This window comes from Adiantum capillus-veneris, chromosome 21 (assembly GCF_014529385.1).
Source record: "Adiantum capillus-veneris isolate H3 chromosome 21, ASM1452938v2, whole genome shotgun sequence".
Classification (NCBI taxonomy): Eukaryota; Viridiplantae; Streptophyta; class Polypodiopsida; order Polypodiales; family Pteridaceae; genus Adiantum; species Adiantum capillus-veneris.
The window spans coordinates 137,465,134-137,537,222 of record NC_140951.1 but is presented as its reverse complement, the minus strand read 5'-3'; the positions used below and the strand labels follow the sequence as shown (position 1 = coordinate 137,537,222).

Sequence of the window (72,089 nt, the reverse complement as noted above, 5' to 3'; positions counted from 1 at the left end):
CCTCACCCGCTACAGTACATGCATATCACACAATGCAAGCCCTCTTCACCAACAATTAGACCCAATGAGGGCGAGGAAGCCAAAGACAAAGAGCCTGAACCATAGGAAGCAGCCAGTTTTGAGCAGCCCAAAGCAACAGAGACAGAGACCACACCTTCTACAACCACTCAACAAGAAACAGTAGAGGCATCCATGAAGCCTGAAGAAGCAAAAGCAGCCAAGGCAACCGCACAGCCTCAAGGAGAGGTAGAACCCTCGTTGCAACCACAAGCAGCCGCCACAGAACCATCTAAAGAGATACAAGCTGAAACGGCTGAAACATCTAGATAGCGTACAGAGTCTGAAGAATGGGAGACAAATGATGAAGTCATCCTACAAGTAAATGAATATGCCAAGCAGATGCACGTGATGACTGAGAAAATGCAAACAATAGCACTTAGCCACAGTGCTAAGGCTAGGGAGTTGGAGATGGTCATCGATGCTCTACAAGGAGAGCTAGATGATAGGATGAATGTCATCTCAGATCTACAGAGACAGATCAAATATCTAAAGGATGAGGCAGAACAGCATCAACTGACCAAAGAGAAACAACAAAAAGAAATGGAGGAGCTAGGAGAACTTCTCACCAAGTTAACCGATGCCTGCAAGATCAAAGACCAATAGCTGACAGAGGTAACAAATGAACTCCTGACCACGACTCTGTCAGTACAAAAGATCCAAGTGCATCTCGATATAGCGAATGCTCCTCTGCAATATTCAGGGCAAAGGATCAATGATCAGGCAGCTTTTTTGAGAAAGATCGGAGAAAATCCTGCTATCGCTTCCATAAAAGGTACAGATGAAGTATATAAAGCTTTGGAAAAGAAGAACAAGGATCTCGAGCTAGAGCTAAAGCTAGAGCAATCCCAAAGAAGAGACCTTGCACTGATGCAGGTACAACAAGAAGAGCAACTACTTCAAGAAATAGCAGAGCTAAAGAGAGTCAATTAGCCTGCTGCAAGAGGGAAAACCAGAGACACAAGAAGAAGCTAGTACCTCTGAACAACCAAGTATTGAAATTCCCTTAGTCTCTTTTGCTGAGATGGAAACACAGCCAACAAAAGGGCTAAGAGGAGAAGAAGACTTTCAGGTACCACTCACAGATGTTGAACAAGTGTCCATGGTCCACCTGTCTAAAGCTGAAGAAGATGCACTCAAGGAGCAGGTTGCTCAGGAGATAGATGCCGAATGGAAAGCAGTGATGGATTGGGAGTTGAGAGTTCTCCAGTCAGTCAATGTCACTCAACTCACTCCCAACCAAATCAATGCACAATGGCATCAACAATCATTGCCATATCCTTTGATCAAGGTAGAGCTGTTACAGGTAAAAGAAAGACTATATAAAGATATGCAAGAAGAAGGCATAGAGGATGTCCACCCCAAGTGGAGCAAGAGCTGGTTGAACAAGAATCCCAGATATTCAATTCTGCTCACAAGAGCACTTGTAGCCCTTCAAAAAGACCCAACCTTTTGTCATGTACCATGGGTAAGGACATGGCAAGCACATGAAGCACTGACTAAAAAGCGGCCTACATGGCTGAACTATCCAAGATTGTAAGCTCTAGAGCAAGGAACACTGACAGAGGAATACATAGTGAAAACCCTAACGGGTGCCATGGCTTTCTTCAAAAGTCTTTCTGATCTCTCATGTCCCATGCTATAGAAGATCTACAGAATGCTGGTCACATGTATTGAAGCTTTTTACAAGCTAGAGCAAGCAGGGGCACCATGGATGTCATTCCTCAAAGGTAATAAGTGTCTCTGCTATGACTTAAGTGTCTCTGCTATGACTTAAGTGGCCAGCCTTCCGTAGAAGTCCTTTATGGCATCTACGCTCGATGTATGTTTTTACCATCAAGCAATATGTTGGTGTTCAAGGAAGCATTTTATACAGGGTTCTTCACTTGGCGAACGAAGATATTTGGGCCAATGATAAACAACCTCACCTCCAGATTTGTTGGCTATCCAGTCATTGAGCTTAAAACCACAGTCACCATGCAGTTCTTGCACGTACCTGACGAAGAGAGAAGACTGAGATATGAGAAAGCACTCCATGCGCTTAAAGAACACCTCGCCAGCCATTAACCCAAAGATTACTTCACATGAAGTTAACTCAGATATCATTTTTCAGAGCTTTCATTGTAAAAACACTTAATTTTTTGATGAATTGGGAATATTGTAACTCCTACTCTCTAGATGAACATTGTAATTGATGAGCCGGGGCTACAAGCTTCCAGATTGTATCAACTTGTCTTTAGTTAGAGCTCGGTTTGACCACAAAAACCTTGGCTAAGGTATAAAAGCCAATTTTTGTAAGTTTTATATAAGTTTTTGGATAATGAAACACAGCGTGAGCTAACGGCACTCACTTCTCTCCTTCTCGGGCTTCTTACTCCCTCCCTGGTTGTGACATTGCAGTCGTGTTTGTTGCATTGCAACCGCAGGTAAGAGCTCTACGCATTGACGTAAGCATTTCACGATATTTTGTAGCTTTTTCCATCGCTCACCCGTGAGATAATTTCATCATAAGTAGAAATTTACACTTCAAAATCAAAAACTAACTATAGGTGGGGTATTGGGGCATCATTGCTCAGCAATTAGATGCATTCTATGTTAACAACGACTAGGTCAAAAACTCACTGCTGTTAATGATCGTGATTTTTGCACTTGACGTAAAGTGAGATTTGAGACCATAAGCATGTGTGCTTAGGTCTTATAAACATGTCCTAAAAGTTTCATAACGTTTGGATGTCATTTGATGCTGTAACGGATGTGATTTGTTTATCGATGAGCGATTAGCTTTTGGTGATTTCAGTCATTTGAGTGTAGCTTGAGTTAGATGCGAGTTGTTTGTTGTTTTTCAAGAGATTGACAACCTCTTGTAGCCTCCATGGACTAGTTGAGTCAGTTTTGTCCCATGGATTGACAATTATATTCGTGGTTCTCGCTATGTCTGCAATAAGATAGGAGTGAGGTTAGACACCCGTCCCACAATGGAGCCGGTCCCCCCTCCATAAAAACTTTGTATTATAGCTTCTCCCATCAAAGGAGACTTTTGTACAATACAATTCTTGTGCTCCTTGATAAAACGCATTGGTGCAATGAAGATGGAAGCTTCATGCACCAAATTATGCTTGAAAAACACACCTAGTGTCCCTAGCCTCAGTCCCAAGACCTCACACACCTTCAAAAATGGTGAGAGCTAGCAGGGAATGAGGAAATATTGAGAGGAAGAAGGTGTATCTTATGAGAAAGAAGTATTCTTATCACATAGTCACTCTAATATTAGCGTAGCTTAGCTTAGTAATTAGCCAGGTAGAGGAGATGAGCCATGCCATTGAAGCTTGGCTCTTGGTTGGATTTGCATTCCATAGCCAAGAGTTGTTGATGCAGGCCTCTACTTCTGAATGCTTGGAGAAGGAGATGGAGTTCTTCCTGGACACATGAGTTGTGTGTGTGTGTGTAGCATTTTTGTTAGAGTAAAATGCATCCCTCTCTCTTATTTTGGTCGATCCCTCTTACTATTTGCTCATGCTGGCCTCCCATTGGGGCTCCTGTCAAGCTTAGCCAATCACAAATTAGAAGCATAATTGATAGCCTTTTGACAAGTGTCCCGCTTTCCCCTTTTGTGAGAGCTTTAAGTGAGAGCTTTTGACAAGTGTCCCCCTTTCCCCTTTTGTGAGACCTTCGGCTTGCGTTTCAACTTGTAAACCCACTTCGTACCAATGGCCTTTTTGCCAGGAGGCAAATCACATAAAGTCCATGTGTCATTTTCTATAAGTGCATCATATTTTGATTGCATGGCAGCCATCAAATTTTTTGAATTTGGTGCTTCATCAAAAGACAGAGGCTCCTCAACATCATGTAAGCTAGACACAGCCAAATCATAACAATCTAATGCATAAGATGTATGGCAAGAGCCTGAACGATTACGACTAGACAAAGGTGCATCCAATTTACTGTCATGCAAAGTGTGCACCAACCATTTTGGCATACCTCTAGCCTGCTCATTTTCAGCCCTTTCCTCATCAAGTATATCATGTACATCTGCATCAGTAATAGGCTGATCTAAAACATATTTAGAAACCCCCATAGGCTGTACATTTGCCTCATTGGAACTTACATTCGTATTTTCACCACTGAAAAGAGGCAACAAAGTGTCATAAATGTCCTGTGTGCTTACATTACTGTCTCTAGTACATGACAGCAAGGGTTGAACAGAATCTTCCACAAACACTACATCTCGTGAAACCAGAATACATTTTGTTTGCGGATGATACAACCGGTAACCTTTGCTTTCAACACTATAACCAACAAAAGTACATTCGTCAGCCTTATCATCCAATTTTCTCTGCTGCACTTATGGCACCAAAGCATATACGAAACAGCCAAAAACACGCATGTGCTCCATAGAAGGCTTTCTATCATGCCATGATTCATATGGAGTAATAGACTACAAAGCTTTCATAGGACACCTGTTAAGTACATAAGTGGCACACATGATGGCCTCAAGCCAAAAAGAATGCGGCAAAGCTTGACTTTTGACCATACATCGTGCCATTTCTGTAAGTGACCTGTTTTTCCTCTCAGCAACACCATTTTGCTGAGGTGTATAAGGCACTGTACATTGGTGTTTTATCCCACAACTAGCCAGAAATGCATTAAATTCATGAGACATATACTCCCCCCCTCAATCGGAACGGAGTGAGCCCATAGTACATTTCGAGACATTTTCAACCATAGCCAAATTTTTTTTGAAGCACATAAAAACTTCGGACTTCGCTTTAAAGCGGAAATACCCATGCATGCCTGGAGTAATCATCAATGAAACTCACGAAGTACAGGTAATTGCCCAAGGATGGAGTTTGCATGGGCCCACAAACATCACTATCCACAAGCTGCAACCTACATGTGGCCCGAACTGAACCATCCTTTGGAAACTTAGAACGCTGCATCTTACCCAAACTATAGCCTTCACAAACATGTTTGACAGGTGCTTCAAGAGGTGGCAAAGAAGCGACCATATCAGATTTCTACAAACGCAGCAAACTAGAAAAATTCAGATGACCAAAACGTGCATGCCAAAGTTTTGCATCTGAAATAGCCCTTGAATCTGCAACAGCATTTGCAAATTTTTTTTCACACTTGTCATACAAAGTGAGCTTATACAGTCCACGACACAAAAGGCTAGATGCAACAATTTCATCACCAAAACTGAGATCATGAACTGTACATTTGTCATCTAGCAAAACTGAGTCTAGCAAGTGCGGATACAGACAAGAGATTCTTCTTGATCCCATGTACATAAAGTGCATCAACAAGTGTGAAGGAATTGCCATTTGCAGCAGTAAGCACAATCTTTCGAACTCCCTGAACTGGATAAGAGGCATTGTTGGCACAAGTGAAAGAATTCCCATGAGGGACAGACTCGAGAGAGGTAAAAAAATCACGAAATGAGGTAATGTTTTTTGTAGCACCACTGTCAAAATACCACACATGTGAATCTGCAGCAATTGACAAGCATGCATCATGGACAACAGGATTGTAAGTGCACTGTGCGTTAAAAGCCCATTCTGCATCAACATCAGCATCACAGTCTCTTTTCACAGAAGACTCAACAATGGCTGCATTTGTAGTGGAACCATCATTTGCAGTGGAACCACCCTCTTTCTTCTTAGCCTCTTTGGCCTTCAACTTAGGACACGACTTGATCAAGTGATCATTAGCTTTACAATAATGGCATTCTTCTTTTTGTCCTTATCACCAGAATTGCCAGACGAAGTGCTGCCAGCAGAAGCATTAGGAACATAATTTTTGCCACTCGTAGAGCAGAACCATAAGAAGTGGCTGCATTATTGTTACCACCATTTCTTTGAGAAGCAATAAAATCCTGTTCAACTGCACTCTGCCTAGTCCTGTTTTTTCTAGAAAGTGACTCTTGCAACAGCAATGTGCATAATGCATCAAACTTGACAACTTCAAGATTTCCTTGGGTCATCAGTCTCCAAGTACTAGCAAAAGTCTGGTAGGAATCTGGTAAGGCATCAAGAACAGTCTGCACAAGGGAACTGTCTGAAATGACTTCACCTGCAGAAATAAGCTGCTCATTGATATCCTTGACACTAGGAGGGAGAGTGTCCATATCATCTTCCTCATGCATAATCTTCGACTCCATCTCTTTATGCAGCAAAGCAATTTTAGCCTCATTGCGACTTGCATAAAGACCAGCCAAAATATCCCAAGCCTGTTTTGCAGTTTTTGCTGAACGGATGTGAGGAACAATGGTGCACTTCATAGACAACGCAATCAATGCATGAGCCTGCGCATCCTTAACATCCCAACGATCTTGTTCTGCCGTAGGCAAAACAACTCTAACAGTTGCAATCCTTGCAACAAGACCTGCAATATCCTCAACATCGCCTACATCCTCAGAACCAGGACGTACATCAATGCCCTGCACAATGTTCCAGACACCCTTTGACACAAGAGCATGTTGCATCATATAAGCCCACATAGGGTAGTTGTTCCCATCCAACCTGTCCTCTGCAGCAAGCATCTTGAACACATCTGTGTTGTTGTTGTCAGCTATGGTAAATGCACCAGATGTGATAACTGCCCGAAAATAGGAGAAACGGAGCGGGAACAACCTGTGCTATATAGCACAAACCATAGAAGATTGTAAGGCACCTGTTATGTAGAAAATGGCACTGACAAAAATTTTGCACAAAATGACGAAATAGCATGTGCAGACTTGCTTGTAGTGGAAACGGAGGCCGAAATGAGCCCAAATCAAAATCTGAGCAGACCAAGCTGTATGAGCTCACTCAAAGTATTTGTCGACCTGCAAACGTTCGCCAAAGTTCATTGAAATCAGAGAAAGTGAGCAGGCGTATACTGGAGCAGTTGGCGACTAAGCCCGGGAGGATGCAACCTGCTCTGATACCAATTGTTGGAATTAGGGTTGTAGAGAAACACACACAGCTTGGAGAAGATGAAGGAAGCTCAAGGCACACAATAGAGAGTGTGTTACTTAGTGTGCAATGGAAAGATAGATAGCCCTAGAGTGATGGGCGTATATACAATGCACGGGGGAAAAAACCTCCTAAAGAGGGAAAAAATGCCCCGGTGGTCCTAGTGTGTTCACACACATCACTACCACATGTATATAGTAACAAATCCCCCCTGGAGTGATGCGGTGAACAAGAGCTAACACATGAGTAAAGGGAAGTGCCATGCCCTAAGGACAGGATCAGTCCACAAAGGGGAGTAAGCCCAAAGCTTTGCAGAAAGCTTCAAGCTTCTCACGAGACAATGCCTTTGTGAAAAGATCTGCAAGGTTGTCCTGCGTTGGCACATAAGCCAAGCTCATCTCTCCTGCTGAGAGCCTCTCCCTGACATAGTGGTAATACACCTCAATGTGCTTGTGCGAGCACGAAAAACTAAGTTCCTCGCAACTGCCAATGCGCTTTGACTGTCAGTGTAGATAGTGTTGGCAATGTCTTGTCCAACACCCAAATCAGCCATAAGGCGTCTGAGCCATACACACTCAACCGCAGCTGTGAAGACTGCCCTGTACTCAGCCTCACAACTCAAAGTGGCCACAGTAGGTTGCTTCTTGCTCAACCATGATATACATGAACTGCCAAGCATGAAACAAAAACCACTTGTGGACACTCGCGTGTCAAAACAACCAGCCCAATCTGATTCCGAAAAAGCATGTAAGTCTGGCGGCAATGATCCCCCCTTGGGATAAAACAAGCCAAGATGTAAAGTGCCACTAAGGTAGTGGAAAATCCTCTTGACAGCCTGCCAATGCTTAGACCCTGGGCTATGCATAAATCTGCTGACCTATGAGACTGCAAACTGAATATCCGGCCTTGTGTTGCATACATAAATGAGGCAGCCAACAGCAGTTTGTTAAAGAGTGACATCAGCAGGATCGCCAGCATCATGTAGACTCAACTTCAAACCTATTTCCATGGGAGTGGCAATAGGTTTGCAATCCTCAAGTCCAAACTTACATAGCAATGTCTCTATGTAACTTTTCTGACACAAGGCAATACCACCATCACACTGCTTAAACTGTATACCCAAGTAATGATGCAACAGCCCCAAATCTTTCATCTTGAAAGCAGCATTCAAATCAGCCTTAAATTCAGCAATATGTCTCTCATTTGGTCAAGTGATCAACAAATCATCGACATAAAGAACCACAATGAGAAGTACATCACCCTCACACTTTACATACAATGTGCTTTCTGTTGGACTGTTATGAAAGCCTCGTTTAACCAAATGAGTGTCAGCTTTCTCATACCAAGCACGAGGAGATTGCTTCAACCCATACAAAGCCTTCTTACATCTACACACTTTGTCCTCTAGTCCTTTTATCACAAAACCGCGAGGCTACGTTACATAAACTTCCTCAAATATGTCACCATTCAAGAAAGCAGTAACAATGTCTGATTGATGTACATCCCAACCAAACTGAGCTGCCAATGCACATAGAAAACATACAGTAGTCATACGACAAGTGGGAGAAAAAGTCTTTTCATAATCTATGCCTTTTTGTTGTGCATAACCCTTTGCAACAAGTCGAGCCTTATGGCGATCAATCTCACCATCCGGCTTGCGTTTCAACTTGTAAACCCACTTTGTACCAATGGCCTTTTTGCCAGGAGGCAAATCACATAAAGTCCATGTGTCATTTTCTATGAGTGCATCATATTGTGATTGCATGGCAGCCATCCAATTTTTTGAATTATGTGCTTCATCAAAAGACAGAGGCTCCTCAACATCATGTAAGCTAGACACAGCCAAATCATAACAGTCTGATGCATAAAATGCATGGTGAGAGCCTGAATGAGTATGACTAGACAAAGGTGCATCCAATTTACTGTCACGCAAAGTGTGCACCAACTATTTTGGCATACCTCTAGCCTGCTCATTTTCAGTCGTTTCCTCATCAAGTACATCATGTACATCTGCATCAGTAATAGGCTGATCTAAAACATTTTCAGAAACCTCCATAGGCTGTACATTTGCCTCATTGGAACTTACATTCGTATTTCCACCAGTGAAAAGGGGCAACAAAGTGTCATAAATGTCCTGTGAGCTTACATTACTGTCTCTAGTATATGGCAGCAAGGGCTGAACAGAATCTTCCACAAACACTACATCCCGAGAAACCAAAATACGTTTTTTTTGCGGATGATACAACTTGTAACCTTTGCTTTCAACACTATAACAACCAAAAATACATTTAACAGCCTTATCATCCAATTTTTTGCGCTGCACTGGTGGCACTAAAGCATATGCCAAACAACCAAAAACACGCATGTGCTCAATAGAAGGCTTTCGATCATGCCATGCTTCATATAGAGTAATAGACTACAAAGCTTTCGTAGGACACCTGTTTAGTACATAAGTGACACACATGATGGCCTCAAGCCAAAAAGAATGCGGTAAAGCTTGACTTTTGACCATACATCGTGCCATTTTCGTCAGTGACCTATTTTTCCTCTCAGCAACACCATTTTGCTGAGGTGTATAAGGCACTGTACATTGGTGTTTTATCCCACGACTAGCCAGAAATGCATTAAATTCATGAGACATATACTCCCCCCCTCAATCGGAACGGAGGGTGCCCATAGTACATTTCGAGACATTTTCAGCCATAGCCAAAAATTGTTTGAAGCACATAAAAACTTCGGACCTCGCTTTAAGTGGAAATACCCATGCATGCCTGGAGTAATCATCAATGAAAGCCACAAAGTACAGGTAATTGCCCAAGGACGGAGTTTGCATGGGCCCACAAACATCACTATCCACAAGTTGCAACCTGCATGTGGCCTGAACTGAACCATCCTTTGGAAATTTAGAATGCTGCATCTTACCCAGAATACAGTCTTCACAAACATGTTTGACAGGTGCTTCAAGAGGCGGCAAAGAAGCAACCATATCACATTTCTACAAACGCAGCAAACTAGAAAAATTCAGATGACCAAAACGTGCATGCCAAAGTTTTGCATCTGAAATAGCCCTTGAATCTGCAACAACATTTGAAAAATTTTTCCCACACTTGTCATACAAAGTGAGCTTATACAGCCCATGGCACAAAAGGCCAGATGCAACAATTTCATAACCAAAACTGAGATCATGAACTGTACATATGTCATCCACAAATTTGACTACAAGTCCAAGTCTAGCAATTGCGGATACAGACAAGAGATTCTTCTTGATCCCAGGTACATAAAGTGCATCAACAAGTGTGAAGGAACTACCATTAGCAGCAATGAGCACAATCTTTCCAACTCCCTGAACTGGATAAGAGGCGTTGTTGGCACAAGTGACTGAATTCCCATGAGGGACAGACTCGAGAGAGGTAAAGAATTCACGATGTGAGGTAATGTGCTTTGTAGCACCACTGTCGAAATACCACACATGTGAATCTGCAACAACTGACAAGCATGCATCATGGACAACAAGATTGTAAGTGCACCCTGCGCTAAAAGCCCATTCTGCATCAACATCAACAACACAGTCTCCTTTTACAGAAGACTCAACAATGGCTGCATTTGTAGTGGAACCAGGATTGGCAGTGGAACCACCCTCTTTCTTCTTAGCCTCTTTGGCCTTCAACTTAGGACACGACTTGATCAAGTGATCATCGACAACGCATCTTCTTTTTGCCCTTATCACCAGAATTTCCAGACGAATTGTTGCCAGCAGAAGCATTAGGAACAGAACTTGTGCCACTCGCAACAGAACCATAAGAAGTGGCTGCATTGCTGCTACCACCCTTTCTTTGAGAAGCAATAAAAGCCTGTTCAATTGCACGCTGTCGAGTCCTATTTTTTCTGGAAAGTGACTCTTGCAACAACAATGTGCATAATGCATCAAACTTGAAAACTTCTGGATTTCCTTGGGTCATAAGTCTCCAAGTACTAGCAAAAGTTTGGTAAGAATTTGGTAAGGCATCAATAACAGTCTGCACAGGGGACTGTCTGAAATAACTTCACCTGCAGAAATAAGTTGCTCATTGATATCCTTGACACTAGCAAGGAAAGTGTCCATATCATCTTCCTCATGCATAATCTTCGACTCCAGCTCTTTACGTAGCAAAGAAATTTTAGCCTCATTGAGGCTTGCATAAAGACCTGCTAGAATATCCCAAGCCTGTTTTGCAGATTTTGTTGAACGGATGTGAGGAACAATGGTGCGTTTCACAGACAACGCAATCAATGCACAAGCCTACGCATCCTTAACATCCCAACGAGCTTGTTCTGCTGTAGGCAAAACAACTCTAACAGTTGCAATCCTTGCAACAAGACCTGCAATATCCTCAACATCGCCTACATCCTCAGAACCAGGACGTACATCAATGCCCTGCACAATGTTCCAGACACCCTTTGACACAAGAGCATGTTGCATCATATAAGCCCACATAGGGTAGTTGTTCCCATCCAACCTGTCCTCTGCAGCAAACATCTTGAACACATCTGTGTTGTTGTTGTCAGCTATGGTAAATGCACCGGATGTGAAAACTGCCCGAAAATAGGAGAAACGGAGCGGGAACAACCTGTGCTATATAGCACAAACCATAGAATATTGTAAGGCACCTGTTATGTAGAAAATGGCACTGACAGAAATTCTGCACAAAATGACGAAATAGCCTATTCAGTACTGCTTGTAGTGGAAACGGAGGCCGAAATGAGCCCAAATCAAAATCTGAGCAGACCAAGCTCTATGAGCTTCCCAAAATATTTGTCGACCTGCGAACGCTTGCCAAAGCTCATTGAAATCGGAGAAAGTGAGCAAGCGTGTGCTGGAGCAGCTGGCGACTAAGCCCGGGCGGACGTGACCTGCTCTGATACCAATTGTTGGAATTAGGGTTGTAGAGAAACACACACAGCTTGTAGAAGATGAAGGAAGCTCAAGGCACACAATGGAGAGTGTGTTACTTAGTGTGCAATGGAAAGATAGATAGCCCTAGAGTGATGGGCGTATATACAATGCACGGGGGAAAAAACCTCCTAAAGAGGGAAAAAATGCCCCGGCGGTCCTAGTGTGTTCACACACATCACTACCACATGTATATGGTAACACTCATTGGACCTCTTAGTCATTTGGCCAATAGGAATGATCAGGCAAGCCATTGGGCTGTTGGATGCTCATTGGACCCCTTGGTAGACTGTTCAATAGTCTTCTAGGGAGCTGAATTTTTATTGGTTCTTTTATCAAGCATTTTTTTTAATTGATTAGACTAACTTTACTCTAGCCTAATTCTCCTTGGTCCACCTCTATGGCCATCCAATAGGATTTGAGGGGAGATTGGGAGCAACTGGGCTAGGAGTCTGACATGTGTCCAGTATTCCCTTTGTGTAAAGGGGGAGCTTTGGAGTGTGTGTGTGTGTTTCTCTCCAATCCCCTACTAAAAGGGCTCGCCCCTTCCTTCCTAGGGATGTGGGAAGACTAAAAAAGTTTTCGCATGACCATCCAATTTTTCCCGTGCTTTGGCCATTGGATAAATGAGTTAATTTTTGGAACCTTAGCCTATGGAAGTCTTAAAGGAGCTGAACCTTAGGTCTTTTAAGCTCCATTGAAGCACATTTCTCTTTTGCAGACTGTCCCCCTTTGGATCCTATTTTCCCTCCTTTGAATCCCTAACAGAGACCGGTCTGGCAACCTTACCAATATTCTAGCTTTTACTTCCTTGGTACTTCCCCATATTAAATGATCAATTTAACATGAGAAATCATTTGGGAGTATTAGATATTAGTTTTCATGACATATATAGAGACCCCTTCTGTATCACTTTTCTTAGTAAAAAGACTGCTTATGTACCAAAAAATTTACTTTTTCATTTTTAAACACCCTCATGTATGTATATTGTTTTGTAAGTTTATAAGAGAAATTAACTCTTTTTATTGAACTTACATACTATTCTACATGTTTTTCAGTGAACAACCCAAGTAGCTATGTTGCAAAGCATGGGAGCATGCGGGAAGACAATGTATGTCTACGTTCACAGAGTGTAGGAAGCTATTCCTTGGGCTGAGAAAATATAGTTGAGAACTTCTTTGCTGTTTAGAGTTGGCACAATCCTCTATATTGTCTATAGTAAAGTAAGAAAACAACTCTTTAAGCAGACAAATGGAGCGATTGGGTGAGATTTTGAGGTGTATGCAAGCCATGATCTTTACGCAATTGTGGTCTTTTTTAATGTAATGTCGAGAGTACCCAAGCAGCCATGGAAATGCATCTCTCTCTCTCTCTCTCTCTCTCTCTCTCTCTCTCTCTCTCTCTCTCTCTCTCTCTCTCTCTCTCTCTCCAACGTTTCAGCACGCATGGCTCACACCCTCTCCAATGCTCACTCTCAGTGTACTGAGAGAGAGAGCCAACGTTTCAGCATGCATGGCTCACACCCTCTCCAATGCTCACTCTCAGTGTACTGAGAGAGAGAGAGAGAGAGAGAGAGAGAGAGAGAGAGAGAGAGAGAGAGAGAGAGAGAGAGAGAGAGAGAGAGAGAGAGAGAACACAAGTGCTCTGCAACAAATGATGCTCTCAATACACAATGCATGTTACAAGACCCTAACCATTCTTTTTATAGAATGTTAGCTTGAGGTACGGCAACATGTGTAGCTGGTGCAAAAAACATAAATGGCCAATAATGTGTGCACCCATCCAGGCTCAAAAAATGATCGTCCGGACACATGCTAAAAGTGTCCGCCCATGAAATCTTTGTGATGTGCGATGGGTGCCCAACTCGGGACAATCACTAGCCGTACAAAATGGCGAAGCAACGATGGTGTAACTCTGACACCCCCTCTCAGCATCAAATGCCGAGACAACACAAATGAGTCAAAGGTGAGAAGCCATGGTCCATTGAGGTATAGCCTTCATGAAGATGTCTACTGCATTGTCGTTTGTAGGGACATACTCCAAATGAAGATCTCTAGCCAAAATGTGCTCCCAAACATAGTGGTACTGCACCTCAATGTGGTTTGTCCGAGCGTGAAAGATAGGGTTCTTGGCAATAGCAATGCAACTCTAATTGTCGCACAGAAAACAAGTCGTAGCAGTCTGGGGAAAACAAAAATCTCCCAATAATATTCGTAGCCATATGGCCTCACAAGTAGCATAGAAAGCTGCTTTGTCCTTCACCTCTATGGAATATAGCGCAATGGTGGGTTGCCACTTACTACTCCATGAAATGGGTCCCGAGCGCCGAGTGTGAAAATTACTCCTCTAGTAGAGCGTCGAGTATCTAGATTATTGCCCAATATGAATTGCACCAACCAAGTAAGGTGAAACCCTTGGAGTGACCATAGAACACACCATGGTCCAAGGTGCTTCTGATGTACCGCAAAGTACAATGGGCACACTGTCAATGTTGCTGATGAGGTCGGATGAACTGGGGATAAAAACTGTGTAATAGATGTATGGTCGGGAATAAGCCAGCCATACGAGGCAGCCAACAACATTCTTGTACTATTCCAAGTCAATCCATGGGGAAGGATCGTGAAGCGATATGTTCTCTCCGGGATCAAGAGGAGTGCCAATCGCTTTGTAGCCTGTCATCTAGAATCTCTCCAGGATAGCCTTTGCATACTTTCGCCGAGAAAAGAAGATGTTGTTTGGTGTCTGAAAGATCTCGAATCCAAGAAAATAATGAAGAAGCCCAAGATCAATAATCTCAACATGTGTCTCCATAACTTTCATGGTCGACTTGATCTTGCATGTCCATGAGCCTATGAAAATGAGATCTTCCACATAGACAATTACTTTTGCAACCAAAGAGCAATCAAAGACAACATAACAATTGGAATCTGATGAGGTACGCCATAACCCCAACTTCACGAGAAACTGGTCAAGTGTGAGACACCACTATCGTCCAGCCTGCTTGAGTCCATAAATGCTTTCCACAACTGATGGACCCAATCCTCCTTGCATGGTATACGGAACCTAGGAGGTTGCTCCACATAACCTTCTTTATCCAAATTTTCGTTCAAAAAATCACTTTTGACATCCATCTGGAAGATAGACCGACCAAACAAACATTGTGTGTATGGTAGTCATGCAAGTGGTGGGAGCAAAGGTCTCATCAAAGTCCACGCATTGTTGCTGTGTGAAACCCCAGGCAAAAAGTCTTGCCTTGTGTCTATCGAGGGAACTATTGGCCTTGTACTTTGCTTGAAAATCCATTCCTAGGAACCACCTTCCGCTTGTTGGGCCTAGGAACCAAAGTCCATGTTTTATTCCACTCGATAGCTTCCAGCTCTGTGTGCATGGCAGGCTTCCAACAATCATGTTCGAGTGCTTCCTCCATCGAGGAAGGCTCAACCAGTGAAGCCTGAATCTAGTACATGAGTGCAAAGTTCATGAAATCTACACCGTCATAAACTTGCCTCTCCTTGAGGCGTGCAGAACGTCATGCTATTCAGGGTTTGGAAAGTCTGGTAACTTTGTGACTCCACAGGAAGAAATCATAGAGTAGAGCCAACCAGGTACTAACTTCTCCTTCTGAGGTGGGACCACCTCCATCGAAGGAGAACCATCATCCACATCAAAATTGAAATTTGGCATGGCATGATCGATTGAAGTAACTGGCTACAGTGTAGAGGGTACAGGGACAGGGATAGGGGTAGGATCAAGTGTAGGAGGTGGACGAGGAGGACGTAGGGAAGTTATAGGCTTTAATGTTGCCCCCTTTGCAGGTGTGCTACAAATCTCCATGAAAGTCACATCACAGCTAATTGTGGTGGTCTTGGTGTCAGGATCATAAAGCCGGTATCCATCAGACTCTCATGAATAGCCTTGGAAGATGAGCTCCTTTTACTGGAAGTCTAACTTCTGTTGCTTCTCTTTTGGCACATGACACCCAAAAACTCAAAAGTGTGAGAGCGAGGTGTTGCACCCATAATAAGCCTGATAGGGAGTTGTGTCCTGCAAAGCATCGGTAGGAGAACGGTTCTAGATGTAAATCATTGTGCTACATGCCTCCACTGAGTAAATCCAATGTAAAGAACCATCATCTTCCAATTTCAAATGAAATTGAAAGCCTCTGACTTGAGCATTAAGAACAAAGCCCAAGTGTACCTGCTGAAATCATCCACAAGCACAAGAAAAAATTGTGAGCTATACAATGAAGGAGTGCTCATCAAGCCACATAGAGCAATGTGAACAAGTGAGAGTGGTGCCGAATCTCTGTTGGATGCCTGCTTTAGGAAAGGCAACCCTATGTTGCTTGCCCATCTGGCAAGCCTTGCTTATTCTTGATGATGAGCGTATCGCTGGTAAACCCTCCACCATAGAGGTCATAGAAGTCTAATGAAGCTAGTAATAACGTAGATGTCCAAATTGTGCATGCCATAGAGAAGAAGATTTTGTGGTCAGAGATAGAAGAGTAGTGAGGCGGTATAGAGAACCATCACGTTTACCACGTGCAAGAACAGTACCTATCGTAGAATAAAAAATGGTCATTGTACCACTCCCAATGTGTAGGTCAGCTCCCTGAGAGTTCAAACTTGATAGAGAGAGGAGGTTGAAGGCCGTGTCTGGAACATAAAGCACCTCCATTGAACTGAACTTCGGGTCTAAGGTAGAACGAAAGGGGGTAATCTGGCCTATGCCAGACACTGGAATCTCAAAGTTGTCACCATAGTTATGATCTGCCCATGAGTCTCCCTGAGAGAGTCAAACCAAGACTGTTGGGGAGTCATGTGAGTGATGGCTCCACTTTCAACAACCCCAAGTACCTGACTGTGATGTAGTAAGAGCGTGGTCCATCCTCGTGACAAGAGCGGTTCCCGTCGTCTCGTGAGAGGCTACAACTACACTTGAGGCTGTTTGTTTCTCCTTGTTGGCCTCTTCTCGCTTCTTATTTTTGCATTATGATTCTTTGTGCCATTTCTTGTGGCAGTGGTAACATTCGATGTCCTTGTTCTTATTCTTCTTCTTACCTTTACCTTTCTTGTTGCCTCCTTGAGCTATCAAAGCTCTTTCTGCATCAAGAGTACCTCTAGCTCTAAATGCGGAGTGCCCCTTGATCTTTCTGAGGGAAAGGAGAATCTCGTCCCAGGTGGGAAAAGAGGTACGTCCAGATGTGAGCAAACTCTCAAAGTAGGGATCAAAGTGTGCGGGAAGCTTGAATAGTAAGAGGCCAGCCATGCATACCGAGGTGATTTCACCTCTGACAGTAACAAGGTTGTCCCAAAGCTCCCACATACGGCGGGTCAACCCATCGTGAGTTGAAATCCTTGATCTGGACATTGAAGAATCCGTCTCCACAATGGATGTGCATTCTCCTCTTTGGAAACTTCCCTTGTGATGTGATCTGAGAGGTTCATCATAAGAAAGGTGAAGACTTGTATGTGCCGGTCCACCCACTTGTCGATATGGTCCTGGGCAGAAGACATGGTGGCCCCCTTATGGGATTGTTGTTGTTGTCCCTTTTGCTTGGGCGTCGACATGTCGTGTACTCAAAGAGGAGTCCCAAAGGTAGATCAATAAGATCGCAAGTCACCGACAAAGGTATCGTCTCCAATGTTGTAGCAGTCCAAAATAACCACTCAGACAACCACCAGGTGACGAGCAAGGGAGGAATCAACCGCACAAAGGGCCAAAAATTAGCTTGCTATTCGCCCAAAAAATGTTGCAAAGGCTGCTGAAATTGCTGCTGTAATAGAGATTTCAGCGTACCTATACGCCACCGAATGGTACAAGAGCATCGCAGAGTGTCAGGAGGGGGTTCTTGCACTTCTCAGCCATCAAGGGGCTGAAAACAAAGAAAAAATAGCAAGTTATCAATGCCAAAATAGTGTCGATTTCGGGGGATATTTGATGATAAGTGTAGATATGCAAGTTCCTGGCATGCAGATAAAAGCCGCTTCCTCGCGTACACAGGGGCAACGTTTTGTAGAAAACACAGTAAGTCACCAAAAACGCAATCAGGCCCAAAAAATGCAAGGCTGATCTGGGGCTGATGTGGTGCAATTTGTTGTAGAGGAGGTAGCCCTAGGAGAGAGGATGCAGATCCGGGCCGACAGATGCAAAAATGCAAGGCTGAAAATGAAAACATTAATGTTTGCAAAAAATGCTAAAGTGTTCTGCAACTTTCTCGCAACAAAATTGGAAGAGATGTTAGCGCTAGCCTCAGGGAATGAGATCGATGAAGATGCTCCACAACCTGGGTGATACCATGTGAGAGTGAGCAGTGAAGAGGGTGTGAGCCATGTGCACCATAAACGTGAGAGAGAGAGAGAGAGAGAGAGAGAGAGAGAGAGAGAGAGAGAGAGAGAGAGAGAGAGAGAACACAAGTGCTCTACAAATGATGCTCTCAATACACAATGTATGACTACAAGACCCGAACCATTCTATTTATAGAATATTAGGTTGAGGTAGGGCAAAATGTGTAGCTAGTGCAAAAAACATAAAAGCCCAAAAAAAGGCTAAAAATGTGTGCACCCTGTTAGGCTCAAAAAATGACCGGCTAGACAAGTGCTAAAAGTGTCCACCCATGCAATCTGCGTGATGTGCGATGGGTGGCCAACCCGGGACAATCACTAGCCGTACAAAATGGCGAAGCAACGGTGGTGTAATTCTAACAAATACATCGTAGATCTACGTTCACAGAGTGTAGGAAGCCTTTCCTTGGATTGAGACAATATAGTTGAGAACTATTGTGTTGTTTAGAGTTGGCACAATCTTCTATATTTTCCATAATACAGTAAGCAATGTGCTACAACTAAAAGAGAAAGCTACATTAATACTCTTCAGATATATCATAGCCATTTTGATCAATCACAAGGTGCCCCAAGCCCTCCCCTCCTCTCCTTTGGACCCATAATGCAAGCCTTTCTATTAAAATGGCCACACACCCATAGAGAGAGGTAGGGAACAAATTTTCCTCCTCTAGGCCACTATTCTCCTTTGATTCTCATGCAAGAGAGCTCATTTGAAATCACTTTTCTCATTTTCAAGAGAGCTATCCAGAGCTTATGCTTATTTGGGCCTAGGATGAGCTTGTGAAGTGTTTGGGACTTTGAGACTTAGATCCAAAACTTTTATGTAAGCTAATGGTTATAAAAGACTCTGTTTTCCATATCCCAAATATTTTATGGGAGCTAGGCTGTCGCCCGTGCTACTAGCATCAGGCTACACCCTTTCTAAGCTTGGGCATCCACCCAAAATTCCTAGAACGCCCCCTTTGTATCACAGACTTCAATGCTAATAATCTATGGGACAACATAGGAGCCAGAAATAGAAGTAGAAGATGATGCTTGCAGTGTACCAAACACTGAGAAAAGCCTAAAAAATGAGCCTCCTCCCACAAGGAAACTACACAACCACAAGAAGACCAACCAACATACAAACCCCTTAAATGAGCAATTGGCAACCCAATTGTTGAGAGCAATAAGGGTTAAGCTAAAGGAAACACCGTAGTGAAATCCTTTCTCCTCTATCCACCAAAAGCACCTTCTAGGAAATGAGGAGGCCAAAAAGGGATGAACAACTCCATGCGAGAGTTTAAGTAAAACATGAACGAAATAATGGCACAATGTTGTCTTTAAAATGAGCCACAATAATAATCGTTACAATTATGCTACTTGAGCGCCTCACCCTCTCACCCCTTCTTGACACCCAAAGTTATGTCCCAAGGCCCTTGGCGTGCAGTCCAAGGATTCCAGCAGAGATATAAATCTCTTTTGTCATTGCACGTATGGACTCACATTGCCACAACAATCACTACAAAGGCCACACACCACTAAACAAGGCACTTGATAGGTAGCTAAAACCTATAGAAGACAAGAATGAAGGAGATATAGCCAAAATTTGTACCCTGCAGTAGTTTTTAGTGAAGATAAATGAGAGGAGATACACAAATTTGCATCCCTAAGAATCTTAAGTCTATGGGTGTGTGTGTGTGTGTGTGTGTTTTTTGGGGGGGGGGGGGGGGGGGGGGCACAACATTGTGAGGATGAAGAGCCTACAGTAAGTTTTGGGAGGGCATATCAAATTAAGAGTGTGAGATAAGCAACCAGAGTGGTTTTTAGAGGAACTTGGAGAGAGAGAGAGAGAGAGAGAGAGAGAGAGAGAGAGAGAGAGGGGGGGGAGAGAGATATCTTCCATTGCACACTACTGCATACACCCCTCAAGACATTCATTAACATCAGTTGGTGCGTGCAAAAGAGCTGGAAAGTTGCAAGTGTTAAATTTTGATATGCTATTGAACTTTTACCACATTAACGCTACAAAGCTATGCGTAAAATCTAAACACTGCTCTTGAGGGTCTATTCTATTTGTTTAAATGAAAAGAAGACTTTCATTTCTTTATCTAGAGAATCTTTAAAGATATCAAAGCTATTAATCTACCCTAGTTGTAGGGGGTATACTGATACATACTAGTAAGTGCTTAGGTTTTGTTAAGTGGAAAACCAAAATTCCTATACAGAAATCATAGTGGAGCAAAACTGGCAAGTGAATGTGCCTCTCTCTCTCTCTCTCTCACACACACACACACACACACACACACACACACACACACACACACACAACCTTGGCAAAAGATTGGACAAAGGTGAGGGAGGTCGTAGTAGTCGGGGGGTTCACTATTCAGTACCCCTATATAACATGAGGAAGTTGGAGACTATCTCAGGGGGTTCACTATTCAGTATCCCTATATAACATGCACACACACACACACACACAAAGAGAGAGAGAGAGAGAGAGAGAGAGAGAGAGAGAGAGAGAGAGAGAGCATTGTAAGCTCATGCATGTCGCTTACATCTCCAGTTGACCATTCGACAGGGGTCGAGGGGCGTCCCAAGTAGAAAAGCTAGGTTTTTTTCAGATGTCAGAATTGGATTCTGACTCCACGGACAGCTTATAAACTGGGTCTATACACAATGTATATGGTTAGTTTCGTAAAAACAATCAAAACAACCTCTCAAAAAGCAAAAAATAGCTCGAAAGCTACAAAGCGTCAAATTTGACGTACGAAGTCAAACTAACTCCAAATGGGCCAAAATTGAATGGGTAGCTTCAGGACTATGTAGCGGACAAGTCCATATCTTCAGAAGTGACTAACCAACACCACAGGCCATGTAGACACAAAAATCAGTGATTTCAAGGTCAACAAAGCAAGAAGTGATGCCGATAGGACAAAACTTTACCAAATTTAATTTAGGACTTGTTTTAGATGTATTGAATATGTTTATGTCAAAAATTGTCAAGTTTAGCAAAAGAAGTTGACTACTGTAAATACTCGTAATTATTTACTTTTGAATTTTTTTGGCTTCAAAATGGTACCTTCACTTGACCTATCACTTGTGCACACCTATTACATGCCACATTTCAAGTATGAGCCAAAATGATCGATCAATGCTAACTTGGAAAATTGTCAAAAAATGCAAAGAAGTCCTTCCAATCCAAATTTTGAGTTATCCGTCACATTTTTTATCCAAATCACCTCATATCTCATACACGGAACGGAGTCTACATCATGCCTAGAACCAAGTTGCAACAAAAAAATCTGCATTTTGATGAAAAATTTAATAATCGCGATTATTTACTTTCTTGCCAAAATGGGAAAAAATTACAATTTTGACCTTATGGGAACAAAGCACATGATGTCCCAAGCCCACTGACCAAGTTTGAACAAATTTGGATCTCAAAATCTCTTTATATCTATTGTTTCAGAGACGAAAGGCCTAAATCTGACACCATTTTCACCCTGTGCACTCAAATGAGCCCACACTTCACTCAAAGCACTCAAATGATATATATTTCAAGCCTATGATGGCAAAAATGCAAAAAGTTGAAAAAAATCCCCGGCTATAAATAATCGTGCGATTATTTACTTTTGTTGCAAATGTTTCCTTGAACTTTATGATTTTGACCTTTACATGTTTTTATGCATCTATGCAAATTGATTTGAAGCAAATTGGACTCAATTTGTCAACAATTTAGACTGAAGGGCATTTCAGGGTGGAAATTACAAAAATCTACTAGCTTTGGTACACTTAATAGGAGCAATGCAAGCTGTCGAGAAGGCCAAGAAAAGGGTGTCCCAAAAAGAGAAGCTGCAAGAGCTGCCACCCTACCAACTAGACCCAAGTTCAGTAAAGACAGCCAAGGCAACATACTTGTCCAGAGAACAGCTTGAAGAAAACAATACAACAATTTTCACAGGCAGGACACCAAGTAGAGTTGCAACTGCTACCAAAAGAGTTCTATGATGTCGTTGCAAAGCCAGACACAAAGGAGGCCAACAGAAGGCTGGGCCTTAGGGACTTCTACGACCAGGAACCATGCGGCGTAGATTTCCAAAAAGCCTATGAGCTATTGTCTACAATTAAAGAGGATGGATCAGCCCAAATTACTGACAACAAGGGAAAAAAGTAGAAGTGGTGATCACAAAAGAGATTGTGGCCGAGGCATTGAAGTTGTCGACAGAAGGGATGACAATGAGGGCCTGAGACAGGAAGACATCAGGCACCTTCACCAAGGAGACTGCTACTGCAACATTTGCCAACCTCATCCAAAGGCAAGTGGAAGAATCAACACGTTTGTATCATCAACACTTCCACTTTCTAGCAAAGAGACTGCCACGATACACCACCCCTAATCATGCAGTTGCGACTACCTTCACCCACGTGTTGAAGTCAACAACAAGGCAACCGATTGATCACGCGTAGTATGTGCTAACAACACTGAAGGGCGCCAAGAAAGAAGGAAAGATAACCTATTTGGGCACGCCTGAGGTACTCACAAGAATAGCATACCATGCTATTGGCATGGCACACAATTTGCCTACAGCCGCATATTAGAACACATGGATTGTGTCTCCACAGCCTTCTCCAAGGACTACGCGTTCGTCAAAGAGAGTTTATAAATCTGATGAAGAATCTGTTGAAAGCTCCCATGAAGCTCATAGTAGTGAGAGTTCAGACAACAAGGAAAGATGGGATAGGATTGAAGAGATGAAGAAGAAAGTAGTAGTTGCACACCAAGATAAACTTCAATAGAAAAAGGCGAGGTTTAAAGGAGAAAAACAAACTTACGAAAGAAGCCGCCAAGCTGCAAGTGAGGACCCAGAAAGGTGGGTTCCAAAAGAGATAAGGAGACCCAGAACAAAGAATCTTGCAAGAAAAGAAGTAGAGGAACCCACAGACTTCCTTGAGCACATGTATGCAGAGGCAGAAGCCCTCAAGTTAAAAGAAGCGCAAGAAGCTGAGAGAAAAGCAAGAGAAGATGCAGCAGAGTAACAAAGACAAGCGGAGGCTAAAGAGCAAAGCGGGACATAGCATGACCAAGAAGAAATATCTCCAAAGCCTACCTCATCCGCTACAGAACAGGCATATCACCCAATGCCAAGCCCTCCCCCTTCACCAACAATTAGACCCAATGAGGGCAAGGAAGCCAAAGACAAAGAGCCTGAACCGCAGGAAGCAGCCAATTTTGAGCAGCCCAAAGCAATAGAGACAAAGGCCACACCTTCTACAACCACTCAACAAGAAACAGTAGAGGCATCCACGAAGCCTAAAGAAGCAAAAGTAGCTGAGGCAACCGCACAGCCTCAAGGAGAGGTAGAACCCCCGTCGCAACCACAAGCAGCGCCACAGAACCACCTAAAGAGCTACAAGCTGAAACGGTTGAAACACCTAGACAACCTACACAGTCTGAAGAATGGGAAACAAATGATGAAGTCATCCTACAAGTAAATGAATATGCCAAGCAGATGGAGGTGATGACTGAGAAAATGCGAACAACAGCACTTAGCCTCAATGCTAAGGCTAGGGAGTTGGAGATGGTCATTGATGCTCTACAAGGAGAGCTAGATGGCAGGATGAATTTCATCTCAGATCTATAGAGACAGATCAAAGAGCTAAATGATGAGGTAGAACATCACCAACTGGACAAAGAGAAACAACAAGAAGAAATGGAGGAGCTAGGAGAACTTCTCACCAAGTTAACCGATGCCTGCAAGATCAAAGACCAACAGTTGATAGAGGTAACAAATCAACTCCTGGCCACAACTCTATCAATATAGAAGATCCAAGTGCAGCTTGATGTAGCGAACGCTTCTCTGCAATATTCAGAGCAAAGGATCAATGATCAGGCATCTTTTTTGAGAAAGATCGAAGAAAATCCTACCGTCGCTTCCATAAAAGGTACATATGAAGTATATAAAGCTTTGGAAAATAAGAACAAGGATCTCGAGCTAGAGCTAAATCTAGAGCAATCCCAAAGAAGAGACCTTTCTCTGATGCAGGTACAACAAGAAGAGCAACTACTTCAAGAAATAACAGAGCTAAAGAGAGTCAATTAGTTGCTACGAGAGGGACAACTAGAGATACAAGAAGAAGCTTGTCATAATAATCAATATCTAATTCTCCTAAATGATTTTCTCATATTAAACTGATCATTTAATGTGGGGAAGGCCAGGGGAGAAAAAGCTAGAATATTGGTTAAGCTAGCAGACCGGCCACAGTAGGGATCCAAAGGGGGGGCATCTGCAAAAGAGCCATGTGCAACAATGGGCTAAAAAGACCCTAAGGTTCAGCCCATTAAGACTTCCAAAATGCTAAGGTTCCAAAATTCAAAGGTTGTGTCCAAAGGTCAACCCTAGGGAAAATTGGATGCTTTGTGTGTGCCCTAAAAGTCTTTGCACATCCCTACATGGGAGGGGGCGAGCCCTAAAGGTAGGGGATGAGAGAGAAATCCACACACACACACACACACACAGGCTCCCTTTACACAAAGGGAATGAGGGATACATGTCAGCTCCCTAGGCCAGATGCCCACAAGGTGTGCCCAATTTCTATTGGATGACCCTTGAAGTGGACCAATGAGAATTAAGCTAGAGTAAATCTAGTTTAATTAATTTAAAAACATTTAATAAAAGAAACCAATAAGAATTAAGTCTCCTAGAAGACTATTGGGCAGTCTCCCAAAGGGTCCAATGAGCATTCAGGAGCCCATGGCTTGCCTGATTCCTATTGGCCAGGAGGCAAAGGGGTCCAATGAGAGTTTAGTTTAATTATTTAATTACCTCAAGCTCTCACAAAAGGGGAAATGGGGACACATGTCAGAAGGCTATCACTTATGCTGCTTAATAGTAATTGGCTTGACTTGGGGAGGGCCAATGAGGCTGCAGGAAGAGCAAATAGCAAGGGGGCTCGCCCAAGAGAGAGAGGGGCTGATTTTTGCAAGGCATTATCACACACACACACACTCACACAAGCTCATGGTGAAGAAAGAGAAGACTATCTCTTCCCAAGCTTTAATGGAGAACTCATCACCTACCCCAAGCTTGTGAGATAGAAGCCTACATCAACACTCTCTTGGCATGTGGATGCAAATCCAACCAAGAGCCAAGCTTCAATGCATGCTCATCTCCTCTACCAAGCTAAGCTATGCTACATATGAGTGATTACGTGAGGAGATGTACATCTTTCTCGTAAGATACTCCTTCTTCCTCTCAATCTACTCTCATACCCTGCTAGCTCTCACCATCTTCGAAGGTGTGTGAGGTCTTGGGTCTGAGAACGGGGATAATTCAAGTTGTGTTTGTTAAGTGTTTCTCTTAGTGCATGAAGTTTCCATCTTCATTGCACTAGCTAGTCTTGAAGGAACACAAAGAATTGTATTGTACAATGTCTCTCTTGATGGGAGAAACCATAATACAAAGCCTTTTGGAGGGGGGACCGGCTCCATGAAAATCCGGTCCTCAACTGTTGTCAATAGCTTAATTTCTCTCTCTTTCGAAAGTATTGTCGATGCTATCTAACTAGGTGTTATGCTTTTTGTTGCTCTCTCCACCCAAGCACTCTTGTAATTCTCATTAGGACTCTATTCTAATGAAATGCCCACTATGTTCATGCTAATTTCTGCTACACATAAGTTATTAGGCCATTAAATGTTACAAGCTGGTACCTCTGAACAACCAAGTATTGAGATTCCCTCAGTCTCTTTTGCTGAGATGGAAACACAACTGACAAGAGGGCTAGGAGGAGAAGAAGACTTTCGGGTACCACTCACAGATATTGAAGTGTCCATGGTCCAGCTGTCTAAAGCTGAGGAAGATGCACTCAAGGAGCAAGTTGCCCAGGAGACAGATGTCGAATGGGAAGCACCGATGGATTGGGAGTTGAGAGTTCTTCACTCAGTCAATGTCACTCAACTCACTCCCAACCAAATAAATGCACAATGGCATCAACAATCATTGCCATATCCTTTGATCAAGGTAGAGCTATTACCAGGTAAAAGAAAGACTATATAAAGATATGCAGGAAGAAGGCGTAGAGGATGTCCACCCCAAGTGGATAAAGAGCTGGTTGAACAAGAATCCCAAATATTTGATTCTGTTCACAAGAGCACCTGCATCCCTTCAAAAAGACCCAACCTTTTGTCTTGTACCACGGGTAAGGACATGGCAAGCACATGAAGCATTGACTAAGAAGCGGCCTACATGGCTGAACTATCCAAGATTTCCGCTTTCTTCAAAAGTCTTTCTGATCTTTCATGTGGCATGCTATACAAGATCTGCAAAATGTTGCTCACATGTATTGAAGCTTTTCACGAGCCAGAGAAAGCAGGGGCACCATGGATGTCATTCCTCGTAGGCAATAAGGGTATCTGCTATGACTTAAGTGGCCAGCCTTTCAAAGAAGTACTTTACAGCTTCTACGGTCGATGTATGTTTTTACCATCAAGCAATAGGTTGGCATTTGAGGAAGCATTTTATACAGGGTTCTTCACTTGGTGAACGAAGATATTTGAGCCAGTGATAAAAAACCTCACCTCTAGATTTGTTGGCTATGTAGTCATAGAGCTTAAAACCAGAGTCACCATGCAGTTCTTGCAGGTACCTGACAAAGAGAGAAGATTGAGATATGAAAATCACTCCATGCGCTTAAAGACCGCCTCACCAGCCGTTAACCCAAAGATTACTTCAACCCATGAAGCTGTGTCAAGGGACGACACATGTGAGGAGGGGGGAAATGTTAGCAGCAAGCTAACTCAGATATCATTTTTCAGAGCTTTCATTGTAAGAACACTTATTATTTTGATGAATAGGGAATATTGTAACTCCTACTTTCTAGATGAACATTGTAATTGATGAGCCGGGGCTACAAGCATCCAGATTGTATCAAACTGTCTTTAGTTAGAGCTCCCAGATTATTAGTTTTGACCACAAAAACCTTGGCTAAGGTATAAAACACAATTTTTGTGAGTTGATACAAGTTTTTGGATAATGAAACATAGCAGGAGCTAACGGTGCTCACTTCTCTCCTTCTTGTGCTTCCGAATCCCTCCCCGATTGTCACATTGCAGTCACATCTATTGCATTGCAATTGCAAGTAAGAGCTCCACGCATTGACGTAAGCATTTTGGTATTTCGTAGCTTTTGGCATCGCCGACCCACGACCTAATTTCATCATAAGTAGGAATTTACACTTTAAAATCAAAACTAAGTATAGGTGGGATATTGGGGCATCATTGCTAAGCATTTAGATGAATTCTGGGTCAGAAACGACTAGGTCAAAAACTCACTGCTGTTAATAATCGTGTTTTTTGCACTTGACCTAAAGTGAGATTTGAGACCATAAGCATGTGTGCTTAGGTCTTATAAACATGTCCTAGAAGTTTCATAATGTTTGGATGTCGTTTGATGCTGTAACGGATGTGATTTGTTTGTCGATAAGCAATTAGCTTTTGGTGATTTCAGTCATTTGAGTGTAGCTTGAGTTAGATGTAAGTTGTTTGTTGTTTCCCAAGAGATTCACAATCTCTTGTAGCCTCTATGCCTAGTTGAGTCACCTTTGTCCCATGGATTGACAATTATATTCGTGGTTCTCGTTATGTCTGCAATAAGATAGGCGTGAGGTTAGACACCTGTCCCACAATGGAGCCGGTCCCCCTTCCACAAAGGCTTTGTATTATAGCTTCTCCCATCAAAGGAAACTTTTGTACAATATAATTATTGTGTTCCTTGATAAAACTCACTATTGCAATGAAAATGGAAGCTTCATGCATTACATTATGCTTGAAAAACACACCTAGTGTCCCTAGCCTTAGTCCCAAGACCTCACACACCTTCAAAAATGATGAGAGCTAGTAGGGAATAGGAAATATTGAGAGGAAGAAGGTGTATCTTATGAGAAAGAAGTATTATCCTCACATAGTCACTCTAATAGCATGACTTAGCTTAGTAATTAGCATGGTAGAGGAGATGAGCATGCCATTGAAGCTTGGCTCTTGGTTAGATTTGCATTACGTAGCCAAGAGTTTTTGGTGTAGGCCTCTACTTCTCAATGGTTGGAGAAGGAGATGTAGTTCTTCTTGCACACATGAGTTGTATGTGTGTGTGTGTGTAGCGTTGTGTTGTAAAATGTATCCCTCTCTCTTATCTTGGTCAACCCCTCTTGCTATTTTCTCATGCTGGCTTCCGATTGGCTCCTGTATAGCTTAGCCAATCACAAATTAGAAGCATAATTAATAGCCTTTTGACAAGTGTCCCCCTTTTCCCTTTTGTGATAGCTTTAGGTAATTAAATAATTTAATTAAACTCTCATTGGACCTCTTAATCTTCTGGCTAATAGGAATCAGGCAAGCCATTGGGCTGTTGGATGCTCATTGGACCCCTGGGTAGACTGTCCAATAGTCTTTTGGGAGGTTAATTTCTATTGGTTCTCTTATCAAGCATTTTTAAAATTGATTATACTAACTTTACTCTAACCTAATTCTCATTGGTCCACCTCTATGGCCATTCAATAGGATTTGAGGGGAGATTGGGAGCAACTGGGCTAGGAGTCTGACATGTGCCCGATATTCCCTTTGTGTAAAGGGGGAGCTTTTGAGTGTGTGTGTGTGTTTCTCTCTCATCCTCTACTAAAAGGGCTCACGTCTTCCTTCCTAGGGATGTGAGAAGACCAAAAAAGTCTTCCCATGACCATCCAATTTTTCCCTTCCTTTGGCCATTGGATAATTGAGTTAATTTTTGGAACCTTAGCCCATGGAAGTCTTAATGGAGCTGAACCTTAGGTCTTTTAAGCCCCATTGAATCACATTTCTCTTTTGCAGATTGTCCCCCTTTGGATCCCTATTTTTCCTCCTTTGAATCCCTCACAAAAACCGGTTTGGCAACCTTACCAATATTCTAGCTTTTACTTCCGTGGTAATTCCCCGTATTAAATGATCATTTTAACATGAGAAAATCATTTGGGAGTATTAGATATTAGTTTTCATGACATATATATAGAGACCCCTTATGTATCACTTTTCTTATTAAAAAGAATACTTATGTACCAAAAAATTCACTTTTTCATTTTTAAACACCCTCATGTATGTATTATTTTGTAAGTTCATAAGAGAAATTAACTCTTTCTATTGAACTCACATACTATTCTACATGTTTTTGAGTGAACAACCCAAGTAACTATGTTGCAAAGCATGGGAGCATGCGGGAAGACAAGGTATGTCTACGTTCACAGAGTGTAGGAAGCTATTCCTTGGGCTGAGAAAATATAGTTGAGAACTTCTTTGTTGTTTACAGTTGGCACAATCCTCTATATTGTCTAGAGTAAAGTAAGAAAACAATCCTTTAAGCAAACAAATGGAGCGATTGGGGTGAGATTTTGAGGTGTATGAAAGCCATGATCTTTACGCAATCGTGGTTTTTTTAAATGTAATGTTGAGTGCACCTAGGCAGGCATGGAAATGCATATCTCTCTCTCTCTCTCTCTCTCTCTCTCTCTCTCTCTCTCTCTCTCTCTCTCTCTCTCTCTCGGTTGAAGTACCATCATAGGTATGTGGCAAAGCATGGGAGCATGAGGGAATATTGTGAGAGTGAGCATCGGAGAGGGTGTGATCCATGCGTGCTGAAACGTTGGGGAGAGAGAGAGAGAGAGAGAGAGAGAGAGAGAGAGAGAGAGAGAGAGAGAGAGAGAGAGAGAGAGAGAGAGAGAGAGAGAGAGAGAGAGAGAGAGAGAGAGAGAGAGAACACAAGTGCTCTGCAAATGATGCTCTCAATACACAATGTATGGTTACAAGACCCTAACCATCCCTATTTATAGAATCTTAGGTTGAGGTAGAGCAACATGTGTAACTGGTGCAAAAAACATAAATGGCCAAAAAATGGCTAATAATGTGTGCACCCAGCCAGGCTCAAAAAATGATCGTCCAGACACGTGCTAAAAGTGTCCGCCCATGAAATCTTTGTGATGTGTGATGGGTGCCCAACCCGGGACAATCACTAGCCGTACAAAATGGCGAAGCAACGATGGTGTAACTCTAACACCCCCTCTCAGCACCGAATACTGAGACAACACAAATGAGTCAAAGGTGAGAAGCCATGGTCCATTGAGGTATAGCCTTCATGAACATGTGTACTGCATTGTTGTTTGTGGGACATACTCCAAATGTTTGAGTGCTTCCTCCATCGAGGAAGGCTCAATAGTGAAGCCTGAATCTGGGACATGAGTGCAAAGTTCATGAACTCTACACCGTCATAAACTTGCCTCTCCTTGAGGTGTGCATAATGTTAAGGCTATCGAGGGTTTGGCAAGTCTAGTAACTTTGTGACTCCAGAGGAAGAAACCGTAGAGTAGAGGCAACCAAGTACTAACTTCTCCTTGCAAGGTGGGACCGCCTCCATTGAAGGAGAACCATCATCCACATCAAAATTGAAATCTGGCATGGCATGATCAATTGAAGTAATTGGCTACAGTGTAGAGGGTACATGGATAGGGATAGGGGTAGGATCAAGTGTAGGAGGTGGACGAGGAGGACGTAGGAAAGTTATAGGCTTTAATGTTGCCCCCTTTGCAGGTGTGCTACAAATCTCCATGAAAGTCACATCGCGGCTAACTGTGGTGGTCTTGGCGTCAGTATCATAAAGACGATATCCATCAGAATCTCGTGAATAGCCTTGGAAGATGAGCTTCTTTGACTAGAAGTCTAACTTCTGTCACTTCTCCTTTGGCACATGGACAAAGGCCGAACACCCAAAAACTCAAAAGTGTGTGAGCGAGGGCTTGCACCCATAGTAAGCCTTGTAGGGACTCGTGTCCTACAAAGCATGGGTAGGAGAACGGTTCTAGATGTAAACCATTGTGCTACATTCCTCCACCGAGTAAATTCGAGGTAAAGAAGCATGCGCAAGCATAGCACGAGCCATCTCCATGATATTCCGATTCTTCTTCTCAAGAACTCCGTTCTGGGAAGGAGTGTAGGGAGTAGTCAGCTCGCGTTGGATGCCCTCTGACTTGCACCACTGTACAAAGTCCTTTGAGGTGAACTCACCCCCTCTGTCTGAGCAAATAAATTTGACATGCAAGTCCTTCCTCTTTTTGACCATCATCTTCCAATTTCAAATGAAACTGAAAGTCTCTGACTTGAGCATTAAGAACAAAGCCCAAGTGTACCTGCTGAAATCATCCACAAGCACAAGCAAAAACTGTGAGCCATACAATGAAGGAGTGCTCATCAAGCCACATAGATCAATGTGAACAAGTGAGAGTGGTGCCGAAGCTCTGTTGGATTCTTGCTTAGGAAAGGCAACCCTATGTTGCTTGCCCATCTGGCCTCGCATATTCTTGATGGGGAGCGTATTGCTAGTAAACCCTCCACCATAGAGGTCATAGCAGTCTGTTGAAGCTGCTAATAACGTAGATGTCCAAATTGTGCCAACCATAGAGAAGAAGATTTTGTGGTCGGAGACAGAAGAGCAGTGAGGCGGTATAGAGAACCATCACACTCACCGCGTGCAAGAACAGTACGTATCATATGATAAAAAATGATCACTGTGCCACTCCCAAAGTGTAGGTCATCTCCCTGAGAGTCTGAAATTGACACAGAGAGGAGGTTGAAGGCCATGTCTGGAACATAAAGCGCCTCCATTGAACTGAACTTCGGGTCTGAGGTAGAACGGAAGGGGGTAATCTGGCCTATGCCAGACACTGGAATCTCAAAGTTGTCACCATAGTTACGATCTGCCCATGAGTCTCCCTGAGAGAGTCAAACCAAGACTGTTGGGGACCCATGTGAGTGATGGCTGCACTTTCAACAACCGCAAGTACCTGACTGTGATGTAGTAAGAGCGTGGTCCGTCTTGTGACAAGAGCGGTTCCCGTCGTCTCATGAGAGGCTACAACTACACTTGAGGCTGTTTGTTTCTCCTTGTTGGCCTCTTGTCCCTTCTTATTTTTTCATTATGATTCTTTGTGCCCTTTCTTGTGGCAGTGGTAACATTCGATGTCCTTGTTCTTCTTCTCCTTCTTACCTTTACCTTTCTTGTTGCCTCCTTGAGCTATCAAAGCTCTTTTTGCATCAAGAGCACCTCCAGCTCTGAATGCGGAGTGCCACTTGATTTTTTTGAGGAAAGTAGAATCTCGTCCCAGGTGGGAAAAGAGGTACGTCCACATGTGAGCAAACTCTCAAAGTAGGGATCAAAGTGTGGGGGAAGCTTGAATAGTAAGAGGCCAGCCATGCATACCGAGGTGATGTCACCTTTGACAGTAACAAGGTTGTCCCAGAGCTCCCGTATACGGCGGCTCAACCCATCGAGTGAGTTGAAATCCTTGATCTGGACATTGTACAAGTCTCATTCAAGTTTAATTTGTCTAGAAAATGAGGTCTCCTCATACTGGTCAAGAATTCGTCTCCGCAATGGATGTGCATGCTCCTCTTTGGAAACTTCCTTTGTGATGCGATATGAGAGGTTCATCATAAGGAAGGTGAAGACTTGTATGTGCCAATCCACCTAGTTGTCGATATGGTCCTGGGTGGCATTGGGAAGGGTAGGTTGTGTAGCCGAATAGGTGAGATCATTCAGCTATTCCCAAAGTCGATGGTAGGCAATGATTGTGCGAGCTTGTGTCCTTCACACATAATAATTGTGTAAATCCAACTTCTTATCCTCAGCAAATTGGTTTAAGCACACTTAAGGTAGGGTCTGAAAACGTTCCAAACAGTTTCAGTGTAGTATTCTGCACTGCTTTTACTAAAGGTCATCAATCCTTTAGTTCTCACATAAAGGCCAGCATTGGAACTGCATTTTTTATCATCAAGAAGCCTCATGTTGAACGATGCTTTAATAAGATCTCCCTTATCAAGGAGCTAAACCCCTTTCAAGACTTTGAGTTTGCATTCCTCTATGGTAGCCGGATCCAAGTTAGCTAGGAAGACCCAGGTTTCCATGGAAATAGGAGCAAGGAATCCTTTGTTAGGGAGTAGCCAGAGTCTATAGTCCACACCCAAGGATTCCACTTCGATCTGTTGCGAAGGTAAGAAAGGAAAGGCCCTAGAAAACTTCGGTACTAGATCCAATACGGAAGCTTCACTGAGGGAACAGAGGTCTTTTTGGAATTCTTTGACAGCTTCCAAAGCAGCAGCATCTCTACAGAAAAGGCTATTAGAAGGCGGAGGAACCATAGGAGTTGAAGGTGTAGTAACAAAATTAGGACTAAGCCCACAGAATTTCCTAAGTAAATTAGACAATTCGGATCCTTTAGAAGAGAACGTTGCTAGATCTTGATTATGTTTTTTGGCAAGACACGCCGGGTTAGCAATATATTCCAATAGAAGATTAATTCCATCAGCCCTGTTTTTTACGAGGAGAGCGAGCACTTTGACCCACTGGTCAAAAGAGACAAGATGGATAAGGGATAAACTAGCATCCTTTGAGGCATCAAAAATAAGATAAGAGGCTTCACCATCCTGGATACATTTCAGTACAAGGAGAGAAGCAAAGGAGAGGGGTTCCATAGGTAGCGAAAGACCCTGGGAAAGAGAGATAATCTGCAATGATTACAAAGATTAGGTATACCATCCAAAAACCATACCCAAAGTCATCATAGAACTTATGGATACTACATTCCTTTTTTGAGTTTTACATTTCTATGAAAATAAGGTCGAGTCCTATTTAAAGTATAGGGAGAATAAAGTTCTAGTTCTCTAGCTAGGCGCATTTTCTCCGAGATCAGCGCTCTCTTCACAGGATCAGAACAAACCTTCATTATAGCAGTAAGTTTCTGAATGCCCTGGAGGACAGTAATATTATTTTAAAAGGTGAACTAACAAGGCACAATAGTATTATCTTGTGTATGTAAGTGCTAAACAAGGGTCATATAGATTGGTAACATTAGCAACTTTAAAACAGTCCGGTCAAAAGGACCACTGCGACTGTGCACTAATGCCCCTGCCTTTTACAATATCCTAAAATATAGTAACCGGCACTAAGTGCTAGAACCGGAGTCCGAGAAGAAAGGACAAGTCCTTCCATCTTTTGCACTTATTGTGTGTGTGTTGTTGTTTTAAATACATATATACGCAAACGAACACAAGTGTTCACGGACAATCAGATCCTAGACAAGTATAAGGGTTATGCACAAAAATTTATTTGCATGTTTGAAAATAAATTCTGTACATGGTATCAGTAACCGAGAATACATCATAGGAAATTACAATCCCAAAGAATGGTAATAGAGCTGCTCCCCATTCGAACGAGCATCAATTTCAAAACATAAAGAATAGCCTGTTTTACTCAAAGAAGGTAGCCCTCACCTGCATCCATAGTAAACAAGAAAATGCTCGGTTAGCAATTGTTTACCGTATGCAGGTGAAGCATGGGCATCCCAGTTGTTATCCATGTCACAATGATAAAACAAACAATCCTTAAGTGTATTTTTTTCTTTTTTTTAAAATTGATTCTATATTTCTACTTTTTCTTCAAAGCACACTTTCAAAAACCTTTTGTTTAGTTTTTATATGGATCCAAAGGTACCACATAGATAATTATGCAGTAAAATACTCATTTTTGAGGTGATAGAAGAGAGGTATTTTTTTATAAATACAAGTTTAGTATTTTGATCTTTCATTTATACTCCCTTAAGGCTTTGTTAATTTGAAAACCTAATATCACTCACTATGGTTATAATCCGCCCAAGTAGACGATCTAGATATCATATCAAATAAGCAACCAAATCCCAGAATCATCAAACCTTGAAGTAATATACAGTTTTCGGATCATCATCCCTTTGTTATGTTCAAAAAAAGTGCCCCTAATCATGAAACTAAAGCCTTATTTTACAAAAAATTTTAACATTTATGAACCAAGTTACGTGGTCGGAGATATCATATTGCAAACTATCAATGAATATCCCGATCCTAGGTCTTTTTGGTTTAAAGAGACATATAGCACCTATCCATGAAATTAATACCCCCCCCCCCCCCCCCCCCCCCCCCCCCCCCCCCTTTTTTAGTTAAATACATGGTGAGAAACCCACCAGTAGATATCATGGAAATAGAACCATATAATACAAGCCTGATTCTCACTCCCAAAAAAACCACTTCATTAATTCTAGTAGACAAAATATGTGCAGGTAGCATACATGCTACTCCATTTAGATAAGTGTTTACTGTAGATTTTCAGAAGCCAAAAAGAACACGGCACATTATGATTTGAAGTGGAGATACTTCCTTTACCCAGGAATTTCAACAGGCATTGAAGAATCATAATACGGTGTGTTTTTCGGAACCACATCACCAAGGTTTGTTGCCAAAACTAGAAATTACGCCCATAATTATGAGAATTGAGGCAGTTTTTTTTACAGTTTTTACCTGTCACAAACCATTCATATGCCAAGAGTTATACCATTTGTACACATATGTACCACAGGGCACCATATGTAGAATTTATTTAGCAGCCAGTTAGACCTGAACGACCAGTATGGAAAGATCTTTCCCGCCAAGAACAACCCATAGTATCAAAAACAAATACATAATATCAAAGGATACCAACTATTTAGTTTACCAATCAAACTAAACATGGTCATAGAAATATGACCAGAGGTAGAGATACCATTCTACCACTAGTCAACCAGTCGCGCAGCCATATACGACTAGCACTAGAGATATACTCTCAATACCGGATTTACATCAGGCCAAGAAGTACTACATTAGTATCCGGATCATCATTCCCCAGGCCTATACTCAAACCAGACACCCAGCCATGCACATGAAACACAGCATCTTTTTACATTTTATTATACTCACGAACCAGTAAACAAGCCATTGGATATTCCCCCTACAGTCACAAATTACCATAGGGTACCATTTTTTACCAACTATTTCTCATAGTTTTTTCTGGTTAGCAACCAAATTATAAAGAGATCAAATCCGCATTAGAATAGAACCTGTCACATGTCAGGGGATATTCCCACTACAAAAAAGTATCACACGGTACCATATTTAACTATCATGTCACTCAAGTTTGCAGGTTTTAGCAACAAAATAGATATGAAGAGATTCATTCCACGTCAGAACAAAACGTAGTACCAAAGAAAATATATACTTTCATCGTATACAGATATTTAACTATTCGACCTGTGAACTCAGAGCAGTAGGCAGAACAACCCCCACGACCACTTCCTTCCCATTCGTCATGACAGTAGAAGACCGTTTCAACAGATTGCAGAACCCTCCTCACCACTCAATGTAAAAAAGTTTTTACAAATTCCATTACCTCATACAGTAACAATATGCTAAGTGAGTAATACTACTCACAGGTTTATATAGGCTCGGTGTCCTCCCTGCGCGTACTGTTATGATTAGATTCGTCCAGAACAAAGATCCCCCAGGATATGCAAACCGTCACACCATTGAGAGAGGATGATATAGGTGCATACCACCCAACCAAAGCAGATGAATGCGCCCAATCGCCGCCGAGGTCTGGCGTGTAGAGCCAGGCAGCCGTGTAAGGAAAGGTTTGTCAGAAACAGGTGTTATGAAGGCAGATGATAACACCTACCACTAGTTAGATCGAAACTTGCCTGAGGAAGTAATAGTCCTATTTCAACTTAAGAAGGATACATTATGCCAGGCCCTTAATCCCATGGGTCAGTGGTTCCAAGAGGTAGACAAGGGATGTTATAGCCAGGCAGGCAAACATATTGTAAAGGAAGTAATAGGAATTAAGAGCCGATTAGTCAATTCCAACCCTAGGCTATTAAGGAGTAATGTACTCTTTTCTAGGTACCCTTTATATATAGGCAAAAAACTTCCATATCGCCCATGTTTTAGGTGTTTTTTCTAGGTTGAAAAAAAGTTTTAAATTATTTTCACAATTTGTACAAAGCTCAGCCTGGAGTGGTATTAGTACATCCGTACAAGATGAAGGGTTTTTTTTTAATATGCTAGATTATACTATTTCATAAGCAACTATATGCATGGTATTCAGAGAACTAAAACCATTATTCCTTATATTTATCATGGATAGGTCCTATTCTCCATATACCAACTGTTTGGTGTTTAGACCCGAGATGGATCATAGCCACAGTACCATCCCTTTTAGTATAAGAGTAAGGAAGCCTTGGAGTGGCAATAGTATACGAAGTTTAGTGTGTGTTATACACTAATCCCTTATGGCTTTAAACACCGATATGATATTAGCTATTGCAGTCCAACACCTGCAGCAGACTCTTGAGTTAGTTCGTAGATCATTTGTCAAAAAATATGCCAGCCTTGTCTTTCCGAACCAGGGGACAACTGTAGCCCAAACACAGTGGTGGACATATCAAGATAAACTCACCAGAGTAACATTATGGGGTCGAGAGCATTTCAGAAAGAACATTAGTCTGGCAATGGTAAAAGAGGCCATGGGTTTAGGTCCGAAGTACTATTACGTTAAGCAGTCTATGAAGCGCGGGTTCTCAGAGCGATTATTCCTACTGGCACAATTTATTCCTCATCACAAGCTCTTCCTAAGTCCTCATTTTGGTCCCTACTTACGAGGATACTTTGATTATTCTCCCTGAACTAGAGGTTTAAGCATGGCATTAGCTAATCGTATCCTGCCCCATACAGAACGACCACCCATATGTTTCTATTGCGATAGTTGTTTGTGTGATCATATAATGGACGGCTTAACCGTGATGTAAGAGGAACCAAGGCGGTTTTATATGCTCTTATTTATGATAGACCCTCTTTTTTTTGTAAGCAATACTTTTGAACAAGTGTGTGTGTGTGTGTGTGTGTGTGTGTGTGTGTGTGTGTGTGTGTGTGTGTGTGTGTGAGAGAGAGAGAGAGAGAGAGAGAGAGAGAGAGAGAGAGAGAGAGAGAGAGAGAGAGAGAGAGAGAGAGAGAGAGAGAGAGAGAGAGAGAGAGAGAGAGGCACATTCACTTGCCAGTTTTGCTTATGAAAATGTTTTGGAGGAAGAAGAGAGATAGAGAGATAGAGAAGCACATTCACTTGCCAGTTTTGCTTATGAAAATGTGTTGGAGGAAGGAGACAGACTTGTGGTAGTTATCCTTCTCTCTCTCTCTCATCCCTATTCAACTCTCATTTTTGTCTCTACCTTTGTATAGCATCCAAATGGTCACTAGGTTGTGAATATCATTAGAGGTATGCCCTTGTAATAGTGTACTTGTAGGTGTGGCATAGGATATATGGTAGTGCTTGATTGTGCGGTTTAATCCTTCAATCCCTCAAGCTTAAGGCTTTGGGGAAGCAACAAGGTAGCCACACAGTTGTAGCAAGTTATATTATGTATATTAGGTCTTTTTTGTTAGGTAGAAACATTAAATAAATGGAATGTTCGTTCTCGAGGTGTCGCGGCGGCAAGGATTTGACTAAGATCTAGAGGATGTGTAGTCTATGAAAGGTAGAAACTTTGGAAAATCCAAGAAGTTAGAGAAGATCCGTGTTTGTGTGGATTACAGGAAGTTGAATGCAACAACCATTGTAGATCCATTCCCATTGCCATTTGTGGATTCAATCTTGGATGATGTAGCAGGAGATGAGATGTATAGTTTTCTTGATGGATTTTCAGGGTATAATCAAATTCGGATGGCATATGAGGATGTAGCTAAGACAACATTTATTACTGAGTGGGGAGCTTTTGCATACAAAGTGATGAGTTTTGGATTGAAGAATGGACCCCCTTCTTACTCCAAAGCAGAATTTAAAACATTTGAACCTTATTTGACAAAGTTCATGAGGATTTTTATGGATGATTTTTCGGTATTTGGTGAGAAGATTAACCATTTGGAATATTTGAGGAAATGATTGGAAAGGTGCCGTTTGTTTCGGATGTCTTTGAATCCATATAAGTGTGAAATTGCAGTCCAAAGAGGGAAATTGTTAGGGAATATCATTTCTTCAGAAGGGATTTCCATAGATTTAGACAAGATCATTGCAATTCAAAAGGCAGTAGCACCTGTTAATGTGAAGGATATTTCCAGGTTCATGGGACAGATTAAGTGGCATAATCAGAATTTGAGGTATTTGGCAGATGTTAGTGCACCTTTGAGTCACTTGACAAAGAAGGATGTTGATTTTATCTGGGGAGATGCTCAAGAAAAGGCTTTTCGGTGTTTGAGAAAGATGTTGGTGGTATCACCTATTATTCAACCTCCAGATTGGCAGTTGCCTTTCCATGTGTTTGTTGATGCATCGGATATTGCAGTCGGAGTGGTGCTAATGCAGGAGAAGATCAGCCGATGGTTCAGACCAGTATATTATTGAAGTCGAATGTTGAAACCGGCTGAGAAGAACTACATTGTTACGGAGCGTGAGGCTTTAGGGATACAGTTTGCTTTGGAGAAATTTCGACATTACTTGTTGGGGAATAAAGTGGTCTTCCATGTGGACCATCAAGCACTTATCTTCTTAGTTAAGAAGCCGAAGTTGGAGGGTAGACTTGCCCGATGGATGCTTTTGTTGCAGGAGTTTGATTATACAGTGTTGCATACACCAGGAAATTAGCATGCAGTGACGGATTATCTTAGCAGATTGGAGCATTTTGAGGACACCAGGAGTGTCAGATCAGTTTCCAAATGCGGATTTGTTTTCTATACAGGGGTAGCATTTTGACAATTGGTATGACCAAATATTGCAGTTTTTGACAGATGGAGTGTTGCCTTCTAATATGTGATCAGATCAAAGGAAGAAGTTTGCATTGAGGAGTAGGCCATTTTTTATTATTGCTGGAGCATTGTATAGAAAGGGAGTAGATCAGATCATCAGGAGATGTGTGCCTGATGAGGAGCAGAAAGAGGTTTTATAGGAAGCCCATTATGGCACAGCAGGAGGGCATTTTTCTGGAGAAATACCAGGGAGAAAGATCATGCAAGCTGGCTTGTGGTGGCCATTGTTGCTCAAGGATGCACATCAGTTTGCAAGGGGATGTTTGCAATGTCAAAAGATTGGACAACCTACTTCCATGGATAGGATAGAGGATCACCTAGTTTTACCACTTAAACCATTTCAAAAGTGGGGATTAGATTTTGTTGGGCCAATATCACCGAAAGCTAGCTGAACAGGAGCAAGATACATTTTGGTTGCAACAGACTATGCTACCAAATGGGTGGAAGCAGTATCTTTGAGGGATAATAAAGCAGCAAGTGTTGCTAGATTTTTGTATACAAATATTATGACAAGATTTGGATGTCCCATTGAGTTGGTGTCAGATCAGGGTGTGCATTTTCTGAATTCAATAATTGCAGAGTTGACAGCTACACATTTGATTTTGCACAAGAAGTCAACCCCATATCATCCACAGGATAATGGTCAAGCTGAGAGTACAAACAAGGTGCTAGTGAGAATTCTAAAAAAGATTGTCTCAAAAAATAGAAAGGATTGGGATGAAAAATTGGATTCAGCTTTATGGTCGTTTCGTACAACATATAAGGTTGCCACAAGGATGACACCTTTCAAATTGGTTTATGGGATTGAGGCTGTTGTTCCCATAGAGTATGTGATTCCAAGTCTGAGATTGGCAGTTCAACATAGGCTGAGTCCTGAGGATTCTGTGTTGCATAGACAGAGGGAGCTATTGAAGTTGGAAGAGGATCGGATTCATAGTGCATATGCAGTGGATATTGGACAAAAGAGATGACAAGCTTGGATGGCAAGGCAGGTTAAGTTCAAAATTTTTGAGAAGGGTGATTGGGTGATGTTTTACAATTCCAAGTTGGGACCACACCTAGGAAAACTGAAGTTAAGATACTTTGGGCCTTATCAAATTGTAGAAGAATTAGGCCAGGGAACATTCAGATTGAGGGCTGTTTTTGGTACACCTATTGTGAAACCGGTTAATGGTTTTCGGATGAAGAAATTTTATGGCAAGGTTCCTGAGATTCCGAGATGGATGGTAAACAAGGCTGAGAAAATTGGAGTGAAATGGGTACAACCAGTGTTGGAGTTCAAGGAGGACTCTTTGGGGAGCACAGACTGCCATACAGTGTCCAGCAGTGGGTTCAGGTTGCAGAATGTGGTCTGATTTTGTTTTGACAAAAGTGCGGTATTGGAAAAAATCCGCAGTGGAATTTCCTTGGATGGTATTGTCCAGGGGTTATGTCATCGAGGAGGTCACCACTTTACGACCCGGAATGTTTTTAAGAGAGATTCCCTTGAAGTGAGTGGTCCAATCAACACACATGTGCGGGGAATTAACACGCACTTTCAGAATAAGGACCATCATGGGGTGGTCAGCACCCGATTTGAGGTAAAAGCCACACTCATTTTGCATGCATGTATCCCACGTTCGTTGTCAATAGGAGCTTTACCACTGTGCGTGCGTTTCCTATCGCCTGCGATGCCATGTCTTTTGAAAGCTTCAGAAAATTTGCAGCGCCTAAACAACAGGAGCTAGGTGAGGAAGAGATGACGCAGACCCAATCAATGAAGATGGCCATGGAGGAGTTGTTACGCCCCCGCATAGAAAGTATTCATAGCGTGGAGGACATTGAGGGGGCAGAATCTGGTGGAGATGATGCTGTGGAGGAGATGGAGGTCAACGAGATGTTTGACGTTCATGATCGTGATACTGAGGTATGGCTGCGCCGGGTTGGCCTTTATGAGTATGCATGCTTACCATGGGCTCTTTGGGAGAAGAATGAATTTGCTGAGTCGCAACTTTGCCACCTTAGGGAAAATGCTGGCTGTATCATGGAGGGAAAGGATATTTCCCCAAAGTTGGTGACCAAGGTTTTCAAGGTTGCTCACAATCCTTTGTACAAGGCAAAGAAAGTGACAGATGCGGTGATGAGGTCCAAATTTGGGCAATCAGAAGGAAGTAGGGCTTATTATATGGTGTGAAATTGTGGCAAACTCCGCAGTACTCACTTATTTTGGTATTTGGATAGGGTTTGTTTGTTGGCAAAAACCGCATATATGGCCAAAGAGGCGTTTGCTCCAATTCATCATGCAAAGCGAGGGCAGAAGGTGGATTGGACATCCTTCATTTTTGACAGGCTGCAGCTTTCAGAACCAAGGGATAAAAGGAGGCCACCGTCTATTTCCAAGGTAGCTCCTTATTTGCAAGTAATTTTCTCTTATGTGCTGCAGGTACCTCTCACACCCACACCACCGAGCTTTGTTAAGATTCTAGATGTGTAGAGTTTGGGTGAAGCAAAGCATCGGAAGTTGGATTGGGATATGCCTAGTGGGGACAGGCTTAAATCTGCATTGGGCCAAGGAAGTAAGTTAGCAGCTGGCACATATGAAAAGGTGCAGTCATCAAGGAAGGTCACTCTTTTCCCTTATAGGATAGGATTGCAAAAGGTCGACACCAAGAGCCGTACCACAACTCTGTTTCGGCGGAAGGTATGATCATGAGGGTTCAGGGGAACAGACCCCGCCACTGACACAGGCCTTTAAAACAACCCCTTTTGCTAAACCTGCAAGTGTTAAAGTGGATGGGATGTTCTCAGTTCAAGATGTTGTTTAGAGTTTGTCGGACTTCAATCGGTTTATCTGTGAGCGATCAGGAGGCTATGATCCTCACCCTCGAGATGCAAAAGGCAGAGGGGGAATGCATTGATAGCTTGGAGTGTGAAGTCGATCAGCTGCAAAGCCGGGTGGATGAAGTATTGAAGGAGAAGACATTATTATAGGAGGAGTTAGCTTCGGTCAGTGCGGATATGCATAATCGAATTTGTGAGATGGCAGGAACTGCACAAGAGTTTTAGATATGGGCTGATGGGCTTAAGGAGGCCACAGAGAAGCAGTTTCATGAAGTGGAGGATAAGATTGCACATTTTATTGTAGATAACAATTTCTTGATGAATAGGTTAACTCCATTGGTGGATCTGGAGAGGGCCACTTTGGATGGCTAGGGTGTCACAGGAGTTTTGATTTCGGATGCAGATGTGGATGTTTTGAAGAAAGAGGTGTTTAATTACACCAAATAATTGTGGCACCAAGCAGCAAGGATTTTTCAAGAACACATGGTGAAGCCGATTGATATGTACAAGTCGTGGTTTGAAGTTGCTGGAGAGCATAAGGTCTGTGAGGAGAATGTCTCGCTGCGTGAGCGGAATGCTGAGTTGGAAATGCAATTGGAATCAATCCACAAGCAGCTGATGTAGCAGCAGACTAGTGTTCAAAAGGGACCACAAGCTGCAAATGTGCAGGAACAACATGAGGATAGCATGGAGACATTAGCAGAAGGTTCACTTCTTGTGGTTGAGGTGGGTGCAGAACTGCTGGCAGTACAGTTACATGTGGTAGAGGATGCAATTGTTGAAGTGGAGCAGAAGCAGGGACTGGATGCAGAAAATCAAAGTGGTTGAACATGGATCAAGGGATCATGGATCCGAGGTCAGCCTATGGCTCAAGCCACCGGGCTATGCCAAGTGTTAAGGCTACACCTCGGCGGAGTAGGATTTTGACTTTAAAAGTGACTATGTAATGAACCTTAATATGGGGTGTGTCTTTTGGGATCTTAAGTGTAGGGATGTTTTATTTATGTCAAGAAGTGTTTGGCAATAGGCAGTTTTTTAGTTACAATGATGAAGAAGATGTAATGGCGGATTCCTGCGAGATTAAGAAAGTGAAAAATGTTTCGTCAAAATTGTTGTCTTTTCTCTCGTTTTGTATTCTCATCAATGTCTTATCCTAAATGCATAAAGGAAGCAGTGAGTCTTCTTAGAGTATGTTTGCAAGTTGGTACTAAAGTTTGAAGCAATGGCGGAATTTTGTGAATGTCAGAGTGTTTGTCAGATGGTTTGTCAGAGTAGGATGATGTTTAAATGAGAGAGAGAGAAGGACAATAATACACTGGCGATCACGGTGTTGGTGACGTGTGTTCATGGACAAAGTTACTCTCTTCTGTGAGAAGGTGGAGTGCCAAGATGAAGTGGAATCGAAAAGTATCGGCAGTTATTGTGATAGTTTGGTTTGAGGAGGTCAAGTGCCATTGGGTAATCAGTTCTGGATAATTTACCCCAGCCATCACATTCTTATTTAACAAGGTTGGCTGCTAGGCAGCGGGAGTTGCAGCAACAACAGGAGAATTGTGAAGATAGAGGTGTCCAAGTTGACAATTGGGAGGAAGCATCAGAGCCGAGTACGGAGGATTTAGAGGTCATTGAGCAGTATGGGGGAATTTTCAATGAAGTTGAGGAGAATAGGCCATTAGACCCAGGGTATGTTGGAGGTGAAGTATTGCAACAATTATTTATGACAAGAATAAGATTAGAATATGACCCTCTGGGCATTGGCAGAAATATTCCATGGCAACCATTAATACCGGGATCATCATCATCATCCTCAGCAGGGCGTTATCTCCAAATCCGCAAAGGAATATGGTGACAGTGGCTAGAGCAGATTTACGTGTCAAGTTCGGAAGCTTCTCAGGGAAATCCAAACAGGACCCTGATTGCCAAGTAGCTCAATTTGAGACAAGATGGCAGGCCAGAGCCTCCTTTGTACAAAGAGCAAAAACTCAATCCAAAATACGCATAAAATGACCATAATCTAACAAGAAGGTAGATTCTGCATATACCAAACTGGCCCAAAGACCACCAGCTTGGCATCAAATGCACGTATCCCTCTCTATACATAGCCTATGGTGAATATACCAAAATAGGGAAACTCCAATAATCTATATCACCAAAGGTATCTCAACATTTGAAAAGACTCCAACTCAAAGAAAACCTCACCAACGACCCTTCAAAAAGCTAAGCAGACATGACTATAGTCCAATCTCAGAAAGGTCTATCTTCCAGATCAAGTCTAAAAAAATGCCAATAAACACCAAAAAATTACTACACATGGTGTACAATAGGTAGTGTTTGCAACTCAGCGTACATGAGTAAAATCGTCCACAAACAAGCACCAAAAACTAATGCAAGAAGTAGACAAGATCCTTGCAGGGATACCTGCTCTCAAAAGAGCTCAATGGCACTCTAAGTGCTCATAGAAAAAAAGGCATCTATCAATGCATGATAGCCCATAGTGAGACTGCCGTAGTGAGACTTCCGCCAAAAGTGCGTGGGGAAGTTTTGTACTTGTATTGAGTGAACTTGTATTCCCTCTGTCCAAATAAGCTGACAAGCTTGAGAAAAAATTGAGATATATGTCTCGGAAACAACCATAAGTTTCATATATGATGTTGATATGCATATAGCAAGCCATAACCTCTCTAAAAAATGCAGCGAGTTTCTAAACACATGTCAACTATGACCACAATGTATGCTCAGTCTATGTGCTCCTCTGTAAGGTAGTTAGCCTACAAGAAAGTAACTCCACCTATATGGTCGTGGCCAAAACCTATGCCCCAAATGGAATGGATTGTTGATTGCATCTCCAACACGCTCCCCCTATATTGTCAATTCCGAATCTCCACCTTCAAGTAGGGTGCTAAGGAAAAGAGTCTCTCAAGAGACTCAAGAAGCGCAAGGTGCTCTCTCAAACAATCCCAAAATGTTGTGACTGGGGAGCCAAGGTCAATGTCAAATCCAAAAAAGCCAATGTCAAAGCTAAGGAGGGTGGTGCTACCGAAGGAAAAACTCATCTCTCTCTCTCTCTCTCTCTCTCTCTCTCTCTCTCTCTCTATGTGTGTGTGTGTGTGTGTGTGTGTGTATATACATACATACATACATACATACATATATGTGTGTGTGTGTGTCTATATATATATATATATATATATATATATATATATATATATATATATATATATATATATATATATATATATATATATATATATACATACATACATACATACATACATATATATGTGTGTGTGTGTGTCTCCAAATGTCAATGGGTGTACACACCGGAGAGGATTCTCTCTCACTCTATGAAGCTGTACAGAGTGTGAGAATTGGAGAGCACTATGCTACTCTCTCTTTTGCTATTGAATGTCAAGAAGTCAAAGAGATGCATCTCTCTCTCTCTCTCTCTCTCTCTCTCTCTCTCCATATGTCTGGAGGTGTGCACACACTCCTCTCCCTTCCCCTTGGTCTTACTACACACAAATGCATTTGTGTGTGTGTGCCTGTGTGTGTGTGTGTGCGCGTGTGCAATTAAACGAATGTATTGTATGGTGCCACACCAGTAAAATCATTGTTTCATATAATTTCTTGGAATTCAATCGAAATACAATCAAACTTTATTTTGATTGAAAATTTATTTTGACCGAAATAATTTGTTCTATATTAGACTCATCCACGAGCCTTTTACCATTGTGGAAAGCTTTATTTAAAAGTTTGTGAACTCTAAAACCCAAAAAAAAAATCTTTTTGTTCATTGAGCTTTTAATTAAGAAAAAAACTTAGTAAAAAAACTTGAAAAAATAAAATGAATTTAAAGTGTGATATTTAGAAATAGTGTAGCAATTAGAAAATTTGGTTAATACATATGGTGTAGAGTTTTACTCACACTTGAAAGTAAGTTATGATTAGTTGGCCATGGGTTAAGTCAATTTCCATCACTTTGTTAAGTGTGAAGTGTGCCTAGAGGATCTTGCATTTTTCCAATAGGTATGAAACCTTTGGGATAGGTTTTCATTAGCTAGGGTTTTACTAGTACAACTTCAAATTCCAATGTTGGTTGCAACTTGACTCTGCTAGGGGGAAAATTGTGATTTTTTTCCGTCTTCCTGTATTTGATCTTTGAACTCATGAAACACCTTATCCGGTATGTGTAAGCTAGTTGATGACATTGCACTGTATTTGAAGTCACTTCCATTGGTTTGGGCTTAGTGTTAGGGCTTGTGCCTGAAAAATTTGTGTCATATAGCATCTAAAGACCTCCAAAATATAAGGTCTCTTTTAAGAGTGGATTTTACCCCTAGTTGTACACATGGGCCAAGTGTGCAGCTCCAAACACCATGTGGTTCAAGGTAGAGAGAAAAAAACCGGATTTTTCCCTATCTAGCACAAAAATGAACCTTTTCAACTAAGCAGTGACTCCTACACATTCGTACACTTATTTCAAACATTTTCATGGTGGCTCATCACTGAACTCATTGTTAGGTGGACCATAGGGCCACTTTATGTCCTCCGAAAAGATCCTCTAACTTTGACATCTGAACCCTCGGCTTTGTGTAGTGCAATGCACCATTCCCCCTTGTTTTTGGAAAGTCTCTTGAAGCTCTTAGTAAGTTTTTAGCCCATTTCATCCTTCCATTATTGTCTTGCATTGATTTGGTGGTTTCTTCAGTTCAAAGAGATTTATTATTAAGAAACCTTCAAAATCACCTCTGCTATGTAAGTTCCATCACCAAAGTTTTATTAGCTTGATGCCCCGAAGCTATTGGTCAAGTTTGTTTGCAAAAAAAGAGATTTTTTGTTGTAGGGTTTTTTTAGCAGACTGAAACTAACTTTTGAAGCATGTTGGGCATGAGAATCGTGAGAAAAACCGCTCCAAAGTAGCTTTCTCTCTCTCACACACACAAACTCACAACTGAAAACAAGGATTTAAGTGGGTATTACCTATACATACCCTAGGCTCTCACATCAATTTCTTTTTCCACCTCACAATTAGTCATACCTCATGTGTTAGATGACCACTATGTCAATTATTTTTTATTTTGGACACAGTATGACCCCCGTATGTCCATTTTGTCCGATCACGATTTTGCAGCTTAAAAACATTTTCCGTAACTTATACGATTTTGGCCATAACTTGCTCGTTGTTGCTCCAAATTGACTTCTAAAATTTTTTGTCTCTTCCTGGAGTCCATGTACCTGTGTCTAGTTTTTTGGTGGTTTCTCTACTATTGTAGCCATTTATTGCTTAGAAAATGAAAAATAATAATAACAAACAAATAAAAATAGCAAAATTGACCTACAAAAACTGAAAACAAGCCAGATAAATAAAAGAAGTTGACTTTTGACAAAAAGTTTTTATTTGGAAAATTTTAGTGGATTATTTCACTTCTTATTATTATTAGAATAAGGTGTTGGAATTAGGGTTGCAGAGAAACACACACAGCTTGGAGAAGACAAAGGAAGCTCAAGGCACACAATAGAGAGTGTGTTACTTAGTGTGCAATGGAAAGATGGATAGCCCTAGAGTGATGGGCGTATATACAATGCACGGGGGAAAAAACCTCCTAAAGAGGGAAAAAATGCCCCTGCGGTCCTAGTGTGTTCACACACATCACTACCACATGTATATGGTAACAAATCCCCCCTGGAGTGATGCGGTGAACGAGAGCTGGCACATGAGTAAAGGGAAGTGCCATGCCCTAAGGACATGATCAGTCCACAAAGGGGAGTAAGCCCAAAGCTTTGCGGAAAGCTTCATGCTTCTCACGAGACAATGCCTTTGTGAAAAGATCTGCAAGGTTGTCATGTGTTGGCACATAAGCCAAGCTAATCTCTTCTGTAGAGAGCCTCTCCCTCACATAGAGGGAATGCACCTCAATGTGCTTTGTGGGAGCATGAAAAACTCGATTCCTTGCAATTGTCAATGTGCTCTTACCGTCAGTGTAGATAGTGTTGACAGTGTCCTATCCAACACCCAAATCAGCCATAAGGCGTCTGAGCCATATACACTCAATCGTAGCTATGAAGACTTCCTTGTACGCTGCCTCACAACTGGAAGTGGCCATAGTAGGTTGCTTCTTGCTCAACCATGATATGCATTAATTGTCGATCATGAAACAAAAACCACTCGTGGATACTTGCATGTCAAAACAACCAACCCAATTTGAGTCCAAAAAATCATGTAAATATGGCGGCAATGATTCCCTCTTGGGATAAAACAAGCCAAGATGTAAAGTGCCATTCAAGTAGCAAAAGATCCTCTTGACAGCCTGCTGACTGTGAGACTGCAAATTGAATATCCAGCCTTGTGTTGCATACAATAAGGTAGCCAGCAATAGTTTGGTAAAGAGTGACTTCGACAAGATCACCAGCATCATGAAGACTCAATTTCAAACCTGTTTCCATGGGAGTGGCAATAGGTTTGCAATCCTCAAGTCCAAACTTACATAGCAATGTCTCTATGTAACTTGTCTGAAACAAGGCAATACCACAATCTGAATGCTTAAACCAACCTAAGTAATGATGCAACAACACCAAATCTTTCATCTTGAAAGTAGCATTCAAGTCACTAATAAATTTAACAATATGTCTCTCATTTGGTCCAATGATCAACAAATCATCCACATAGAGAACGACAATGAGAAGTACATCACCCTCATGCTTTACATACAATGTGCTTTGTGTTGGACTGTTACAAAATCCTCGTTTGAACAAATGAGTGTCAACATTCTCATACCAAGCACGAGGAGATTGCTTCAACCCATACAAAGCTTTCTTACATTTGCACACTTTATCTTCTTGCCCTTTAATGACAAAACCACGAGGCTATGTTGCATAAACTTGCTCAAATATGTCACCATTCAAGAAAGAAATAACAATGTCTGACTGATGTACATCCCAACCAAAATGAGTTGCCAATGCACATAGAAAATGCACAATATTCATGCGACAAGTGGGAGCAAAATTCTCTTCATAACCTATTGCTTTTTGTTGTGCATAACCCTTTGCAACAAGATGAGCTTTATAGCGATCAATCTCACCATCCAGCTTGCGTTTCAACTTGAAACCCCACTTTGTGCCACTGGCCTTTTTTCCAGGAGGCAAATTACATAAAGTCCATGTGTCATTTTCTATAAGTGCATCATATTCTGATTGCACGGCAGCCATCCAATTGTCTAAATTTTGTGCTTCATCAAAAGACAGAGGTTCCTCTACATCACATAAGCTAGACATAGTCAAAGCATAACAATCTGATGCATAAGATGCATGGCAAGAACCTGAATGATGTACAACTAGACAAAGGTGCATCCAATTTACTATCACACAAAGTATGCACCATCCATTTTGGCATACCTCTAGCCTGCTCATTCTTAGCCCTTTCCTCATTAAGCAGATCATGCACATGTGTATCAGTAATAGGCTAATCTTTACATGTTTTGAAACCTCCATAGGCTGTACATTTGCCTCATTCAAATTTACATTCGAGATTCCACCACTCAAAAGAGGCAACAAAGTGTCATAAATGTCCTGTGAGCTTACAACACTGTCTCTAGTACATGACATCAAGGGTTGAACAGAATCTTCCACAAACACAACATCTCGTGAAACCAAGATACACTTTGTTTGCTGATGATACAACCTGTAACCTTTGCTTTCAACACTATAACCAGCAAAAATGCATTCAATACCCTTATCATCCAATTTTTTGTGTTGCGTTTGTGGCACTGAGAGGCGGAAGTGAAAAAATAGACCCGGTGGCCTCTACACCAAGACTATGCACAATGGCCTCATCATGGGGAATACACAATAGGGGCACCACCTAGCAAGATATGCGGCTAGGACGCATACATATACACAATGAAGCATGCATGGAAAACAATTTCAAGATCCACGCCCAAACGTGGAATGGGGTGGTCGGAGAATAAGGTGAGAGGAGTGGTGAGTGAGTGAGAATGGGCTCGCTACGCGTGCATGTAGTAAGGAAGATAACGAGGTCAGGGATACATGCAAGTATGCTCACTTCTCATACAAAAGGTGGTGAATCCGCACACCTTAAGATGGAAGTAGCAAGATGATAGGAATATAAGAGGGAGAGAGAGTGTGTGTGTGTGGTGGCGAATCCGCACACCTTAACATAAGCAGAAAAAAAATGGCAAGGAACAAGCATATACCATACTCACAATGAGAAGTATCCAAAGCGACACAAAGTATGGCACCAAGATGGAGTGTGTTGATTGCTTGCAAAAGATGAATACAATAGGTAGCGTATGGCAGAAAAATGAGAAGGGTACAAGATCGTAGGAGGCATAATGGAGAGATGGGAGTTGATGGCGAGGAATATCACGAGTGTGTCCACCCTTCTTCTTCTTGAAATTGTGCCTTCAACCCTTAATTACAAGTGGTGTGGAGGTGTGGTGCTCATCTTTTGTGCATGCTGATGGTGATGATGGTGGTGTTGTGATTATGTGATTCGGGGTCATGCTACAAGCATGTAGCACAAGAGTGTGTATGGATAGGTGTGTGTGAGTGTGTATCTCCCCAAGTGAGCTCTCATGGCCTCCTTATATAGGGAAGGAGGGAAGGATTTAGCAATATTTCTATTTGAGGTGAGTGTCCCACTTTGGTGACTAGGAAAATGGGGTGCATGTGACTGTGGCTCCCATCTTGTCTCCTCCTTATTTAAAATACCAGAGTCAATAGAGAGAGAATGTGGGTAGGATGTAGAGGATAGAAAATATTTACAATAGTCTAGCTTTGGATAGACATAAGCTTATTAGGGAGAGAAGAGAGAGGTAAGAAAATTATAAGAGAGGTTGTCGAAGGTGGATATTTGTTGATGAGGATGGATCCTCCAAAATGGTGATAGAATTACTCTAGACTAGCCAAGACCTCATTAAAAGAGCCTTGTCTCTTGTAATCATGCTTGAAGACTTGTAGAAACATAACCATTCTAGAAGAAAGAAAAGTGGGGATGGCCTGTGTCACCATTACACGAGAAAACTGGGGTCCACTACAAAAATCATATCTCCGTGTTCATAACTCCAAAAATTCTGAAAAAAATTGAGCTAAAAGTTGAGATCACGAGCTACATCTTTCATGTTGAACGCTCCTTCAGATTCGGGGTTCTTCTTTACTTAAAAAATTCAACCAAATAATGTATTATTTGTGGCTGCAAAAGTCTTTTGGTGGTCCCCTTTGAGTGGACTTCTCTCTTGCCTTCAAGTGTAAGCTCCTTCATGTGTACGAAAACATGACCTAGAGTGTTGAAAAGATTGGCTATCATTTAGATGGAGGTATTATTGAAATTTGAAAGTGGGGTTGAGGTTTGAAAATGAAAACTAGTGAATAAAATATTTGGTAGAGTGGAATAATATATATACATGAAAAAAATATATTAGAAAATACTAGAATATATATATATATAATATTTAAGGTCAAAAGAGAGATCAACAAAGAAAGCTTACTTATTATGCTACATCGTGATTGATTAGCATAAGTATTATTTATTTAATAAAGGCTAAAACGTTAGTGAAAAAGGGAAGAAAAAATCAAAAGTAACTTATATAATAGGAAATATTTGGTAAAAGAGAAAAAAATATGGGGGGGTTCCCATGCATGGAAAAGCATGCCTCAGCACCAAAGCATAAGCAAAACAACCAAAAATGTGTTTGTGCTCAATCGAAGGATTTCTATCATGACATGCTTCATAAGGAGTCATAGATTGCAAAAGCTTTCTTAAAACACCTGTTAAGTACATAAGCGGCACACATGATGGCCTCAAGACAAACATGTATAAGGCACTGTACATTGGTGTTTTATCCCCCGACTAGCCAAAAATGCTCTATCAAAGAAAAGAGAGTGAGCCTCCTCTACCTTAGGGACTTCCAGTACGGGTGTAATATCTTGATCATTTGGCTTTATCTTTAGCTTCTTTTCATAGTGGCGATGAGTGAGAATACCTCCTAGACTGGCCCTTGTGGAGTTCTCCACTTGCATTGTGTAGTCAAACTCTTGCAGCCTTGTGAGCCATTTGGAAATCCTAGAAGAAACATCCATGTGCTGCATTACATAAGGAAATACTTTTTCCATTGTTAAGATTATGAATGGTCTAGAAAATAAATAAGAGCGAAATTTGGTGGTAGCAAACATTAATGCAAGCACCATGTGCTCCACTGCCGTGTATCCCTTTTCTGATGGAGTCATCATTCGACTAGAGAAGTAGATAGGACGCATGAATGAAGTTTGAGGATCCTTTTGCATCAATACAGCCCCAAGTGTGTCATTGCCCACACTAGGGTTTACATAAAATGGCTCGTCCCACTTTGGAGGTGCTATGGTGGGAAGTGAAGCTAGAATTTGTTTTACCTCATTGAATTGTTGTTCATTTTCTTTACTCCAAGTGAAGATCTCTTGATGGGTAACTTGTTGTAAAGGGAGAACCACTTGGGAGAGCAAGTGAATGAACCTACTCAAATACCTCACCTTTTGAAGAAAAGAGACCAGTTGCTTTGTTGTGGTGAGAGAGGTCAAAGCCACCAAGGCTTGAACCTTGCTTGGGTCAGCTTCAATGCCGTTGGCCGAGATCACATGGCCAAGAAGAGTAACCTTGCTTTCACCAATGTGGCATTTGTCCACATTGAGTTGGCCACCCAAAGCTTGTAGCCTAGCTAGACCTTCATAAAATTTCTCCAAATGAAGAGAGCGAGAGCTATAGATGCAAAAGTCATCAATAAAAACACGGATTGATTTTCCAAAGAATGGCTGAAAAACAAATGTCACATATCGTTGAAAAGTGGCTGGAGCATTAGTGAGACCAAAAGGCATAACTCTGTAAGCAAAACATCCCCATGGTGTGATGAAGGTTGTCTTCTTTTGATCTTCTTCAGCGATGCTAATTTGGAAGTAGCCTGAGTAGCCATCACATACCGTGTAGCGCTCATGTCCTGCTACCTCATTGAGTATTTCGTCTTGAAAAGGAAGAGGAAAATGGTCCCTCTTTGTGGCTACATTAAGAGGCTTGTAATCAACACAAACCCTCCACTTACCATTCTTCTTTGGTGTGACTACCACTGGAGAAACCCACTCTGAGTCTTCAACAGGATAGATAAAACCGGCTTCTAGCAATTTCCTCACCTCTTTGAGTAGGGCGTCTTGTTGAATTACTCCTAGCCGCCTGAGCTTCTGCACTACAGGTTTACTTCCCTCCTTGAGCTTAATGAGATGTTGAACTACTGTGATGCCAGTGATTTTATCAATATTCATCAATGAACAATGTGGTAAAATTACTTAGCATCAAAATATAATCTTCACGCTCCTTCCCACACAACTCACTACAGAGCATTTGATGTAGCTTACTTGCTTCTACCAGAGGTTGTATACTTGGTGTCTCCCCTTGGCTTGATGATGAGGCATCAGGTTGCTCCATCTTCTTAGGGTCCTTGAGAATGATCCCCATCACCTCAATGCTACTGTCACTTTCTTCACTCACTGTTGACTCCTCCTCTGAAGCGGTTGAAGATTCACCACTAGAAAACTCATCCTCGGAGGTTTCTAGATCCATGTCGCGTTGTTGACCTATCTTCATGTCGTAAAGTATTGGCCTCCCTTTTGCATCCTTCATCTGGATTATGCCGGTGTCCCAGTCCTGCTTAGCTCTCATAGCCATAAGCCAAGGCCTCCCTAGAATGATAGGATAGCCCTCCCCTTTGTGTGGCATGACAAAGATGTCCACATCTACCTCGGTGTTGAATGCCTTTATCCTAACTGCATTTATGACACCAACACATTGAACTTTTAAATTATTTTCCATTTTGGCTCGGCATGGTGCCGACCGACTCACCTCTAAACCCAAACGGTGCATCATTTTTTCACTCATGACGCATATTTGTGCGCCACCATCGATGTAGATATTGGAGATGTGTTGCCCTTTGATGTAAGCATCCATCACTGGTAGTATGTCGTCTAGATTCCTCCTAGAGATAGCCCCAGCTATCTTTGGCTTTGGTCGCCTTGTGTTAACCATCTTTGTCCATTGTCTCCTCACCCTAGGTGTAGGTGGAGTAACTGGGGCCAGGTGATTTTTGGGCCCTGCACAGAAACATCTTGAACCAAATCATATGGTTTAGAACATTCACCCAAAGAGAAATCTACAATGTCAATTTTACGTCGTGACTTGGACGGCTTTTTGCTAGATTCCCCTTTAGTCTTCATCTTTTCTTCCTTTTGGGAAGATTCACCATGCCTAGCGCGTTTTACCCCAATGGCATCTACTCCTTTAACCTTGGTCTTATCCTCCTCCACTTTCTCCTTTCCCTTACCTTCAAGACTGATGACGCTTACTGTTTGATTGCCAACTGGTGGTGGGGGTAAGGGTGGAATGAGAGGTTGTGGTGGTGGTGGTGGTGGTTGTGGTTGAATCGGTGGATGTAAGATTTACACGGGTGGTGCTTGTTGTGGTGCCCTCGGTGGTGGTGGTCTTGCTCTTGGTGGTGAAACCTGGTTTTGCCTGGCTCCTCTGTTGAAATTTTGCCTCCTTGGTTGTGGACAATAGTACATGCCATGACCATCCTCCCCACAATTGTAGTAGTGGTATTCTTGGTTTTGCCTTCGTTGCCCTCTCCCTTGCTCTTGGTTGCGATTGTGTGCATGCCCTTGTTGTATCAAATGGACTGAGAGATTCTCAAGTTGATTGGTGATTCGGTTGAGCAGGTCTTGCTGATCTTCAATTGGTTCTTGTGGTTGAATCCTCTGGGCGACTATTGTAGGTGGTGCTAGAGGTGGTCGGGTCCTAACGGCTTCCTCTTCATCGATATTCCTGGCTTGTAGGTGTAACTTCTTGTCTTTAAGGCGGGCCACTTCAACTGCTAGCTCATACGTAGCAGGAAACCTTCCCTTCTCCTTCTCTTTAAGAGTTGGCCATAACCCAGCCACAAACCGATCCTTCTTTAGGAAATCAGGTGCCCCCTCATCCTCTCTTAGCGATGCAACCCATCGCCCCCATAAATCTACAAACTTTGACTCATATGATGCGTATTCCAGCATACTGCCCTGCTTCAACTCTGTCAACAATTGCCATAGCTTCTCTGATGTTGTGCCCTCTCCAAAACGCTTGACAAAGGCTGCCCTTAATAAGTCCCACCGTTCCTTGGTTTCTTGTGCCAAGGCATTGTACCATGATCTTGCCTCCACCTTCATTAGAAGTGGGAAGATGCGCAAGCGCGAAGCATCATCATCTCTCGCAGAGATGACACATGCTATTTCCAAGTTGTCTAGAAAGTCTGCAGCATCCTCGCCCACCTTACCAGTAAAGGTTGGAAATGCTACACTTGCCATGATTACTGAGAGACAGCTAGAAAGACACACTTCTTAACTTGCAAAATTTTTTCTTCTTTACAAGGAGGCGTGTATACCCTATTATACTAGGACATAGATTAAAACTTCAAACGGTACATTGCCTTGTACCAAAGGTAAAACAAATGGCTGATCTGATGCCAGAACCTCAAGAAACCGCTCCCCACCCGGCATGGTGTCAATGACGTGCTGGTAGTGAATCTTCAAGTCAATATTACCTTGATTGAGCGTACACGTGTTGGTATGTGTGATCTGTCTTGAGGTAGGTTGTACTGATTCATGTGAAGCTTAGACGTGCTTAGTCACTGTCCAAGCTTGTAGGAGAGGGTGGTGTTCTTTCTTGGTCATGGTGTGAGCCAATGCTTGTGTTATCTGTGCTGCAGCATCAGGTGCGACTTGAAAACTGACTATGATAATTACCTCGGTGACTTGAGTTACCCGATTCTCAAAGTAGAATAGTGTTGATTCTCTATTGTGCAGAGCTCCTTCCATTTTGTTGTTGTTGGTTGGTTGTAGGTTGCGGACATGGTTTCGACCTTCTCCTTCTTCTTCTTGGCACTTGGCCTATGTATATCCACTGGGTTTGGCGCGTTGGTTGACTCTCCCACTTCAAATCGATTACCGTTACGCCTGGCACTCGAGCTTCGATGGAGATGCGGAGTTCGTCTAGTTGTGCTTGGAGCTCTTCTTCTTCTGTCTTCCAGTTAGAAAATCCTTCATACTCATTCATCCATTCACAATAGTTTAGGGTTTTCAGTCTTGTAAACTGAAGGGTTTCAAGAGCCCTCCTCCGTGGGGGCACCAAATGAGAGGCGGAAGTGAAAAATAGACCCGCTGGCCTCTACACCAAGACTATGCACAATGGCCTCATCATGGGGGATACACAATAGGGGCACCACCTAGCAAGATATGCGGCTAGGACGCATACATATACACAATGAAGCATGCATGGAAAACAATTTCAAGATCCACGCCCAAATGTGGAATGGGGTGGTCGGAGAATAAGGTGAGAGGAGTGGTGAGTGAGTGAGAATGGGCTCGCTACGCGTGCATGTAGTAAGGAAGATAACGAGGTCAGGGATACATGCAAGTATGCTCACTTCTCATACAAAAGGTGGCGAATCCGCACACCTTAAGATGGAAGTAGCAAGATGATAGGAATATGAGAGGGAGAGAGAGAGTGTGTGTGTGTGGTGGCGAATCCGCACACCTTAACATAAGCAGAAAAAAAATGGCAAGGAACAAGCATATACCATACTCACAATGAGAAGTATCCAAAGCGACACAAAGTATGGCACCAAGATGGAGTGTGTTGATTGCTTGCAAAAGATGAATACAATAGGTAGCGTATGGCAGAAAAATGAGAAGGGAACAAGATCGTAGGAGGCATAATGGAGAGATGGGAGTTGATGGCGAGGAATATCACGAGTGTGTCCACCCTTCTTCTTCTTGAAATTGTGCCTTCAACCCTTAATTACAAGTGGTGTGGAGGTGTGGTGCTCATCTTTTGTGCATGCTGATGGTGATGATGATGGTGTTGTGATTATGTGATTCGGGGTCATGCTACAAGCATGTAGCACAAGAGTGTGTATGGATAGGTGTGTGTGAGTGTGTATCTCCCCAAGTGAGCTCTCATGGCCTCCTTATATAGGGAAGGAGGGAAGGATTTAGCAATATTTCTATTTGAGGTGAGTGTCCCACTTTGGTGACTAGGAAAATGGGGTCCATGTGACTGTGGCTCCCATCTTGTCTCCTCCTTATTTAAAATACCAGAGTCAATAGAGAGAGAATGTGGGTAGGATGTAGAGGATAGGAAATATTTACAATAGTCTAGCTTTGGATAGACATAAGCTTATTAGGGAGAGAAGAGAGAGGTAAGAAAATTATAAGAGAGGTTGTCGAAGGTGGATATTTGTTGATGAGGATGGATCCTCCAAAATGGTGATAGAATTACTCTAGACTAGCCAAGACCTCATTAAAAGAGCCTTTTCTCTTGTAATCATGCTTGAAGATTTGTAGAAACATAGCCATTCTAGAAGGAAGAAAAGTGGGGATGGCCTGTGTCACCATTACACGAGAAAACTGGGGTCCACTACAAAAATCATATCTCCGTGTTCATAACTCCAAAAATTCTGAAAAAAATTGAGCTAAAAGTTGAGATCACGAGCTACATCTTTCATGTTGAACGCTCCTTCAGATTCGGGGTTCTTCTTTACTTAAAAAATTCAGCCAAATAATGTATTATTTGTGGCTGCAAAAGTCTTTTGGTGGTCCCCTTTGAGTGGACTTCTCTCTTGCCTTCAAGTGTAAGCTCCTTCATGTGTATGAAAACATGACCTAGAGTGTTGAAAAGATTGGCTATCATCTAGATGGAGGTATTATTGAAATTTGAAAGTGGGGTTGAGGTTTGAAAATGAAAACTAGTGAATAAAATATTTGGTAGAGTGGAATAATATATATACATGAAAAAAATATATTAGAAAATACTAATATATATATATTTAATATTTAAGGTCAAAAGAGAGATCAACAAAGAAAGCTTACTTATTATGCTACATCGTGATTGATTAGCATAAGTATTATTTATTTAATAAAGGCTAAAACGTTAGTGAAAAAGGGAAGAAAAAATCAAAAGTAACTTATATAATAGGAAATATTTGGTAAAAGAGAAAAAAATATGGGGGGGTTCCCATGCATGGAAAAGCATGCCTCAGCACCAAAGCATAAGCAAAACAACCAAAAATGTGTTTGTGCTCAATCGAAGGATTTCTATCATGACATGCTTCATAAGGAGTCATAGATTGCAAAAGCTTTCTTAAAACACCTGTTAAGTACATAAGCGGCACACATGATGGCCTCAAGACAAACATGTATAAGGCACTGTACATTGGTGTTTTATCCCCCGACTAGCCAAAAATGCATTAAATTCATGAGACATATACTCCCCCTTGGATTTGAACGGAGGGTGCCCATAGTACATTTCGAGACATTTTCAGACATAGCCAAAAATTGTTTGAACCACATAAACACTTCAAACTTTGCTTTAAGCGGATACACCCATTCATGCATGGAGTAATCATCAATGAAAGTCACGAATTAAAGGTAATTACCTAAGGACGGAGTTTGCATGGGACCACATCACTATGCACAAGACCCAAAATTGGTCAAGTATAGGGCTTCATATACAATTTCAATGATCTTCAAACCTAGTAATGCCCTACAGATCTTGCTTTAGGAGGTGGATCCAAGTTTTGTGGAAAAATGTTGATCTTATCACTCTGTGGTGGGAGAAAATTGTAATTTTCTCCTGCCTATGGTCTTCTGAGGTAACTTTTCTTTCCAATTGTTTCAAAGACTTACTATCTAGTCCAAAAAACTTATATTTGCAAGACATTCAAAGTCTTGGCCCTTTTGATGGTCATAGGAGTCCTTTGACCTCCCTTTGGACTGCTTTGTATGTGGAAATTGGCTTATTCCCATACAAAGTCAGTGGAAGAGACTTATCGTCTCTGGAAAACCACTTACATGCCCATGCACAAGATGCTTGGTTTTTTGTTTAGGAAATCGAATGAACATAACACCACAATTATGTGTGCTCATATGGTCACTTGGTTATTTAAAGAAGGCATAGTGTCCATAAATGACAGTAATATTAGACATTTATCTTTCAATGATATCAACGTTAGACTTGATTAGTGACACTATGCATGGACTTTGTGTAGATAGTACACACTTGATTCACTGCATTTGTATTGATTTGACAATGCTTGAGTCTTAATTATGAGTGCTCTCTCTCTCTCTCTCTCTCTCTCTCTCTCTCTCTCTCTCTCTCTCTCTCTCTCTCTCTCATAAATTTGATTGTGAATTCTAAACATGATAAACCAAATTAATTATTTTCAATTTATTACTAGGGTACAAGGGCCAGTTAAAAACCGGGGTCTGAAGGAGAGACAACACTTGGGGACAAAGAAAAGCTAAAAATTAACCACTTTCATTCAAAAGATAGGCCAAAATTACAACGTGGCTGAAAATAAATTATTAGATACATCTTGTCTCTTTATTGGAGCTTCACGCTCTCATTTCTCACTCTCTCTCATATCCTCATACATTCACAACCCACACTCATTATTGCAACCTCTTTATGATCTAGATTTTTTCATTGTCCTTCTTCATCCCAACCAGATCTGCCACTTGATACCTGCACATGAAGTATTCATCGGCACTTGATAACCTTTGCTCTTTAAATTAAGAATATGGGATACAATAACCTTCTCCACACACAAAACATTCACCTTCCACACATACGTACAACAATCTTCTCTACACACAGAGCATTCACCTGCTACACTTACACAATTCATAGCCCCAGGCACAGAGCTCCATACTTCAGGACCAGCCCCAAGAACACAACATTCACATAACCTGTAACACACACTAACACTAGCAGCAACATCATCCCTAAGCTACATATATCAAAACCAGCCCCAAGGACCAAGCATTCGTGTAGCTTGTAAAACACACAAGAAGCAGCAGCCCCTATCTGTCACAACCTGCTGCTCATACAGTCATGCCACTGTCTCTCACAAGCTGCTGCTCCCACATCAGGAATCACAAGGTGTTGCTCATGCATCAAAAAATTGCAACTCCCAAATTAGGCATCACCAAGGTGTTGCTCATGCATCAGATACTTTCTTAATGTCTCTACCTTTTTATTAGAGTAATGTTATCAATCTTCATTAACTCTGCACTTTGCAGTCTAGGGTTGTGCAAAATGAGGCCACAAAACAATCATCAAGAAATGTGATTACATAGGGCAAAGAATCTTCCTTCACTTCTACAAAACATCAAGCAATGCAACGGACACATCATGGCCTCTTCTGCCCCATGTGAATGCAAAGCATGCTTAAGAGATAGACATCTGCAACTCGAAGGACTGCTTTGCACTTCTCTTTTATTTCGTAAAAACAAAAGAAGATTTTGTTGTTATGGAAAATTTCATGTACTACCAATGTTTATGTGCAAACAACCTCGCAAGACACCTCCTTTTATCTCTCCCAAACAACCATTTCCAAAGGAAGAACCTAAGGAATATTGTGCGCCACATTCTGAAGTCGCAGAGCGGAGCGTGGGTCGACTCTCTCACACACACACACAGTGAGCTTACACAGTACAGTACGCAGAGAACTGTTAGAAGGGTTATCTCCCAATACCTTAGTATTCACAAAGTATAAGTTAGTATATACAAAGAGTCAGAGGTAAGTGAGTTAGGCGGGCGGCCGGCCATATCCGCATAAGAGGCCACTTGGGCTTTAATCCCAACAACCTCCCACTTAAAGTCCAATGTGGCACTTTAAGTAACTGTAAATCTATGAACATAAATGTACAAAGATTTACATGGCTTCCATCTATCCAATGCCCAATAACTCACGACAATGCACAAAGCCCTCTCCTGGAAGTCCGTTTGTGAGTAGATCAGCAGGATTGTCCTTGGTGTGGATCTTCAGCAGTTGTATCTGCTTGTCTTCAAGTACTTCCCTGATGAAGTCATATTTGACATCAATATGCTTAGTCTTCGAATGGAACACTGGATTCTTTGCCAATTGTATAGCACTTTGACTATCACAATATAACTCTGGCATATCTACTTTGATTCCCAAGTCTGCAACCAATCTACCAAGCCAAATAGCTTCTTTGCATGCCTCATTTGCTGCAACATACTCAGCTTCTGTAGTAGACTGCGTAACACAATCTTGTAATCGAGATCGCCATGATATGGCACCTCCAGCCAATGTAAAGACATAGCCTGATGTAGATCTCCTCTTATCCAAGTCTCCTGCATAATCTGAGTCAGTGTATCCTCTGACACTCAAATCCTGACTACCATAGCATATGCGCATACTCTTTGTATGTTTTAAGTATCTCATGATACCTTTCACTGCCTCCCAATGTTTCTTGCCGGGATTTGACATATATCTGCTAACCACTCCCACTACAAATGCAATATCCGGACGTGTAGCAATCATTGCATACATCAAACTACCCACTGCAGACGCATATGGAATCTTATCCATTTCAGCCTTTTCTTCCTCAGACACAGGACAATCTTGTTTGCTAAGTTTCACATATGGTGGCAATGGAACACTCAATGCCTTTCCCTTCTCCATATTGAAACGTTGCAAAACCTTGTCAATATACTCTGTTTGAGATAACCAAATCAACTTCTTTGATCTGTCTCTCTCAATGCGCATACCAAGTATATGACTTGCCTCACCCATGTCTTTCATGTCAAACGATTTTGCCATCTTTGACTTCAAAGCTGAAATTTCTTCCAAGTGTTTGCCAGCAATCAACATGTCATCCACATACAAAATAAGGATCAGCCAACTGCCATCCTTAGCCTTCTTTGTATATAGACAGTGATCGAACTCACTACGTTTGTAGCCTTGAGAAAGCATAAACTGGTGGAACTTATGGTACCATGCCCTCGGTGATTGTTTTGAGCCATAAAGACTCTTTAACAACTGGCATACCAAATGTTCCATGCCTTTCTCAACAAACCCTTCTGGCTGCTGCATGTAAATTTCCACATCTAAATCACCATGCAAGAACGCTGTCTTGACATCCATTTGGTGCAACACCAAATCCAATATAGCAACCAATGCAAGAAAGCATCTCAATGTAGTCATCTTGACCACTGGAGAGAAGACTTCATCAAAGTCAATGCCTTGTTCTTGCTTAAAGCCCTTGGCAACAAGCCTTGCTTTGTATTTTGGCTGACTATCATGAGCGGTGATCTTATACCTGTAAACCCATTTACAAGGTAGAGCCTTTTTGCCTTGTGGTAATTTAACCAACTTCCATGTCTGGTTTTTATGCAAAGTTGTCATCTCTGACTACATGGCCAACTGCCATTTTTTCGAGTCAACCACTTGTAATGCTTCCTTGTAACAAGATGGTTCTCCGCAATCTGTGAGCATGACATAATTTAGAGATGGCACATAACGATCAGGTGGTTTGGAGACACGCTCAGAACGTCTCACCACAACTGATTCTGCCTCTCTAGCCACTATAGGCTATTCCTGAGCCTGACCATGCTGTCTTGATGTGCTAGCACTAGGTCCATCTTCCCTGAAGACAACTCTTCTGATCTCCTCTGTCTTCTCTGGCTTAGCGTGAAACTTGGCTTCATTGAAATGCACATCATTGCTACGAATAAGCTTTCTGGACTCAGGATCCCAAAGCCGGTAACCCATCTCGCCCGATTCTCCGTAGCCAAGAAATATACACTTCTTGCTCTTTGGTTCTAACTTATTTCTGAACTCCTTAGGAATATGGCTATAAGCTTCACAACCAAAGACTCTAAGATGCTTATACGAAGGTGCCTTGCCTGTCCATAGCATCTCGGCCACTGCACTCTTATCCAGAACCCTACTAGGAGACCTGTTGATCAAATGGACTGATGTAGCCACTGCTTCCGCCCAAAATCCATCAGGCAACTCATCATTTGACAACATGCTTCTGACCTTCTCTTGTATGGTCCTATTCATACGTTCTGCAACCCCATTTTGTGAAGGATTATATGGTGCAGTAAGTTCCCGCTTAATCCCTTTTGTTTCACAAAAGTCTTGAAAAGCTTTGGAAACGTACTCTCCACCATTGTCAGTTCTCAAACACTTCAGCTTCTGACCACTCTGATTCTCCACCAGCTACAAGAATGTCTTAAAGACCTTGAGCACCTCATCCTTGTGCTTCAAGAAGTAAACCCATACTTTGCGAGAATAGTCATCTATGAATGTACAAAAGTACGCTGCTCCCCCTAGTGACAAACTAGGCATTGGTCCGCATAGATCACTGTGTACAAGAGCTAACCGTTCGTCCCTACGATTCCTCTTTGATCTGTGCGGTTCCTGTGTTTGCTTACCATAAACACAATGCTCACAAAATTCGAAATCTTGAAATGAAAAGCCAGGCAAATAACCATAATGAGAAAGTATTTCCATTCCTCTTTTTGACATATGTCCCAACCTACGATGCCACAGTGACACACTTGGCTGCTCAATCACATTAATTACATGGTTTTTAACCTTTGAAACATGTAAAGTGTACAGAATTCCTGACTTGCTGCCATGTGCTACAGTCATCGAACCTTTGGAGATCTTCCAAGCGCTGTTCCCAAAAACTGTCACATAACCCGCATCATCCAACTTCCCTGTACTAATCAAGCTCTTTCGAATTGCTGGAACATGTCTGACATTCTTGAGCCATAAAGAAGAGCCATTCTGAAACTTCAACTGCACATCTCCCACTCCAAGTATGTCACAAACCTGCTCATTGCCAAGTCTGACATAATCTTTAGTAGCCACATATGATGTAAACCACTCTTTGTGCGGAGAAACATGTAAAGATGCCCCTGAGTCGATAATCCAATCACTCATAGCATGTCCATCCTCTGCAATCAAGATTGCTTGTAAGGAAGATGTCACCAGCTGCTATACCAGAATCACTGTCTGAACCAGATCCTGTGACATTCACCTCTTCAATCTTCACTGAACTCTTCTTTTCATCTTGCTCAGAACTCTTTGTTTTTCCTTTTTCTTGTTTCCACTTCGTACAGTCTCGCTTCATGTGACCCTTCTTGCCACAATGGTAGCATTCTATGTCATCATTTGACTTCAAATCACGAGACTTACTTTGGTTTTGTGCCTTCTTACCCTTCTTCTCTTTAAACTGTTGTCTCCCTCGAACGACCAAAGCACTATTGCCTTTGCCTTTGTCAATGTTCTTCCTGTTCACTTCCTCTATGAGCAAGCTGCCTTCTACATTGGCACTTGTAAGACCTTCTGGCGCGACAGAATTACTTAACGCTGTACAAAAAGTATCCCAACTATCTGGCAAAGTGATTAAAAGAAACATAGCCTTCACTGAATCTGGAAAGACTATCTCTTGTGCTGTTAACTGGCTGAAAATTGTGTGAAATTCATTCAGATGATTTGACATGGCTGTCCCTTCCTTCATCTTCAAATCCACCAATTTCTTGAGCCAGTAAATCTGAGAAGCAGCACTTTGTTTCTCGTACATACCACATAGATTTTGCCATACGCCATTCGCTGTAGTCTCTTCTGCTACGTTGAAGTAAACATTTTCTGCCAGTGTCAGCATGATTGTGGAACAAGCTAACTCGTCAAGCTCTTCCCACTCATCTTCAGCCATACCTTCTGGTCTCTCCCCTTTGAGCTTCAGTGGCTTCACTTGTTTTTTCTGCACCAAAACCTGCCAAATCTGCTTCTTTCAGAATGGAAAGTTTGTGCCATCCAGCTTCTTTATGTTGTAAAGAGTCTCACTTTGAGAAGATGCCATTTCTGCCAAACTGTTTACTCCTGAGAAAAATCCGGCAGAGTTTCCCCTGTAAACTGGCCTCTGTACACAGTAAACAAGCTGTAATCAACAAGCTGAACACCTCTCCTCAGGAACTGTCAGTATTTTGAAAATTTTTGACAGAATCTCCCCTGTAAACTGAGCTCTGGGAACCAAAAGATAGCTCAAAAAACAATCATAAATAGCTGACCAGTGACAAATCTAAAAAATCTCTGTAATATGCTGTCCTGTAAGCATACACTGTCTCCTCTCTGGGCGATGACAGAACCTGTATCTGTCTCAAGACTGAACCTTGAACAATGCCTCAACGGCCTGACCCATAAGATGCAATCCAGTGTCTACACAAAGTCATACATCCTAAGGGATCAAAGTCGCCGAAGAGGATGCGTGTAGAGGGGAACTCCAGCAACCTAATCCACCTCACACTGGGTAACCCAGCCCCCAGTGCTTGGCTTCAAAAAACCTCACACACGACCCTCTCAGATGGCTCAGCAAACTTCCCAGAACTAGCATACATCCTATAATAGACCAATCACTGTCCTATGACCGCTGCGGCGGTCTGTCTGCTAGCGTGACTCACAACTAGCAGACCCACAATCACAGTACATCAATCTGCAATACATGCCAGTGGTGTCAAGCCGTCGTATGGCCACACCTCCCCTGGAACCTGGCAAGCACAAGAAGTAACAATGCAGACTGCAATATATATATCTGATGATATATATATGTACCTGGTCTATAGATGATGCTCTGAAGACTAATGAGTGATGTATGTCGATGCCGATATTGATGTCGGCCACCTCCTGCTTGCCAATCTACACAAGACGGGTTTCTTTGTGGCTGAAATCTATCTTCTGTTGTAGTGCTCAGAACGAAATTCTGAGGGCATAAACGGCTTCGAAAGGGGGGTAAAACCCCATGTTGTCTGCTGGAAACGCTCCCGGAACGCCGAGTGTGAATTTTCGAACTCCGGATCCAGAATCTGCCGGAAAAGTGCGCGCGCGCGCGATTGCGCAAAACCGCACTGAACCAAGGCTCTGATACCAATTGAAGTCGCAGAGCGGAGCGTGGGTCGACTCTCTCACACACACACACAGTGAGCTTACACAGTACAGTACGCAGAGAACTGTTAGAAGGGTTATCTCCCAATACCTTAGTATTCACAAAGTATAAGTTAGTATATACAAAGAGTCAGAGGTAAGTGAGTTAGGCGGGCGGGCGGCCATATCCGCATAAGAGGCCACTTGGGCTTTAATCCCAACACATTCTAGCCCTCGCAAGCCAGCTCAGAAGAGAAAGTTCTTAGTAAAATAGTATTCATACCTACTGGAAGATCTTCCTCTCTTCGAGTAAGTTTTACATGCACAAAAATATATCTTCCATCTGATTCACAAATTAGTCTCACTCAACTCCAAATTGGACAGGTATGGTGAAGAAAAAATAAGCCATTGCACCTTCACCACCTACAAAGACCAAACAACCATTGAGTGTAGCACAAAGGAAAACTATAGAAACTCCATAAAGGTGCAAAAGGAGGGTGCAATTTACGCCAATAAGGAGAGGGAATGTCAACCTACAATCTCCAAGCAAGGAGAATGATCAAAGCTCAAGGAGGATTAGCAATCCATCTACATCAGAGAGTAGCGATGACAACCCTCCCACAACAACAACCAAGAGTAAAACCAGAAGAAGACCAGAATATCGACTCAAACCACCGCTTGTAAAACTAGCCAAGCCTAACTTTCCAAAACAAGCATCTACACCCTTGCATGCGGTTCCGCTTCTTGAAACATCTTTAGAGCTACCCTTGGAGGGTGAAGAAGACTCAACAAAGACATTGGAAAAGAAGAAGAAGCGCAATGTTTTGACTTGGACAGAGTTAGATATGTCAAAATCTCTTCAAGCAAGAGAGAATGGCCTATCATTGCGCAAGTGCGCTCTACAATTTGGGATGATTCGTTCAGCTATAACAAATTGGGAAGAAAGGAGGACCCAGAAGAGGAAAAAAGGACCAGCAACGCAGTTGACAACAGAGGAGGAAGATGCTCTACTCAAATGGATATTTTTCAAATGTGAATCGAGACATGGCAGTTGACAACAGAGGAGGAAGATGCTCTACTCCAATGGATATTTTTAAAATGTGAATCGAGACATGGCATCTCCGTTCTAGATGTGAAGCTTAAAGTTGTCAAAATTTGTCAAACAAGGCATACCTTGTTTTCAAATGGAATACCAGGAACAAGTTGGTGGGAGGGCTTTCGGAGGAGACATCCGCACTTGGTTTTTAGGGTGACAAAGGGATTAGACCAATCAAGGGCAAGCAGATTTAGGCCTGAAATAGTGAAATCACTGCATAACAATCTCCAAAAGCTTTACATGGAACATTCTATCCACCCACCCACATTTGGAATGCAAACAAAATTAGATTTCAGGGATCTAGAGATAAAGGCATGAAAGTGTTGGCAAAAAAGGGAGCAAAGGTAGTGTATGGAATCATTTGTGATTCACAAGAGTGGATGACCATGTGTGTTGTGTAAACGTAGCAGGCCAAAGGCCATTCCTTGTCTCTACATCTTTAAGGGTAGCCGAACTGATGGTGATTACATTCAAAATTCTGAACAAGGGACATGTATGGCTATGCAAGAGGGGATAGATGGCGGGCACACTGTTCAAGGCATGGCTAAAGCATTTTGACAATGCACTGACAGAGACCGTAGGCAAATTTCATAGGCATCTTTTAATTTTGGATGGACATGGCAGTCACATGTCAATAGATGTGGTAGAGTATGCTCAGGAGAAGGGAATAGACATCATCACGCTACCCGCCCATACATCACATAAATTGCAACCTTTAGATGTAAGTGTCTTTAAATCATTAAAAGTAAATTTTCAGAAAGAAAGGGACATCTGGCAGCAGAGAACTTCTTTGAGACAAGCATCAAAGACAGATCTTTCCACTATAGTGGCTAAGGCAATGTCATCTTCTTTCATAAAATCCACATTAAGGCAGGCTTCCAAGCGAAGGGCATTTGGCTGCTAGACTCATCAGCTATTCGGTTTGAAGGTATGCCAAGTAACCATATCAATCTGATTGAAGAAGCAACAGATGACTTGGGGAAAGAGAATGCAGCAGCTAATGATGAGCTTTTTTCTCAAGTACAAAGCACACCATTGCAAGAAAACATTGAAGATGAGGCAATCCTTGCCTTACACAACATGACAACACAATTAGAGGAAGACCTCTTGGGAGAACATGGAGGCCAAGTAATGACCTTCACACAACTGATGGAAGACGCAAACATCTCCACCTTTCAAAGAGGCCCGCACGAAATTATTTACGAAGAGAGAAATGTAGTTCTAGGTAATGTGGCACACAGATCTGATAGCAGTGAACAACCTCCCTTGAGGAATTATACTTCTCCAATCACTCCAAGGTCATGGTCGTTAGAAGAAGTTGAGAAGCAATATCCAACCATAGATGAGAATGCTAACATCAACACATTAGAGCCACAACAGCAAGAGATTGGAATAAGCACATCATTGACCTCTTACAAATTCCATCAACTGACGTATCCGTGAGGCAATTGAATTGGGAGGCATTTGTAGACTATACAAATAGTTTAATTCTAACATCCTTTCAATATATGGAGAGTATGAGAGAAAAAACTTCCAAGAAGGAGGAGGTCGCCCAAGCAAGGGAAGCAAAACGTTTGGAAAAGGAGAAAAGAAAGCTCAAGTTCTTGCAGATAAACACGCCGCAAAGCAAAGAAAACTTGAAGCACAACAAGCAAAACAATCGTGCAAGAGTTGAGAAGTGCAACAACAAGCATTTGAAAGTAGAATGTGAGGCATCTTATGGGAAGGCGGATCTACACAAGGACTATATGTAAGACCTTTGCATCTTAATCATCCATATCAATCACTAGCACGCAGGCAAAGGATGGACAAATTGTTTCTCAAATGACAATCACTGAACTCTAACTGATATTATTGCCTCCCTAGTTCTGATCATGCCAAGCGCTATTTCTCTTTCCTAGTTAGAGTTATTACTAGTAGCTAATGCAGTTCCTTGTCTACAACTTATTTTGCTTTTCTTCTTAATACTTACCTTTTGGTTCAACATTGTAAGGTTCTGCTCCAACCTTTCCTTGAGAAAATAGAGTACACTTTATAATCTCCTGATTTCCTCCTTATTAAACAATCAATGTAATTTTTTCTAGACAGAGGTATAACTCCTCAAGGACTTCATGTGCCTCGGGTGGTTTGCTATGTACTACGAATCAAAAGATGGCTTTGGTCAAGTTCTATTTCTACAAGTTGACCCTTTAACAAGTTGTGCATACATCAATCACAATTTTACTCTGCAAAAGCATTTTTTTGTAGTTTTCCTCTTGTTTATCTTCAAGATACCTAGCTTAACAAACAATACAACGCATGAATTCAAGAGTGATGAGTGAGGTAGAGACCTCACCTAGCGTATCACAATAGCTCTAGAGGACATGTGGCTCGAAAAGAAAACACAATCTTCATCTGGATTTACATTCATTCACCACTTGCAACATCATCTCTTCTCTCTCTCTCTCTCTCTCTCTCTCTCTCTCTCTCTCTCTCTCTCTCTCTCTCTCTCTCTCTCTCTCTCTCTCTCTCTCCTCTATCTATCTATCTATCTATCTATCTGTGTGCATGTGCGTGTGCGTGTTCGTGTTCGTGTGCATAATCATGGAAGTTGAGGCAAATAATCAACCGATTTCTTTGCTGGGTCTCTTCGGCAACAGGTGCCCCCCCCCCCCCCCCCCCCCCCCCCCCCCCCTCTCTCTCTCTCTCTCACACACACACACACAAGCACACAAGCACCCACTCACTACATTTAGTTGATGTGGTTTGCTTGGCCGCCATTGAAACAGGCAGGGGCAGTTTGCCAACATGGACTTGTATGCCCATGTGGAGCCTTGGAATATTGATGTCCCTGTGGCAACTACCTGCTTTTTACCTCTCTATCACATAATTAGCAAGGACTTTGATTACCTGCTACAGAGGTGATCAACACCTGGCTTGTTTGTTGTTGATAGGCTTCAAGGCTTTGCCCACATTTGTCTTTTCCTTCTCTAGCTACCCCGCTTCTGGTCGGTGGGCCCTAGGCCTCTCTTTGTTTTGTTTTTGTTTTCTCGCTCATCATCTCTCTCCAGGTTGTACCGCCACACACACACACACACACACACACACACACACACACACACACATTGCACACCTCTCTAGTCTGTGTCCCTCTTCCTGTGTAGGGTTGAAGCCCACGAAGATGATTTGAAGTGATTTAGGCCGCCCCTTCCCAATTTGACATTGTGGAGCAAGTACCCATGTTTCCCAAAATGGTACCATTTAGCATTCAATGTTTGCTCTCGAACTTCAAAAACAAGAGCTCTTCTTGCTGCATGCCTTGAAGCTTTGCATATGTCTCTTACTTTATTGGCAAATTGATTTTCTCTAGCTTGCCCTGCTCCCATGGTTCCAACCTTCCAGCAAGCGGCCCTACTCCCCATCCTTCAAACATAGCTAGCACCATCATCAAAGCAGAAAAAGAAATATGCCACCCACTAATGACATGCGCAGGCGTACACCAACACTCCAAAAGCCCACAAACTTCACCTCCTTTAATTTAGTCCATTTGAATCGAAGATCCTCATCTCCACTAGCCCATAACATTGTTTTGACAGGTCTCCGCTTAGCATCATTTGATGATGATGGCTCAACCGTTACTAGCTCTAGGTTTGATACCAACCCTGCATGTGTCAGCGATGAGCTTGCGGCATAGCTTTTTCATCAACAAAACAATCTGCAAGAGCTTTCTCAAGTTTGAGTTCAGCTGGCCTGGAAATCAAAAGTTTGAGCTTCTATACGATCCTCATGATTGCTTGTACATTAAGGCAGGATGCCCTTTTTTTTATGATTGTTGTTAGACCTACCAAGTTGACACAGAAAGTGGTTGTCAAAGCTTTGACATAGACACGGTTCATGTCGCCAACAGCACGTGTGTTTCTCTCGCCTATCACAAAGCGTTCTGACATTCTGACAGACAGGAAGCTACAGGGATGGAGGTTGAAGCGCTACAATGGAGAGAGAATTTTGGAGTAGAAATTTTGTAGATGAGGAGATGCAGAGGGGGGGGGGGGGGGGGGGGGGGTTTTGTCGTGCCAAGAGGAAGAAGTGAGCTAGGCAGCTCGCATTTCTTTAACTTAGCACACATTCTCACTGAACCTTGATTAATAGGAATTTGGGAGCGTTTAGATGACGATTGGGTAAGTGCTAGTCTCTGCACACATTACGTAACACACCCTGATTCCAGCCACGGTGGACATCTGCAAGAGTACTCAGTGTCCTCCTTTTCACACCTTTTTTATTACAAATAAATCTTTTTTCTCCCTATTTATCCCACCTCCCTTAATTGGAAGACTCTCATCTTTATTCCTCATGTGCAATGGCACATGGAGCTTTTGAACAATACCTCACATGGTCAAAACTGCTCAATTTTGACCCCTAAA

At 42.1% G+C, this 72,089-nt stretch overlaps 2 protein-coding genes and 1 pseudogene across 2 annotated transcripts; all 3 read left to right on the top strand.

Moving 5' to 3' along the window:
- The first annotated feature begins 41,192 nt into the window (after positions 1 to 41,192).
- On the top strand, positions 41,193 to 42,142 carry LOC147431801 (uncharacterized; annotated as a pseudogene).
- A 339-nt stretch (positions 42,143 to 42,481) lies between these two features.
- LOC147431800 (uncharacterized) lies at positions 42,482 to 42,939 on the top strand. Its single transcript, XM_086494401.1, has 2 exons — positions 42,482 to 42,649; positions 42,757 to 42,939. Exons 1-2 carry the CDS (start codon positions 42,482 to 42,484, stop codon positions 42,937 to 42,939), a joined length of 351 nt encoding a protein of 116 aa, XP_086350527.1.
- Positions 42,940 to 68,206: 25,267 nt separating this feature from the next.
- On the top strand, positions 68,207 to 68,593 carry LOC147431799 (MFS-type transporter clz9-like). Its single transcript, XM_086493706.1, has one exon. The coding sequence runs from the start codon at positions 68,207 to 68,209 to the stop codon at positions 68,591 to 68,593; it is 387 nt and encodes a 128-aa protein (XP_086349832.1).
- The last annotated feature ends 3,496 nt before the right edge of the window (positions 68,594 to 72,089 follow it).

What these genes read in the sequence shown, in the direction of transcription:
- LOC147431800 (XM_086494401.1), top strand. Translation starts at nt 42,482, where the DNA reads ATGCCTAGTGGGGACAGGCTTAAATCTGCATTGGGCCAAGGAAGTAAG. An exon ending in CAACTCTGTTTCGGCGGAAG is followed by an intron (nt 42,650 to 42,756) that starts GTATGATCATGA and finishes GGATGTTCTCAG; the next exon opens with TTCAAGATGTTGTTTAGAGT.
- LOC147431799 (XM_086493706.1), top strand. Translation starts at nt 68,207, where the DNA reads ATGGCGGGCACACTGTTCAAGGCATGGCTAAAGCATTTTGACAATGCA.